The 53,893-nt window shown below is 49.7% G+C and overlaps 5 protein-coding genes across 5 annotated transcripts; all 5 read right to left on the bottom strand.

Annotated features, from left to right (window-relative positions):
- Positions 1-383: 383 nt before the first annotated feature.
- LOC128948874 (late cornified envelope-like proline-rich protein 1) lies at positions 384-716 on the bottom strand. Its single transcript, XM_054293637.1, has one exon. The coding sequence runs from the start codon at positions 714-716 to the stop codon at positions 384-386; it is 333 nt and encodes a 110-aa protein (XP_054149612.1).
- Positions 717-3,077: 2,361 nt separating this feature from the next.
- Positions 3,078-3,413, bottom strand: LOC128948875 (putative small proline-rich protein 5). Its single transcript, XM_054293638.1, has one exon. It carries the CDS (start codon positions 3,411-3,413, stop codon positions 3,078-3,080), a length of 336 nt encoding a protein of 111 aa, XP_054149613.1.
- A 2,716-nt stretch (positions 3,414-6,129) lies between these two features.
- LOC128948876 (putative small proline-rich protein 5) lies at positions 6,130-6,441 on the bottom strand. The gene has a single exon (XM_054293639.1). The coding sequence runs from the start codon at positions 6,439-6,441 to the stop codon at positions 6,130-6,132; it is 312 nt and encodes a 103-aa protein (XP_054149614.1).
- A 13,755-nt stretch (positions 6,442-20,196) lies between these two features.
- On the bottom strand, positions 20,197-21,492 carry LOC128948872 (loricrin-like). The gene is made up of 2 exons (XM_054293635.1): positions 20,607-21,492; positions 20,197-20,513 (listed from the first exon to the last, which is right to left on the bottom strand). The coding sequence occupies exons 1-2, from the start codon at positions 21,490-21,492 to the stop codon at positions 20,197-20,199; spliced, it is 1,203 nt and encodes a 400-aa protein (XP_054149610.1).
- A 3,736-nt stretch (positions 21,493-25,228) lies between these two features.
- On the bottom strand, positions 25,229-26,608 carry LOC128948869 (loricrin-like). Its single transcript, XM_054293631.1, has 2 exons — positions 25,792-26,608; positions 25,229-25,731 (listed from the first exon to the last, which is right to left on the bottom strand). Exons 1-2 carry the CDS (start codon positions 26,606-26,608, stop codon positions 25,229-25,231), a joined length of 1,320 nt encoding a protein of 439 aa, XP_054149606.1.
- Positions 26,609-53,893: the final 27,285 nt, after the last annotated feature.

Genomic DNA, 53,893 nt, shown 5'->3' with positions numbered 1-53,893 from the left:
CCCTTCCCCAGTTCTGTTCCCTTCTCCTTCATACTCCAAACCCTCAATGCCCTTCTTGCCCACTAATCCAGCACATTTAATGGAGCAGTGACTGAAAACATGCAGGACTGTTAATTTGGCTTGAAACACCGTTTTTTATTGTGTTGCTGGAGGACGAAGCAGCAAAGCAAGAAGGGAACCATTCCCAGCTTTGGCAGAGGAAAGATAAACATCTCAGAGCTCCTCAAACCGAGAGGTTTCGTCCTAAAACTGCATAATCTGTGGCAGTTTTAGAAGGTTTTTCTTGCAGAGAAGTGGCAAAGCTGCAGAGCCACGAGCACTGGGACAAGCTGGAAGCTGTGGGTGAGGAGTGAGCTGGTGCATCCCGACGTTGGATCCTGCCCTCAGTACTTGGGGTAGGATGATGGCAGCTTGCAGATGTTCTTGGTGACCTGGGGGCAGACTGGGGGGCAGTAACGCTGCACTGGGGGGCAGCAGGGCTGCACTGGGGGGCAGTAACGCTGCACTGGGGGGCAGTAACGCTGCACAGGGGGGTAGCAGGGCTGCACTGGGGGGCAGCAGGGCGTCACGTAGCTGAACTTCTGCACAGGCTGCCTCTGGATGGTGTAGTGACAGGAGGGCCCCGAGTGGCAGGAGGAAGAGCGGGACTCATGGCAGGAGGAGCGGGATCCATGGCAGGAGGACTCGTAGTCGTGGCAAGACCCGCGGGAGCACATCGTGATGGAGTTGTGGCAAAGCTGTTTGGAGCAAGGGATCAATGTGGTGAGAGGAGGCTCTGATTCTTTTCTTATATCCCCCCCATTTTCTTTTTAATAATATTTTTTCTTATGTCTCCCATGAACTGTTTCTCTCCTTTTTTCACCTGCCAAATCCAGACCCAACACCCCCTCGATCCTGCTGGGTCTGCTGGGAATGCTCTGGGAATTGGGGTGTGAAATGAGGTCCCTGTGAGGCAATTGGACCCCCAGGAGCACATGCCAAGCCCCAGCTCCAGCAGAGTTTGTGTCACCCAAGGATCTCTCTGGGGGCTGCACCTTTCCCACGATTCCTGGAAATCCTTGTCCTCCATCCACCATTCCCCACCCCTCCCTCCCTCAGCACAAACAGGAGGCACTTCCCTAAATCCCAACTCCCACAAAACCCATAAAAACCCCTTGTGGAGGTTTTAAGAACAGAAACGGTGAAGCTGATCTTACCTTCTTCAGCTGCAGCGAGAAGATTCTGGAAGCAAAGGTGAGCGACTGCGGAGGACAGGGCTGAGGGGCCTTTTATCCTCTCCCGAGGTCATTTGAGGTGTGAGGCACCTCGTCACGATGACACCTTAATTAATTCCGCGCTCAATCCCGCAGATGTTTGCACTTCCCCTGATTTTAGGTGTTCCCTCCTTGACGCACAGGGCCCCGTCCTGCTGGTGATTCCTACGGGAGGGATTTTGGAAGAGCAGCTCTCTCCCATTTCCTGGAGACTGACGGGTGTTAATTAGGGATGAGGGACACCCCGGATTGCATCAGGCACAGAAAGGTCTCAGAAATGCTGACTCCTGGGGTTGGGTCCCCTGTTGGGTGCAGGTGACAGCTCAGGGTTTTAATTCCCCTGTTGTTGAGTGCCAAGAGGAAATGGGATTAGCGCCTGCAATTCCTGGGGATGGCACAACGCCGGAAAATCCGGCGGGATCTCCTCGGCTCCCTGGGCTGGCAAGAAATGAAATGTTCCTGGTTCTTCACGTGTCCCTCAACTTGGCAGATGACTGGGATGATCCCGTTGTGTTGTTCCATGTGAATCACAGGTTATTAAAGAGAAAAACATCCGACCCTGAGCTCTGTATGAGGTTTGAGGGTATTAAATTTTCCCATTCTGTGGTTTCTCTCTCCTTCCGTGATCCCTCGAATTTTTTTCACCTGACCTCACCTAAGGATTCAGAGAAGAAGAGCTGAAGTTCGAGCAAATACTCAATTTTGTCACTCCTGGTGAAATTTGGGCGCTAAAGCTGGATTTATGGCCCTGTTTGACTCAGAGTTAGAAGCGTAAGAAAATTAAACTCCTCAACCTGGCAAAAATGTTGCCCATTAGAGCAACTCACTGACTGGGAAGGGAAGATCTCCCAAACTGGGGGTGTCCCACATCTGTTCCCCAGGCTAAAGGCAGCCAATTCTTCGTGGAGAGTTTTGTGGAGCAAGGGAGGATGGCAGGAATTTCTCAGGGACCTTTGGTGGCTCAGGTGAGGCTCCCTCAGCTGCCACCCAGGTGACAAAGTGGGAACTCATGTGACAGTTCTCCTTTTGCCCACATTGATGCTCTCCAAAATCTTTCTACCTCCCCAAGAGCCTTCCAAAACCACCCCAAAAACCATCTCTGAACCTTTCAAATTCAGGGCCTGCTCACGAAAATCTCAGAAGAGTTCTCATCATCCTTTGCTCACAGTTCTCTCGCAGGAATTTGGGCCTTCTGTTTTGAGAGTCTCAGGGGTTTTCAGATATTTGAAATTTTATATCCCAGGTCTGAAATAGATCTTGGAGTAAGTTATTGCATATTGAGAAGTTGCAATGTGCCCTTCTTATTCCCCTTCAATTTAATCTCCTGGAATCACTGAGGTGGGAAAACCCCTCTGAGATTCAGTCCAATTTTTACCGTCTCCCCCTTTCCTTTACTGACTTCCATCCATTCCCAAAAGAATGTGGGAATTGTTTGCCACCAAATTTTGGGATACTTGGGAAATAAAAATAAATTTGAATTGAAAATCCCTGAAAAAATTACCAAAAAAATCAAGGAAAACAAGAATAAAAGAATTCAAAGGCAATGAGGGTCTCATGAATCAGATTTATTGTTTCCGACACCCAGGTGAGTCTGAATCAGAAGCATAAGACAGAGAAAGATTCCCAACAAATAATTACACCCTGAATAATTAGAAAAGGACATTTCTGGAATAATTAGCAAGAATGACACCATAAATGTTAATTAGGAGAACATTTCATCCCCACATGGCAGAGACCCGGGGGTTTCAGCGTGGACGAGGCGAGCCGAGGTCGGGGTGCCCAAGGGAAGAGCCGGCGGCTCTGGCTGCCGGGGCTGGATCCTGTTCAGTACTTGGGGCACGCCGGTGGAAGGTTCCAGATGTTCTTGGTGTACTGGTGGCAGTAGGGCACCTGGGGACAGCAGGGGTCGGCAGGGGGGCAGTAGCGCTGCACGGGGGGACAGCAGGGGACAGCAGGGGGACAGTAGCGCTGCACGGGGGGACAGCAGGGCGTCACGTAGGTGCATTTCTGCACTGGCTGCCTCTGGACGTAGCGGCAGGAGGGCTCTGGCTCGTGGCAGGAGGAGCGGGACCTGTGGCAGGAGAACCAGGATCTGAGGCAGGAGGAGCGGGATCCGTGGCAGGAGGACTCGTAGTCGTGGCAGGAACTGCGGGAGCACATTGTGCTGGAGTTCTGGCAGAGCTGGAGGGAAGAGAGAGATGGTCAGGCTGGGACAGCTGAGCCCTCCTTGGCTCTTCTTTGGGCTGGGATGGGAAATGTTGTTTCCCTCTGTTTTGGGGTGTACAAAACATGGTGACCCTTCCTTTTGGAGGACACTCCATGATGGTGTGGCTCTGATGGGAATTTCCCTCCCAAGATGCTCCTGTTGGCTTTTCAAAGTAGAATTTCCCTCTAAAACTGCTCTGAATTGTCCGAGCTCTCACTGCCTTCATCACCTGGGAGTGAATTCCTTGCTGGCTCCCAAAGATTCCCACATCTGCTCCTTCAATTTTTCCTTCTTTTCTGCCATCCCACCCGTGAGCAAACCAAGCACTCCTTGTGCCTGTTCAAACACCCAGCCATCAAAAATAAAGAATCCCTAAGACAAAGGCAAGGTCTAAACACAGAACTCTGTGAACTTCTGCTGCTCAAGAGTAGATAAGTCAACAAAATCCAACTCACCCTTGGCTGGAGAGCAAGAGGAAGAGCTCGTGGAGCTGGTGATGAGTGAAGGATGGACAGGGGATGCCGAACTTTTATATCTCCCAAAAGGTTGTCCTGGGAATTAGACACCTCTTGGCAATGCTGACACAAACCCTCAAATTCATATTTATCTCCTGTGTCTCGTTTTTAGCATTTCCGATCTGACGCAGTCAGGAAAAAAACCCAACGATGACTTTTTCCTCAGCACTTTAATAAGTGAGGAATTTCCCAATCTGCTTAGAAGGGAATTTTGGAGGCAGTTGCATATTCCCGTGGCAAAAATGAACCTATCCCTGGAGTTATTAAGTGATTTGTAGTTGGGCAACTGGGATTGCATCAACTCTGGAGGGTTGACTCCTTCCCCACATGCTGCCCCTGGTTCTCCGTGGCAAAGTCAGTTTTTGATTGATAGGTTTTTTTTCCCCTGACACAAGGGACTGTAATTAAGAGCCACAACTCCCAGGGACTTCATTAGAGGGAGGTCCTGGTGACTACCTGGGACCCAACGCCTTGACTCTGGAGGTGACGCCAGAACGACGTCCCCAATCCCAATTTTTTCCGTTCCGTTTGCCAAACGTCAGCTGTTTTTATGTTTGTGTCACAATATTTTCCTCCTGGATGGGGGAAGGGGTTCAAATCCTCAGCAGGAAATGTTTGTGTGAGAATTTTACTCTTGTCAATTCCTTGTTTCTGTGGGGTCTCATTTAATTTAAGCAGATTTGTACTTTTTATTCTTTCCCGTGTTTCGATCTTTGGCCCCAAGTTTGTCTCAGAGCAGCCCAAGGTTTTAGAACAATACAATGGGTGATTGTTCCTTTCCTGGGACTTTTATCCAGGTGAGAGCCACAGGAACAACTCAGAGGTTCTTAAGGGTCCCTCCCCACCCAACACTGTTTCATGATTCTATAAATCTTTGCATTTATTTTTCAGGCCATGGTTCAGAAGCCCAAAAGCTTTTAGGAAAATCTTTTAGAGCTGAGGAAAATCTGAAGTCTTCTGGAAGCTGCTGTGATGTAGAAATGCTTCATCTGGGTGGATTAAACTCCATTTTTGGGTAGGCCCTTGAGTCAATTCTTCGTCAGGCAGGAGGAATCCACATAATCAGGGAATTGTGGAGTGACTTGGGTTGGAAGGGACATTAAAGATCATCTCATTCAACTCCCAGGGTTATTAACTCCAGCTGAGTCTGGCTGCTGAGCTCCTGGGGACGCTGATGCAGCCACAGAGCCTGTTCTGGAACCGGTGGCTCAGCTGGACTAGGAGATAAGGAAAGTCTGAGGTTGTCAAAAGCCCAGAGAGATTTCATACTTATTTTAAGTGCCTGCAATTGTTGCTGAAAACAGTAATTTGGAGCTCAGTGAAAGAAGGAGGGCTAGGAAAAGCCACGAGGTGCTTATTTGCATTTATTAGACACCTCAAAATGTTTGTGACTCTGAGTCAGAGGGACGAACGAAGTGTGAGGAGCTGCTGAGGAGGGGACTCAGTTCCCTCCAGTGGAACCCTGGAATGGGCTTGATGGGGAGGGACCTTAAAGATCTCCAGTGCCACCCCTGCCATGGGACACCTCCCACTGTCCCAGGGTGCTCCAAACCAACTGAGCCCAACCTTTGACCAAACCCTGTCCAGCCTGGCCTTGGGAACTTCCAGGCATCCATGGAATCACCTGTGCTACCCTCCTGTGACCAATTCCTTCTGGATATAAATGTATAAATACATATTCTGTGGATCAATATGTGAATAAATATGGTGCAGGTGAGCTCCCTGAGCCTTCTGCTGCTCCAGGAATGCCTCTGGAATTGCTGGCTTTTATTATTTTGAAATTTTAGGGACATTTTGTGATCAGCTTGAGGAGAAAAGTGGTGACAAAGAAGTCAGAGGTAACAATTATTCTGAAGAAAAAAGGTCAAAGAATAAACAGACCATGAACTTCTTTTACTTTTGGAAATCAAATTTTATTGTTTTGGAGGCTGTCAGAGGGGTGAAAAGCAGCAGGAATCATTCCCAGCTTCATGGGAAGCAACCTGAGCTGGGTCTTGCATGCCGAGCAAATTAAACCAAATTAGAGCAAAACCAGGAACCCAATTCTAATCACAGATGAAGAATTCGAGGATCAAATTAAAAATAGGAATAAAGAACCATTGATTGAAGCTTCAGGCATGGAGAACACCCAAAGCAGGAGCCATCCAGGGTGCCCTCAGTACTTGGGGTAGCACGATGGCAGCTTGCAGATGTTCTTGGTGACCTGGGGGCAGACTGGGGGGCAGTAACGCTGCACTGGGGGGCAGCAGGGCTGCACTGAGGGGCAGTAACGCTGCACTGGGGGGCAGTAACGCTGCACTGGGGGGTAGCAGGGCTGCACTGGGGGGCAGCAGGGCGTCACATAGCTGAACTTCTGCACAGGCTGCCTCTGGATGGTGTAGTGGCACGAGGCCCCCGAGTCGTGGCAGGAGGAGCGGGACTCATGGCAGGAGGTCTCGTGGCTGTGGCAGGAGCCGCGGGAACACATCGTCCTGGAGCTTTGGCAGAGCTGGAGGGGAGAGAGGAACGGTCACAGCCAGCAGGAGCTTATAGATATTTGTTCTGGGATTCCCCATTTTCTTCCTAATTTCTGGTTCTTCAGGGGTGAGAAAGCAGGGTCAGTGTTGTTGGGAGGTGCTTTAATGCCTCACTAAACCTTCAGAAACCTTTCTGGGTGGGACTTGATTTCCAGGGAACAATTGGTCCAAACATCAATTTTCCATGAGCCAAATTGGTTCAAACATCAATTTCCCACAAGCAGCTCCAGACCCTCTGGTTCCTCCTGCTTGGAAACCTTCAAGCCCCTTTTCCACAAAACCCTCTGTCTGTATTTTCTACCCTTTCTGTTATTTTAGTTTGCCTTGAGCCTCTGCTCAAAGCCTTTATTTTAATTGGTTTTAATAATTTGTTCTTGTGGATAACAAGAACTTGGTCTCCAGCAAGATCCAGAAGTGAGGAGGGAGTGTCCCACACTCCAATTCCACCAAAACTCATGGAAAAACTCCAAGTTTCCTTAATAAAACTGCAGGGGAAGAGAAAATTTGGACTTACCCTTCCAGTAGCAGGGATGGAGCTGTTTTGGAGCAGAGCAGCGAGTGAAGGAAACTGGGATTGGAAACCTTTTATACTTTTCCACGGGTTTATCTGGGACATGAGGCATCCCTAATTACACATCCCAGCCCATTTCTATCCGCTGTGTTCAGCTTCCCGTATTTTCCCTTTGATGCTCTGTGCTTTTAGCATTGTAATTATTAATAGCTCATTAATTCCTTTGCCTCCCTATGAACGAGATTGGAAGGAATTTTCACGGGAAGTGACCAATGGATCTGTTTGTGGACAACGTGGATCAGGCAGTTTGTAATCCCAAATTCCTCAGGGTCACCTGGACCAGGAGCTCCACGTGATCGACCTCTATGTGAAAACATAATTATTGATGTTAATCCCTGAGGATTAGGTTTAGGGCAGGAATTCTGCAGGGGAATTACACAATGGGGCCGGATATCTCGATGAGAGGTTTGTGTTAGCCCAAATCTGTCCTTCAGTGATCATTCCAACCTGCCTGCCCCGTATGGACCAGCAAAGATTTCTCCTCCAGGTGTCCACCAAAGCCACAGGTGCTGCCACCAAACCAGAGTGGGTTCCTGTCCATGGTCCACAGGTTCTGCCACCAAACCTGCCCCAGAGTGGGTTCCCATCCATGGCCCACAAGTTCTGCCACCAAACCTGCCCCAGAGTGGGTTCCCGTCCATGGGGACACAAATTTTGCCACCAAACCTGCCCCAGGGTGTTTTCCTGTCCATGGCCCGCAGGTTCTGCCACCAAACCTGCCCCAGAGTGGGTTCCCGTCCATGGCCCACAAGTTCTGCCACCAAACCTGCCCCAGAGTGGGTTCCTGTCCATGGGGTCACAAATTTTGCCACCAAACCTGCCCCAGGGTGTTTTCCTGTCCATGGCTTGCAGGTTCTGCCACCAAACCTGCCCCAGAGTGGGTTCCTGTCCATGGGGTCACAAATTTTGCCACCAAACCTGCCCCAGGGTGTTTTCCTGTCCATGGCCTGCAGGTTCTGCCACCAAACCTGCCCCAGAGTGGGTTCTTGTTCATGGGGTCACAGGTTCTGCCACCAAACCTGCCCCAGAGTAGGTTCCTGTCCATGGTCCACAGGTTCTGCCACCCTTGTGAATCCCCATCCATCAAAACCTGGCTGAGCAAACCCAGCCGGAGGCTTCAGGTGCTGTTTCAGTCTGGTTTTGCACCCCAACGTGGTGTTGGGGGCAGTGGTATCAAATGCCAGGACAGGGTGGTTTGGGGTGAACAGAATCCCAGATTTATGGAATCTCTGATGTTGGAAAAGATCTCCAAGACCACTGAGCCCAACCTTTGACCAACCCACACCTGGTCAAGCACTGAGAGCACTCAGTGCCAGGTCCAGGTGTTCCTTGGACACCTCCAGGATGGCCCAAACCCTCCCAGGGGTTGGTTATTTAAAATAACCGGGTTTTGGTTATTTTCTCTTCTGATTTTACCCAGAATTTTTTATTTCAGCCGTTACAGAGTGATGCTGTTGCTGCCCTGCTTCCAGAACTTCTGGAATGATCTCAGGGATGATGAGACAGGGATGGAGACACAAACACAACAACGTGATGCAGGAGACACTTCAGAACATGGATTTTCCCGTGAATCACAGGTGAACTTTGGTCTCCTGTGCCTGGGTACAAGTCATGCCCATCCGACCCATCAATTACATCTTCTTGTCCCATAAAAGGCAGGAATGTGTCAACACTGGGATGGCACCAGGGATTAGGAGTGAGGCACGAGGGATTTGGGATGATGCTCTGCTGACTCACCGGGATCCCTCAGACTGGAGCACTCACAGCTGAGCTGTGTTCCCCTGGTGCACAGAACCAACCCATGACTCTTCCCTGAGAGGTTTGGGTTGGGCTGTGGTCAGGAAGCACTTCTGGGATTTTTGGGCACGTGTGGGAGGAGATTTGCTGTCACCTGGGAGAGGTGAGGAGGGAAAAATGGAAAAAAAAGAGTGACAGATGTAAGTCTCAGGAAGTGGGGCAGGAAACAGAAATGACTGAGGTCATGAGAGGGCAAAGGCCCCATTCTCCAGGGGTGGCTCACTGTGGAAGCTTCCAGGTCCATGAGGTGTGGGATGAGCTCCAGGAGGTATGGGATGAGCAACTGGAGCTCCGGGAAGTGTGGGATGAGCTCCAGGAGGTTTGGGATGAGCTCCAGGAAGTGTGGGATGAGCTCCATGCAGTGGGATGAGCTCCATGATGTGTGAGATGAGCTCCATGAGGTCTGGGATGAGTTCCATGAGATCTGGGATGAGTTCCAGGTGTGGGATAAGCTCTAGGAGGTGTGGGATGAGCTCCATGAGGTTTGGGATGAGTGCTGCCACTCCCTGTGTTTGAGTGAGTGGGTTTCACCAACGCTCTGGAGCATTTACAGAGAATTTTCCATGTTTGCACACCTGACTTGGCTCTGCCTGGACCCACCTGTGCCCGCTGCAAACACTGCAAGGTGGAGTGCAGTGTTTTATCCCTGTAAAAATATTTTATATTTTTTTATCCCTGGGGAATTTCTCTGCAGGGGTTCAGCACCTTGGCTGCTGTGGGAGGAGAAGGTGGGGACAATTTCCTGCTGGATTCCTGCAGCTTTTCCTGCTTCCCTCTGCAGATGTGCGTGCAGATAACACCACTCCAGCTCTCCAGGGAGAGATTCCCTGTCTCTGCTCCTCAGGCCCTTCCCAAAAATCTTTCCTTCCATGGAGTGGCACAGCCTGGATGGCTCCGGCTCAGCTGGGAGCGGAGGTGAAACCTTGGATTGCTTGGAAAGGATTCAGGGAGATTTTATCTGCCCTTCCCACAAAGGCAGAACCCAAAGCCAGCCTGGAGCCGCTGGTCTGGCTGGGTTGGCACAGGCTGGGTGAGGGGGAACAGGGATTGGCACCCCTGGATGTCCCCAAGCCAGGCTGGAGCCTGTTCCCAACCCTGACATTCATTCCCTGCCCGTGCAATCACTGACCTCACACCTGGCATTGAGGCTCCTCGTTATTTTAATTAAGACCACTAATAAAACCAGTGTTAATAGCACCTTTCTGATTCCTTTCAAAGGTTCATCATGAACCCTTGGCTAATTAAATGTCTTGTGCATTACACACAGCTCTGCTCTCATCCCACAGAGCCCCAAACCACACAGAAATCAGGTGCAGTGAGAAATCCAACTGCAGATCTAAAATTCCTTTTTTCCCCTTCACATCTACAAGGGGGGGATCAGAACTTTAATGGTTTAAGTCAGTTAAAACTTCATGAGGGGATGGGAATGGTTTTTTCTCACTCAAGAGGGGCATTGAGGGGCTGGAGTGTGGCAGAGAAGGGAACATAGCTGGGGAAGGGTCTGGAGAACTCCTGGAGGAGCTCAGCTGGGAGAAAAGGATTCTCAGGGGGGACATCAGGAGGAATTTCCTCCTGGAAAGGGTGGTCGGGACTCGGAAAGGGAGGTTTGGAGTGCCCATCCCTGGAGGTGTCCAGGGAAAACCTGGAGGTGACCCTCAGTGCCCTGAGCTGGGTGAGAAGGTGAGCATCAGGCACAGGTTGGACTCAAAGGTCTCGGAGAGGTTTTCCACCCTCAGTTCCTCTGGGATTCTGGGGTTTCCTCCAGGGAACACAAATTTTCAAAGCAGGGAGAGTTCCCTCACATCAAAGACCAATCTAACCCCAAACTCTCCATTTCAGAGGGGTCAGAAGGGACACTGAGCACGACGTGGTCCTTCCTCTGCTCGTGTCTTCCTCTTTATGGAGATCAGGGATTTCCAAACTTCCAGGACAGAGCCTGAACTGTGTTCACCAGCCACAAACAAACTGCAAACCCTTCACAACGTTCCCATGAGGGTCTGAGGCTCCCAGCCAAGGGCTGGGGTTGCAGAGAGGCTGAGCTGCACCTTCAGCCCCAGACAGATTTTGAAATCAGCCTGGCAGGTGCCCAAGGTGTGGGGACTTGCAGGGCTGAGCCACCCCAGCCTCTGGAATGCCACGGGAAAGGGGAGGGAGCTGTGGAAAGCAGCTCCCCTCAGCCCAGACAGGCTGGGGAACGATGCCAAAGATAAAGGAAAAGCAGTGGAAAAACACCAGGACGCCAGCAGGTTTTGATGAGCTTTTAGGCTTTAATTCAACATCACACCTTTGCTACTGGAGACGGGAGCAGGGAACGAAGAACAAATCCCAATTCCACCGCACTAATGCCACTCAGGGGTTCTCAGGAGGAGGGAAAAGGGCTGCAGGGATGAGGCAGGGCCTGTCCAAGCTCAGGGACAGGGGAGAAGCTCTGAGCTTCTTCACTTCTGCTGCTGCTGCGGCGGCCACTGCACCGGCTGCTTGATCTGCTGCTGCTGCTGCTGGCATGGAACCTGGGCCAGGGGCACCTGCCCGGTGCCCGCCGGGCACTGAGGGGTCAGCACCACCACGGGGGTGACGTCGGGCACCGCGGTCACCTCGTGGCACACCAGCCCCTCGGAGCCGTGGCAGGAGGAGCGGTCGCTGTCGTGGCAGGAGGAGCTGCCGCCGTGGCAGGAGGAGCTCTCGGAGCTGTGGCAGCCTCTGTTCTCACGGGAGCACATCTTCGGGATGGCTGGGAGAAGGTTGACGAGCTGGGAAGGAGAGAAGTTGGTGTTAGGGGCCAGGAGGGAATGGTTTACATCAATCTCAGATGCCCCAGTAGGATTTGCCTTTCTGCCCACCCAGTTCCCCCAGTTTGGGGGTTTGTTCCCGCAGTGCTGGATCAGACTGGACCATCTGAACACCCCCATGAGACCCCACAGCAGCCTGGGCCTCTTATTCTGCTGGGCCCCAATGAGCCATTTCCCTCTTCTTCCTTGAGCCATTTCCCTGTCATTTTTTCAACCATTTCCCTGCTATTTTTTGAGCCATTTTCCTGTTATTCCTTGAGCCATTTCTGTCTTCTTCCTTGAGCCATTTCCCTCCTATTTCTTGAGCCACCTCCCTGCTATTTTTGAGCCATTTCCCTGTTATTCCTTGAGCCATTTCTGTCTTCTTCTTTGAGCCATTTCCCTGCTCTCCTTTGAGCCATTTCCCTGCTATTTTTTGAGCCATTTCCTCGCTCTTCCTTGGCTGCATCCCGGGATGCTCCTGGAGGAGCAGATACCCTGTGTGATGCTGGGAGATCCTGCAGCAGCAAGAGGCATCTTGGCAAAAATCCCAAATTCTCGTAGCCTAGAGAGGCCAGGACTGGTGGCAAAGCCCTGGAAAAATTCACTTCCAAAGGCAGGTGCTCAAAATAAAGACAATTTCCTCAGCTTTCCTCCCTCCTTGTGTCCTTTGCTCTCTCCAGGCCAAATTTCCTGAGCATGAGGAAAATCCTCTGTGCACATCCCAACCCTGCCGAGGATTGCTGGGATTTCAGGGAGGCAAAAATCATCCAGGATGCTGAGCTGGAAGAGGATCCTGCTGCTCCTTCCTCTCACAGTTTAAATCCTCCTTCTCTGTCCTTTCCTAAATTTCTTCAAGGAAGAAATTTCAATACTTCAAGGAAGAAATTTTAATACTTTCATCTCCTGAATGTTATCCAAAGGAGCTTATTAAAGCAGTCAGGCTTATAAAAGTAATTAAAATTCCCATCTTAACCCCAAGGTTTCTTATGAAAAATCAGCCTGCTGTCTCTCATTCATCCCAAAATCCCCATTCTTTGCCTTTATTTATTTCCAGTTTGTCCTTTGGATGCTGGAAAGCCCCAGAACAATCCAATCATAACTACAGGTAATAAATTTTCCTTCTCAGCACAGGCAGTCCTAATTTTTGGGATCACAAATCACAAGGATTTGGCTCTCAGTAACCCCAGGAAATGTCCCCAGAGCAAAGCTCATCTCAGTGCAGGGAATTCTCCTTGGAATTAAAGCTTAGCAGGCACTCACCTGGGCTGTGAAGGCTCTGGAAGAGGAGTGGAGCTGAGTGAATGAGTTGCTCTCCCCTCCAAGGACTTTTATACAGTTCCCAAGTCCCTTCCTGAAAATGCAATAACCCCCTGAGGGGAAAAAATGACCAAGGTATTTACAAAACAGCCCCACCCCTAATTACCCATCACCTTCAAAAGCTCCTTCCACCCGATTTCTTTGATTGACTTGTCAGACTCTGGATTGTCTTCCTCGTCTTACACAGCTTTAATTGTGCCCTGCCCCTGGCGGGCTCGGAGTGAAAACCGTGTGGGCGGCCGGGGCTGGCTCACCCTCACGGCACGATGAATTTTAGGTTGCAAAACAGGTGGCAAAGGTGGTGAGTTTTGGGGTTCCTGTCCTCCCGAAACCTCTCACCTGGAGTCTGGCAGGAAGGAGAGGTCCCGGTGCCCCGTCCTCCCCGACTGGTCTCAGCAGGAGAAAATCTTGGGGTTCTTGTGGAGAAAAACCACCATTCTCAGGTTGTCGCCATGAAAAATGGTAAATTCTTAGAAAGTCTTGGTTGAACATGCTTGGAAAACATCTTTAAAGTTTTCAGCCTGTGAGGCTCCTGCAGGTACCAGAAAAGAGCTGAGGGTCCCTTCTCTGGTGGGGTCATTTCCCAAAGGAACAAAATCAGGATGGTGAAGTCTGTGGCCACTGTGGGAGGCTCAGGTTGGGAGGTGACCAGGCAAACCCATCTGGTGGCACGGGCTGCTGCTGGAAGTGTTGGCTTCTACCTGCGAATTTCCCAAAAATGTAACAAGATTTCCTCAACATGAGGGAGAACTTCTCCCCTGGAACAGCTGGAGTGCCTGGGGTCATTCCAGACCCTCCTGGACCTGTCCTTGTGTCACCTGCTCCAGGTGACCCTGTTCCCCTGCTGTTCTGGGATTCTGTGATTGTGAGATCAGGGATTCTGAGCTTCTGTAGTTCCATGGTTCTGTGATTTCCCACCTGTGTCCATCTACCTGGACATCTACTCCTGTAGTTTCTATCCCACCTGGTTTTACGGCCATTCCACCATCACTGACACAGTCACCACCGATTTTCTTTGCTGATGTTTTTCCTGGTCAGCCCCAAGATGCCCCACACAGAATTCCTCATTGAAATTTTCCATTTTTTCTCATATTTTACTCCATTTTATTTGCCAGGCTCTGGAGCAACAATGGGAAACCGGCGCCAACGGAAGCCACTTGTGCAAACCTTGCACCCGTGAGTAAGCTGTGAGTAAAATGCTGGGTCAGAGACCACACGTCCGAGCTTCCCACGCATCCTGAGCTCTACCAGCTCTTCCCTGGGGCGGGATGGGAGCACCTGGGTGCAGAGCACTGGGGTGGTGCAATCCTGGATGCAACCACAGCTTCGCAACCTCCCCAACTTCTCATTTCCCCTCCCCATCATGGAATTCCAGCAGGACTCCTTATGTGTTCTCACTCACTTCCCACCTGAAATCCCTCATGGAGCCACGAGGTTTGGCTGGGCAGAGATGCCCTGAGGCCGAAGGGTGGCAGAGTTTTGTTGGGCAGAGCCGAGGGGTGGCTCTGTTTGCTATCACTGAAACAATTCCTGGAGTTTCTCTCCAGAGGCGCCAGTTGGAGACTTTCATCCAGAAGCCAGAGTTGTGTTTACTGCTCATCCTGTTTACCAACAGCTACAGGAGAGGGGCTTGGTTTGACAAGCACAGACAGGCTCGGGATGAGTCCTGGCTTATCAGAGTTTGGGATGAGTCCTGGTTTATCAGAGTCGGGAATGAGGTGTTATCAGGCTTTGGGATGACTCCTGTGTTATCATGGTTCCTCACAGGATGACTCGTCCCTGCCCTGTTGTGCAAGGAGAGGGGAGGAAACCTCGCTGTGCAAAAGGATAAAACCCAGCCTGGGACTCCTCCCAGCCTCAGGCTGGAGCTGAGCTCTGCGGAGGGCAGATCATCTCCGGCTCCTCGTGTCCAGCCTTGGGTGCAAACCTGTGCACCCTGGGTTTATTAAATATTGAACCATCCAAACTTTGGGAGTGCTCTTTGATAGCAGTCTCCAGAACCAGGGAGGAAAAAACGTGATTTTCAAGTTTTCTCTCTTTTGGGATGGACTGAACTTTTGAGGTGGTTTTTGGTCACTTGGATAAGCACAAATATTTGAAGGCTCCGGGCTTGGTTTTGTGGAATTCTCTGGAAATTTATTTGAGCTTTCAGAGTTTTTTTGCTTCCCTTAATGAAGGAAGAAAACCCACAGAAATATCAATAATGGAGTGGTAGACTTTAGAAATAGAAATAAAAGCAAATAAATGATAATGCTGCCTAATTTTAGAATGGAATTTAATAGGGCTGGTGACAAAATCTTGCATAATTGTCCCCACATGATGATCTTAGGACACTTTACATGTGAAGGATCCCGTGGCATCAAACATGGGTTTAGAGCTCAGAGGATTTGGGTCTTTGGTGTTTCAGGGCAAAATTTTCTGGATTTTTATTGAGTTGAAAAAGTCAAAATCCCCCCAGGTGGGTGAAAGCAGAAAGGTAAAAAACCAACAATGTGATTTTATGTCTCACTTTTAAATGGACCCAGATCTACGGGTGGTTTTCCCCCCACCCCTTCCTAACAAGTATTTGGATGAGTCAAACAAGAGAAGATTAAAAGTTGGGCAAACCCCACGTCCCAACCAGTGCTGGAACCGTCCTCTCCCCGTGCTTAATTTAGGGCCTGATCCTATCAAAAAAAATGCCATGAACAGGTTATGGGGAGGAAGCCAAGGACCTCCTCGGAGTTGCCTCATGCACGAGGTTCTACGTGCTTGGAGTTTCGCCATCGGGGCAGGAGCCAGGTAAACAACCTTTCACTGCCAGGTCACGCTGTAAATAATAATCAGTCGGAAATCCCCCAGGAGATTGGCAGATCTCCTCAATGAGGCTCGTAGGGGGCTCTGTGGGGTGGGAAGAGCAACTCCAGAAAGAGCCAGGATCCCAGAATTAAGAGCAGAATCCCAAAATTCTGGAGTAGTTGGGGTTGGGAGGGAGATCTCCTGAGGAAGCAGGAAATCTCTCCTGAGATCTTCCAGGTGGGGTTGGGATGTCTCTGCAAGGGGAGACCCCACTCCTTCCTCTGCCTTCTCTGTGGAAATAAATCCTCCCTCATACTGAGGTGGAATTGGGGTTTGGTTTACCCTTATCCTGTCATTGGACATCACTTGGGAAGAGGCTGGCACCACCTGAACTCCCCTGGTTGAAAGTGATGTATTTTTATTGTATTAACATAAAATTTACATTTAAATTTGGTGTAAAATACACATGAAAAATGTCCTTTGTGTTGTGGAGATTCCTTGAGGGACCCACTTGCATTTTGAGTGAAGGAGCCAGAAATGAAAAAAACCATCCCAATAATGAAATTACCCACAGACCGTGAAATTTTATTTTCCAACCCTTGATCTAGAGGAGATGGAGAAAAGAACCTTTTCCCATCACCACAGCACAAACCCCTTTTTCCAGCAACTCCTGGGGAATTTTGTCAGCACAGCCCTACGTGAAGAATGCGGAGCTCTCTGATGTAATGGCACCATTGAGGGGGGCAAAATTCCACTTTGGCATATCCAAGGACACTTTTGGGATGTGGGAGAGGCTGGGCCACTCATTTCTTCTGGATGGGTGGCCAGTGGGTGCTCTGCTTGCACTGCTCGCTCTTGATGGTGGGGATGACCACAGGGCATTTCTGCTGCACCACCTGGGCACATCCTGCGCCTGCAGGGCTGATCTCTGGCCCGGGCAACATCCCAGTTCCATATGTTCCATATGTCCCATATGTCCCATATGTCCCATATCCATACCCTCCTCCGTAGTACCCTGATCCCTCAGAGACCCCCCCAGTGCTTAGGGTGCCACTCAGGGGTGCAGAGTATCCATACCCAGCCCCTGCTCCCTCCACCACTCCCGAACTCCCTCCATGGTAAATGGATCCTCCACCTCCCCCTGCACTGCTGATAACTGACCCCACATCCTCACCACCGTACTCCATCCCCATTCCAGAGCCATAAACCGGGACTGTCCTCACCACGGGGTCCCAGCTAGATGTGACCCCACAGTCCCCACTGCTGACCACGAGGGACCCGTCGGTGTCACACGAGAACCTCCCTGAGATGCTGTAGGGGGCTGGCGCTGGCAGGGGCGGGCAGGATGAGGGTCTCCGGCTGTAGGTGACGGAACTGTCCCCGCCACACGAGAAGGAGGCGCGGCCGTGGCGGTTGGTGAAGGCGCCCGAGCAGAAGCCGTGGTGGCTCAGGGAGATTTCCCGGCTGTAGCCGCGGTTCCGCCGTGACCATTTGCGCCGCAGACAGTGGTAGAGCTGGAAGCGGAAAGGAAAACATCCCTGATGGTAAAACTGGGAGAGGAAAGGAAAATACACCCGGTGGAAAAGCTGGAAGAGGAAAGGAAAACAAACACCCCCAGTGGTGAAGCTGGAAGATGAAAATAAAATACCCCAGTGGTAGAGCTGGAAGAGGAAAGGAAAACATCCCTGGTGGTAAAATTGGAAGAGGAAAGGAAAACACCCCAGTGGTGAAGCTGGAAGAGGGAAGGAAAACACTCCCAAACTTGCAGGGTTTTTATTTTTGCTGGCGCCAAGGCAGGTGGGGACCTGCCAGGCAATGTGGCAGTTCCAGACTTTGAAACTGAGCTGGTAGAGAATCATGGAATTGTGGAGTGGTTTGGGTTGGAAAGGACCTTAAAGCTCATCCAGTGTCACCCCCTACCATGGGCATGGACACCTTCTGCTAGATCAGTTTGCTCCAAGCCCCAAATCCAAGGATATCTGGGCTCTTCCTGGGATAGCTTTCCTCTTTCTACCTTTAATTCCACTGAATCCAAAAGCTAAAATATGTTCTGAGTCCAAAAGCTGAAATATAAAATCTGAAATGCATTATTTTCCCCTCTCGTAACTGCCATGGTTTCCCCCACTCATTTTTACATCCACAGAACTGCAAAAACATTGAGGATCATCCTTGCTTCTGTTCCTCAGTTGTTGTTTGATGGATCAAGGTTTCTACCCTGGGTCTGTTACTGCAGCCCCAAAATTCTTTTATAGAAGGTGACTGGCCCAGCCACAGAGGCTCATGGCCGTTCTGAGGTCCAGCTATTATTAAATAATATAAAAATATGTCCTGTACATTCAAACCCACCAAGGTTGTGCTGTGCCCACGTGCCGACCCCACCACAGACACATCTTGGCTTTTTACCCTGCTCATCTCTCTGCATCCTGCTCTGGTGCCTTGATTTCACCTTTCTCTGCAGGGATTGGACCCAAAATGGAGCTGGAGCTCACCCAAATCCCAAGGATTTGGCTCAGGCAGATGGGTCCTGCTTCCAGCACAAGCCAAGGTATCAAATCAGCCTCATCCCATGACTAGGAAAGGATAAAATCCCAGAAAAAAAAGAGACTTACCCTCTTCAGCCATCGGAAACACATTTAGAAGGTAAAGGTCAACTGAATGAGACGCCTTAACAGCCTCGGGAACATTTATATGGCGTTTAACATGTAAGGGAAGTGAGACACCCTCGGGAATGAGAAGGATTTATTTACCAAACTGCGATTCCAGTGTTTGCTTTGACTCCCGATCCATATCTCCCTTCACACCGCTCATTTCGCCACTGTAATTGTTACTTCTGTGTAACGAGCCCATTCCTGCGCCCCTGCCCTGGGCTATACAGGAATCCTCTGGCCCCCAACCCCAGGAGAGGTGGGTGGGGATGTGGGTGTACGAAAACGCACATCGAGAGCAAGGACAGTGGGGAGGAACAGCTCCCAAAGCTCTGGTGACAACCTGATCCCTCCCAGGTGGCTCCAGGGGGAACTTTTTTTTCCGAGGAAAACATTTGCATATGAGCCAGAAGTTCGTTCAAAGTGATTGATGCCCGAAGTGGGAATTTTGCAAGAGTGCTCAAAGAGAGCTTAAAAAAGGCAGAATTTTCGGAGGTGTGAATGTACGCATGCTTAAACCCAGCCTGGCTGGATTACACTTTAATGAAGGATTATGCCTGCACATCCCTTCCTTCCTTCTTTTTCGTCTCCTTCCTCTGGTTTGGAAACAGCAGTGGGGCCACATAGCAACTCCTGGAGGCTGAACCGGCTTCAGAAAATTCTGCTGTGGTGACAAAAAGCCCCAGTTTTGGCCAAAATCCCATCCCCAGGCAGAAATCCATGTGTGGGGCTGTGGGGCTGCCAGGACAGGGTGCAAAGCATGGGGAGAGGGGGATTTTTGAGGCCGGGAGGAAGATTTGCAGCAGCCTGAGGGATTTGATGCTGGTTTTATTCCCGCCTTCCTGGCCTGGGGCAGGGTTGGCTGGTTTGAAGGTGAGGCTTCCCTCTGGGTACAGATCATGGAATTCCAGAATCCTTGAGGTTGGAAAAGCCCTCCCAGACCATCAATTCCAGCCTGCCCCTGCTTTGTCAGCCAACCCAGAGCACTGAGTGCCCTGTCCAGTCTTTCCTTGGGCACCTCCAGGGGTGGGGACTCCAAACCTCCAAGGCTTGCTCCTTCCTTGAACACTTCCAGGGATGGGGGCTCCAAACCTCCCTGGGCAGCCCCATCCAAGACCTGACCATGTTTCCATGAGGAAATTCCTCCTGGTGTCCACCCTGAGCCTCCTCTGGCACAGCCTGAGGGTGTTTCCTCAGCTTGCTGGAGGAAAAGAGAGGATGGCAAAGCTGTGGATGTTTACATGGATGTTTTATTGCCCACCTGCTGCTCTTGGGTCATCCCCAATCCCTGCTCTTCCTCACCAAGCCTGGTGGGCCTGGTCACATCTCCCATCAGGTCCACAGAGGTGGTCATTGTGTGCTGGCACCTCAGAGGACACAGAGGGCGTGCACAAAAAGGTGTTGATGCTGTGGTTCCTTTGAATTTTGGGGTCTTCTGTTCCTCCCTCACAGAGTCCAGGTGGAAAATGAAGGTGCAAAACCTCTGAGACAATAAACCAGGTGGCTTTGGAGTGAAACATCTCATCAGAGACATTTCCACATCCCAAGACCACGAAGTGTGGGTTGGTGGTGCAAGGAAGAAATAAACTCCCAAAAAAAGGACAGGTTTGAGCAATTGTAACATTTATTGGGTGTAAAAAGTGGCAGAACATTATCAAACCACAACACCAGGAGCAGGGCACAGCAGGGCAATCCTGGAGATATCACATGAGGGTCCAGGGAACAGGGACAGGAGAGAACATGCTGGGAAGGACCAGGCAGCAGTTCCAGGACTGGAGGCAAGGAGGAGCCATGGAAGAGACTCAGAACTGGAGCTGGCTGAGGTTGTTACTTCTGCTGGCCATAGGGCCAATAGGAGCTCTGCTTGCTCTGGTGGGACACCACGCTGGGGATGACAATGGGACATTTCTGCTGCGAGGAGCCTCCGCTGCCACCTCCAGAGCTGATGATGATGGTCTGGCCTGAGGAGCCACCGCCGTATCCTCCTCCCATCCCATAGCTGGATCCTCCACTGCAGCATCCAGAGGATCCACCATATTCTCCACCTCCAATGATGGTCTGCCCTCCTGAGGAGCCACCACTGTACCCTCCTCCCATGCCATAGCCTGAAGATCCTCCACCACAGTATCCAGAGGAACCTCCACCTACAATGATGGTCTTTGATCCTGAAGATCCACCATATCCTCCACCCATTCCATAGCTGGATCCTCCACTGCAGCATCCAGAGGAACCTCCACTGCTTCCCCCTCCAATGATGGTCTTTGATCCTGAAGATCCACCATATCCTCCACCCATTCCATAGCTGGATCCTCCACTGCAGCATCCAGAGGAACCTCCACTGCTCCCCCCTCCAATGATGGTCTTTGATCCTGAAGATCCACCATATCCTCCACCCATTCCATAGCTGGATCCTCCACCACAGTATCCAGAGGAACCTCCACTACCTCCACCTACAATGATGGTTTTTGATCCTGAGGATCCACCACCGTACCCTCCGCCCATCCCATAGCTGGATCCTCCACTGCAGCATCCAGAGGAACCTCCACTGCTTCCCCCTCCAATGATGGTCTTTGATCCTGAAGATCCACCATATCCTCCACCCATCCCATAGCTGGATCCTCCACTGCAACATCCAGAGGAACCTCCACTACCTCCGCCTACTATGATGCTCTTTGATCCTGAAGATCCACCATATCCTCCACCCATCCCATAGCTGGATCCTCCACTGCAACATCCAGAGGAACCTCCACTGCTTCCCCCTCCAATGATGGTCTTTGATCCTGAAGATCCACCATATCCTCCACCCATTCCATAGCTGCCCCCACTACAGCATCCAGAGGAACCTCCACTACCTCCACCTACAATGATGCTCTTCGATCCTGAAGATCCACCACCATATCCCCCTCCCATCCCATATCCAGAGGATCCCCCACTGCAGCAGGATCCGCCTCCTCCACCACCAGAGCTGATGATGACTTTGCCGGAGCCCTCTCCGCCCCCGCAGCAGGAGGAGCCTTGGGATTGGTAACTGGAGGAGCTGTGGCAACCAGAGCCCTGGCTGTGGCACCCACTGGACTGGGAGGACATCCCATGGCAGCCTCCGGAGCTTTGTCTGGAGCACATCTTGGAGCAGTGACCCTGCAAGGAACGGAGCTGTCAGAAAGGAGAACCTTGGACATGCAGCTGAGCCTGCCCAGTTCAGGAAGGAAGAATTCCCAGGACTTGTCCCATCTTCTGCAGCCCTACTTGACATTCCCACCCTAAGACCTGCCCTGACATCCCAGGGAGATCTCTGCAGGTCACAACAGTTCCAGGAACCCTCTGCGTGCGGGGAAATTGGAAACACTTCCCGAGGTTTGATCACATGCTCTGACATGCCTCAAAAATGGTGTGGATCCTTCTGGATGTCTCACACTGACTCAGCAGCTCAAAGTTCAGCTTTCAGAGCTCCACCTGCAACACCCCTGTCTAAGGAAGGGAGCTCTGTTGGCACCTCCAGTTGATTTTGGAGCCATCACATTTCCAAGAACACCCAAAGACAAACTGGTGGAGGGATCTCCCTGTGTAGAGGTTTCAGAAGTTTCCGTATCCACGGGCTTACCTTCAGTGCTGGTGGGAATGTGGTGATGCTCGGCGTGGGTTGAATGAGGAGCCCTGGGATGGCTGAGCTTTTATACCAGCTCCACTGTGCTCCCGAGGGAAGTGAGACACCCTAAGGAATGCTGAGAGATTTATTGACAGAACTTGGCCTCAGCTGCCTCCTTCCTTGACTCACCTGCAGCAGAGGAGATGCGAAGGAGGCACATCGGCCCCGTTCTGTATCGCAGCCACTAATTCCGCCTAATGATTCCCTTCCGGGAGCCTCGCTCTGAGTTTTTGGGGCAAATGGCATCTCGGGGTCTGTTTTGGGGGGCCCTGATGTGTTTCTGCTGGGATGGAGCTCTCTGGGTGCTCAGGACAGAGTGGGGACTGAGCAGATGCCAAGTGGAGTGAGTTGGAGCCAGATAGTGACGGAAGGACAAGGATGAAGGATGTGCTTGAGCAGAGTTACAGAGAATTTTGGAGAATTCCCTCAAAGACTGGCAAGACGGGGAGCAGGAGCACATCCATCCTGCTGGAAAAGGCAAGAGGTGCCACCCCAACAGAATTCCCTTCTTTGGAGCTGCCCAGATCTGTGTCAGAGGACGTGACAGTGACAAAGGGGACATTTTCCTCCAGTCTTTTGTGACCCCAAGGTGGAAGCGGCTGTTGGAGTTTCACGGAGGTCTGTGCTCAGCTCCAGCTTCCAGGTGTCTCAGTCTCCAGGCTGGAGTGGGGAAAACCTTGGAATCCTTCCAAGGTTCCAACTTCCTCCATCCTTGGAATCCAAAGTTGCACTTGAAGGCCATCAAGACCTGACCCTTGAACTCCAGGACATTAAACACCTCCTCTACCTCAACAGGACCCATTTCTGAGGGTTTTGGTGGCCACCCCTCCCACACCTGAGCAGGGGAGTCACCTGGATGTGTTCCCTGCTGGAGGATGACAGTTTGTCAGCACAGCTGTCCCAGCACCAGCTCTGTGTCACGCGTGTTTGGAGCCTGACAGCAGCATCCGCCCTCCCGGGACATTGAGTAGAGGAAGGATTAATAGAGGTTCTGGCTGTGGGGACAAGTGACAGCAGCAGCAGGTCCTGGCTGTCATCACCACGAACGTGACTTTGAACACTCACACATGACACCCTTGGGATGGGGACAGGGCCACCAGCAGCAGGGACACACGTGCAGGGGCTTCCTTCGTTCAGCTTTGGAGTCCCTCCCATGGCCTTATCTCTGTTCTCATCTCCAGATCTGAGGTGTCACCGCTGTTCTGGCTCCCAGCTCCGGCGTGTGGGTGTTGTACTCCTGAGCATCTCAACACCTTGATCCCTTCTGTGCCTTCCAACCTGCAGGGACTTGCCCAGATTAGGATTTGGGATTAGCCAGACTCAGGATTAGCAGCTCATTGGCACAGAGGGACACCCAGTGTGAGCAGCCCCTCCTGACCCAGGGATGTGGAAAGGCCGTGGATGTTTTTGGAGGGGTGGTAAGAGGAGCTCCTGCAGATCACAGAGTGTGGAGAGGCCAGGGTGGGACCCGTGGAAGCACTGGATCTGTAGCACATGGATTTGTTTGCCAGAGCTGTAGGAATAGCGTGGCTGGAGTACAGGGTTGGCACTGCCACAACCTCTCCAGGTTAGGGAGAAGTTTGTATGCCTGTGTTGGGTGAAGGAAATGGGGATGTAAAATGCTTCAAGGCCACGTTCTCAGTTTTGTGATGCTCTGCTGGGCCCTTTTTCCTGGAGTCCTGGAACCTTTGAGAAGGGCTGGCAGGTCATGGTGCCTCTTCATCTCCTCACCGCAAACACCTCGTTGGTGGTTGATACAAGAGAAGACAAATCCCTGGCCAAATCCTACCCTGGATCCCTTTTCCCACCAGATTCCCTCATGCACAGTGATGCTGACAATGTAGGGCGTGATCATGGAGAAGAACTCTCCATTTTTTTCTAAAAGGCAGGTATTTGCCAGTCGTGATCCCTCAAGAGTTTCAGTATCCCATGGATTTTTTTGCCAAAGGTGTAGGAAAGGCGTGGCTGGAGCACAGGTTTGGCACTGCCACAACCTCTCCAGGTTAGGGAGAAGTTTGGATGCCTGTGTTGGGTGAAGGGAAATGGGGATGTAAAATGCTTCAGGGTCACAATATCAGTTTTGTGATCTCTGCTGGGGTCTTTTCCCTGCTGTTCTGGAGCCATCAGGAAGGGCTGGCAGATCATGGTGCCTCTTCATCTCCTCACCACAAACACCTCGGTGGTGGTTGATATGAAGGAGGACAAATCCCTGGCCAGATCCTACCCTGGATCCCTTTTCCCACCAGATTCCCTCAGGCACAGTGATGCTGACGATGTGGGGCACAATCCTGGAGAAGAACTCTCCATTTTTCTCCAAAAGGCAGGAATCTGTCAGTTGTGATCCCTCAAGAGTTTCACGGCCGATGATCCCACTAATTCCTGATTTTGTTTCCTCCCTACCAGGTGTGTTTGTGAGGTGAACAAAAACCCTCTGGACTTAAAATTTGCTGGATTCAAGACTAATCCCACCAGTTCCAAAGAGGACTTTGGGAGTCTTCTTTTGAGAGGATTTTCCTGATTTGATAGGAATGCCAACTGTCTGTGGGCTGCATCCAAAGAAGAGCAGTCAGGACGGTGAGGGAGGGGTTTTTCTGCTCTGGTGAGATCCCACTGCGAATGCTGCATCCAGTTCTGGTGTCCTCAGCATAAGAAGGACATGGAATTGTTGGAGCAAGTCCAGAGGAGGCCATGACATTGATAAGAGGACCCCCTCCTCTATGTAGCCAGACTGGGAAGGTTGGGAATGTTCAGACTGGAGGAGAGGAGGTTGGGAATAATCAGCCTGAAGACCTCAGAGCCCCTGCAGGATCTGTAGGAGCTCCAGGGAAGCTGGAGAGGGACTTTTCCTCAGGAACGGCAGGGACAGGACACAGGGAATGGGATCAGGATGAAAGAGGGGAAAATTATGTTGGATATAGGAAAGATCTGCTCTAGCACTGGAGGGTGGAGGACATTTCCCAGCAGAATGTCGTGGATGTTTTACTCTTTTTTTTTTTTTTTTGGGAAGAAAACCCACAAAGGAGAATAGAACCTCACAAACCAGTTCTGTCCGTGCACAGAAATCTTTATTTCCCGTCACATTCATGGCACAGAGGAGCCACCTGGGAGTTCACAGCACAGGGATGCAGCACCAAGGGAACAAAAGGGATGGGGACGTGCTGGGGAAAAACTTGGAGGGCAAAGACTTGGCCGTTCCTGATGGGAGCCAGAGTGTTACTTCTGCTGGCAGGGCCAGCTGGAGCTCTGCTTGGTCTGGTGGGACACCACGCTGGGGATGACAACGGGACATTTCTGCTGCGAGGAGCCTCCACCGCCACCTCCAGAGCTGATGATGATGGTCTGGCCTGAGGAGCCACCACCGGATCCGCCACCGCAGCATCCAGAGGATCCACCACCGCCTCCACCTCCCATGATGATCTTCCCTCCTGAAGAGCCACCACTGGATCCTCCACCGCAGCATCCAGAGGAGCCTCCTCCTCCTCCTCCACCACCAGAGCTGATGATGATCTTCTGGGCTGATCCCCCACTGCCACCGCCAGATCCTCCACCGCAGCATCCACCGGATCCTCCACCGCCTCCACCGCCCATCATGCTCTTTGAGGAGCCACCACCAGATCCACCACCGCAGCATCCACCACCTCCACCACCTCCACCTCCCATGATGACCTTCATCCCAGAAGAGCCACCACCAGATCCTCCACCACAGCATCCACCACCTCCACCACCCATCATGCTCTTTGAGGAGCCACCACTGGATCCTCCACCGCAGCATCCACCACCTCCACCACCTCCACCTCCCATCATGCTCTTTGAGGAACCGCCACTAGATCCGCCACCACAGCATCCACCACCTCCACCTCCCATCATGCTCTTTGAGGAGCCACCACCAGATCCACCACCGCAGCATCCACCACCTCCACCACCTCCACCTCCCATGATGACCTTCATCCCAGAAGAGCCACCACCAGATCCTCCACCACAGCATCCACCACCTCCACCACCCATCATGCTCTTTGAGGAGCCACCACTGGATCCTCCACCGCAGCATCCACCACCTCCACCACCTCCACCTCCCATCATGCTCTTTGAGGAACCGCCACTAGATCCGCCACCACAGCATCCACCACCTCCACCGCCTCCACCTCCCATCATGCTCTTTGAGGAACCGCCACTAGATCCGCCACCGCAGCATCCACCACCTCCACCGCCTCCACCTCCCATTATGATCTTCATCCCAGAAGATCCACCACTAGATCCACCACCGCAGCATCCTCCACCTCCTCCTCCTCCTCCCATCATGCTCTTTGAGGAGCCACCACTGGAGCCTCCGCCACAGCATCCTCCTCCTCCTCCTCCCATCATGCTCTTTGAGGAACCGCCACCGGATCCCCCTCCGCAGCATCCAGAGGAGCCTCCTCCTCCTCCTCCTCCGCCGCCAGAGCTGACAATGATCTTCTGGGCTGATCCTCCGGAGGATCCTCCACCGCAGCAGGATCCGCCTCCTCCCCCGCCTGAGGAGCCCTGGGACTGTTGGCTGCCCCGGCAGCAGCAGCAGCAGCCGCAGCCGTGACACCCGCTTTGTCTGGAGCACATCTTGCAGCAGTGATCCTGCAAGGAAAAGCTTTTTACTCCAGGGCAGCCACCAGTTCTCACGAGGCTTGTGGCCCCACTCCTGCCCAACGCCACTTTGTAGTGGTCAGCATCATCTTTTAAAGATTTTTATCCCAAAGTTGTCCCACCTCCTTATCCCAAAGCCATTCCATGTCCATCTCTATACTGATGAGAGACAACTTTCAGCAGCACGGGCTGATCCTGCTTCTGCTTGGTCTGGTGGGACCAAGGCATCCACAAGACATTTAAATTCACCCCAGCAACTTCCCCGCCCTTGCAGATATTATTCACCAAAACTTTTGCATTTTGGAAGCAGGAAAGGAAGAGAAGAATCCCTCCCTTGGGCAGGCATGGACTTACCCTTGGCGGCTCTGACCACGGACACCTCAAGGCAAAGCTGAGGAATGAAGCACCCTGAGATCCACCAACTTTTATACCGCTTTTCCTGAGTGGGAAGTGAGGCATCCAAAGGAATGGTGATAGGTTTATTTACCAAACAGACTCTCCTCCTCCATCCCACTTGTCCTGACTCACTGGGATGTGGACGATGCCTCTCCCGTGCATCACTTCCTCGGCTGCCCTGCATCCACAGCAGGTCCCACACGTGAGCTCGGCTCCTGTGGTTGAATTCCCATGGTTGAATTCCTTCTGGGGCTCCAGAAGGATTCTCGAGGTTGCCACCCTCCACTCCAGCCGGGAGATGCCGCTGGTGACCAACACCAGAAGGGGCTGAGGAGCCTCATTTTATTGGGTGCTACACACTGGAGGAACAGGGGGGATTTATGGGGTGTCTGTGCGAGGCTGGGAATTGAATTCTGATGATCCTTTGTGGTCCCTTCCACCTCAGGATATTCTGTGACTCCACCATGGAGATTCCCAGGGGAACAGGGATGGGACTGGAATTTCTGGGGCACCACAGGAATCCCTTGTGGCTGTGGGAGAGTTCCCACCACAGCAGCAAAAGGTTGATGGGGATTTTTGTTTGGTTCCCCCACTCAGGAGAGAACAGAGGTCAGGCAGGCCCCACCACTTCAAGTGATGGAGATGGAGAGGTACCAGATCCATCATCCCCCCTGTACAGCAGCATCTCCATGGATATGGACCAAAAGGATGAATTTCTGCTCATTTTGGGCATAACTCTGTCATTTCTGAAGAAGGAACAAGATTTGAGGCTATGCTGTGCCTCCTGCTGTCACCCTGAGAATTTCTGTAATTTGGATCCTGGTTTTCTTGATCCTGAGCCATTTCTGGGTGCAGAAATTTCTGACAGCACCGTTTCCACCCCCCTGAAGTGGGACCCCAAACTCTGGCTTTGCTCTGTGCCAGCAATGTCAGTGTTTGTGCAGGTCCCAGCTGCTGGAATTTTATCACTCCAAATGACTTCCCATAATAAAATCCCAGGAAACTCAACTATTCCAATGGCTGGAGGGGCTCATCTGGATGTGTTTTGAGGTATTTGCCTCACTGAGGTCCCCACGGGGGGCGAGGGCAGAGGGTAGAGGGACAGGAGAAGCCGTTGAGGCCATGGGTCACTCCTGTTTCTCCTGGGACAATTCCAGGCGTCCGTCACCTGCCTCCGGTAGAACAATTCCAAGGTTTAATTCCCTTTCTCTGCTAATTACCGCAGTAGACCACATCAAAGAGATTGCTCCCCACAGGGAAACTCTCTCTGGAGACTCATGCCCAGAGCTGTTCTGGCCCTGTGGGAATGAGGAAATACCAAAGTTTTCCAGCCTGAGCATCCCAGCCCTTGGAAGGGCCTTGCTGGAGTCCCTGATTCCACTGGGGGTTCAGAGCTGGAAAAGTGCTGGAGAACTTAATTTCTCTTCCAGTTGTGAGAGCACCAGGAGCTTCTGCACCACCTCAGGAAGGGCCTGAACTCCTCTCACTCCATACTTACACCTTGAAATCCTTCACAGCTGAATTTTGTCATCTTCTCTCTCTGAACCCACTCAGAACTTTCTTGGGCATCACCAGGATTTTGGTGAGATAGAGAAACCCCAGTGATAAATTCTGTGGTACCTTCTCTGACAGGCAAAAGTCAGGATCATCATCATCAAGATTCATTTAAAAATGACTTGAGAATGTTTAGTGAATCCAAAATCTCTTCTACCACTGGGGTTTCAGTGCAGTTTTGCTCTGGAGCTTTATTGAAACAGCACTGGAATCAAACCAGGGATGGAAATAAAGGGATGATAAATGAAGTTTATTTCCAACCAGGGATGGAAATACAGGGATGATAAATGAAGTTTATTTCCAACCAGGGATGGAAATAAAGCAACCGGGGCCAGAAAATTCAACCACTCACACACAGAATTTTCTAGCATTGCATTTTTTATTTTCTGGTGCATGCACTTGAAAACTGGGGCAGGAACAGGGACACAGAACAACCCTGGCTGGAATTACAGATACACAACACCAGAGGTTCTGCTCAGAACATTCCCAGGGGAAGGGAGAAGATAACAACACAAATAATCTTAAATTGAATAGATGAGGAAATGTCAGGCATCTTCATATCTTGGGCTTCCTTGGTGGCAGAGTCCTTCTGGCAGCCACTACTTGTGCTTGGTCTGCGGTGGCCAGCAGATGGGCTGGGTCTGCTGCTGCATGGACATTCCTCCAGAGCTGGAGGAGCCACCTCCACCACCGCCGCCGATGATGACGACGGGACCTTGGCCCTGGTGGCCTGAGCCTCCTCCACCTCCTCCTCCTCCCCCAATGCACACGGGGCCTTGGCTTTGCTGCCCTGAGCCACCTCCTCCTCCTCCTCCACCCCCACTAATGATGATGGGACCTTGGCCCTGGTGGCCTGAGCCACCACCTCCCCCTCCTCCCATGCCACCCCCACCAATGCAGATGGGACCTTGGCCTTGGTGCCCTGAACCTCCTCCTCCTCCTCCTCCACCACCACCACTTATGATGATGGGACCTTGGCCCTGGTGGCCTGAGCCTCCTCCACCTCCTCCTCCCATGCCACCCCCACCAATGCAGACGGGACCTTGGCCTTGGTGACTTGAGCCACCACCACCACCACCACTAATAATGATGGGACCTTGGCTTTGTTGACCACCACCACCTCCTCCTCCTCCTCCACTGCCACCTCCAATGCAGATGGGACCTTGGCCCTGCTGCCCTGAACCTCCTCCACCTCCTCCACCTCCTCCACCTCCTCCCTTGCCACCACCACCTCCTCCACTAATGATGATGGGACCTTGGCCTTGCTGCCCTGAGCCACCACCACATCCACCTCCTCCTCCACCTCCTCCACCTCCCTTGCCACCACCACCTCCTCCACTAATGATGATGGGACCTTGGCCACCACCACCACATCCACCTCCTCCTCCACCTCCTCCTCCTCCCTTGCCACCACCACCTCCTCCTCCACTAATGATGATGGGACCTTGGCCACCACCACCACCACCTCCACATCCACCTCCTCCTCCTCCTCCCTTGCCACCACCACCTCCTCCTCCACTAATGATGATGGGACCTTGGCCACCACCACCACCACCTCCTCCTCCTCCCTTGCCACCACCACCTCCACCTCCTCCTCCCTTGCCACCACCACCTCCTCCTCCACTAATGATGATGGGACCTTGGCCACCACCACCACCACCTCCTCCTCCTCCTCCCTTGCCACCCCCATCTATGCAGATGGGACCTTGGCTTTGCTGCCCTGAGCCTCCTCCACCACCACCTCCTCCACTAATAATGATGGGACCTTGGCTTTGTTGCCCACCACCACCACCACCACCTCCTCCATCTATGCAGATGGGACCTTGACTTTGCTGGCCACCACCTCCACCACCACCACCGCCTCCTCCACCTATGCAGATGGGACCTTGGCTTTGCTGGCCACCACCACCTCCACCTCCTCCTCCCCCTCCGATGCAGATGGGTACATGGCTCTGGTGGTCAGAACTTCCTCCACCACCTCCACCCCCTCCAATAATGATGGGACCTTGGCTTTGTTGCCCACCACCACCACCTCCTCCTCCTCCTCCTCCAATAATGCAGATGGATCCTTGGCTTTGCTGGCCGCCTCCTCCTCCTCCACCTCCTCCTCCTCCACCTCCACAGGAGGTTGATGCCATGTGAGTCTGATAAATGATCCCACCACCGCCACCGCTGCCACCGCCACCGCCGCAGCAGCCTCCTCCTCCTCCGTGGCAGGACGATCCCTGGCTCTGGTATCCTCCTCCACCGTGGCAGCATCCTCCTCCTCCTCCTCCTCCTCCTCCACCTCCTCCGTGGTGGCAGCAGCAGCCGCAGCCGCCTCCGCCGTGGCACCCTCCGGACTGCTGGGACATCCCTTGGCCATCACCCTTCTGCTGGTGGGATCCCATGGTCTGTGTGATGGGAGTCCTGCAGAAGAGACAAAAAATCCAGGCCTGAAAACTTCCAGAGGGAGGGAAGTTTGTGCTACTGGGTCATCCCATTCCCTTCAAACAGGGAATGGTCTTCTCTTCCCATTTTGCTCCTTCTGCTGCCCCTGACTGATGCAACACTTGTCAGCTTGAGGAATTATTGAATAAACTGAAAACCTGTGAAGTAAAAACTTATTCCATCTACAGAACCTCCTTATCCAGATATAACTGTTCTTTTTTTATCTAGGACAATGATCACACCTTAATTCCCTCTTGCAGCAGATGTGTCACTGCAAGAGGCACATGAGGCTGTGGTACCCCAGAATTACCCTCATCCAAATGTGGTTTGTGGATTGTGAAAGGGCTGCAGTGCTCAGGGACAGGGATTAATATTCCCTGGCTGCAGGAAAGAACCCGGCTCATCATTTGCATAACAATAACTCCGTTGTCCTTTGAAATTCTTCAATCCCGCTTTCAAAGGAGCTCAGTGTTTCATTTCTCCTCCAGAAGGAGAAGGAAGAGGAGCAGCCTGTGAAAAAGTTGTCAGAGATGCAAAAGAAAGGAGGGGAAAAAAAAAGCCCAAAACTTCAGCAGCTCCAGGGCAGCACTTGCAAGGTTTGATGCGTGTCTGTTCCCGAGGGATGCTCTGAAGTTTGAGCTCTTCTTTAACATTTAACCCTCACCCCAGCCATGTCCTCTCTGCTGGCAGCAGGAATCAATGTTCCTGTGAAGGGAAGGCATGGCTTTGAAAGGAAAAGATCAGCAGGATCTGGTGCTCAAACCTCCTAGAAATGAAGTGCTCCTCAAGAAATGCTCCTGAAGAAATGCTCCTCAGGAAGTGCTCCTCAAGAAATGAAGTGCTTAAAAGAAATCCCTTCCCCTCCCCCAGATAAAAGGCTGGAAAATGAGGACAGAGCCCCATTTTATGTTTCTGTTCCTCTGGTTCCCACTCTTTGCAGAGTTACTGCCCTTTTCCTCAAGGTTTGTTTTCCAAGAATATTCTGGAGTTGTGTGTGTGAGGTGCTGGGCCCAGAGAAATCCAAGGGGCTCCAAACCCCAGATTTTCCATGTCCCAGCTCCCTCCTTTCTCGATCCCTGAACTGGTAGGAAAAAACCAAAAAAAATAACTGCAAATAAAGAGAAATTTTTGAATTGTGAGATTCAAAATCCACATTTAACCCCACATTTCCACTTCAGCATTCCAAGCCTAATCAGCCAAATTAATTTCCATCTCTTACCGTGTCCCACGGCACGAACCAGTGGAAAGGAGTCAACGGGACTGAGGGAACGTGGTGTGGGAGAACTTTTATATAGGATCTGGTCCTCCTCTTGGAAAGAAGCAATGATTGATTTATTTACGGCCAAGCCCAGCCCCAGCTGCCCACTTACTTCGCATAATCTCGGGCTCAGTCACTGCAGAGATTGCTATCACCCTTCCTTCCACCACCTCTTCTGTTAAAATTATTGGATGGCTCCACCTACTCTGAGCAAAGTGAGGAAACACCAAAAACCAGAAATGTTTTCAGCATAAACAAGTGATTTTTGATTTTATGCCCCTCTCTAGAAAAGTGCACCATTCCAGTGAGGAAATTTGGGAGGGGGAGATTATGTCTTTATGGATGAAAGGAATTTATTTCTCATTCTAGAAAATATTTCTGAGCTGCCAGAGGTGGCCCTGGCATGTCATTAGGGAGTGATGCAACCCAGGCTGTGGATTATATGTTCCTAATGACACCCACGTTATTGCCAGGGACACGTTGGGCTCCGGCGAGTCCGAGGAGCTGCAGCTCCCCAAAAACACAACAAATGCCTCCGGAGCCAGAGGTTGGAGTGATGAAAATCTGGGAGGCTCCGGGTGATTTACAACCCTTAGAGGGTTTGACCTACTGGGAAATAGAGGGATGAAGCCCAAAAAAGCCCAAAGAAGCCCAAAAAGGAGTGAAATGGTCCTTGGGGAGATTTGGAGAAAGGTTGAGGGAGTTGGGGCTGCTCAGCCTTGAGGAAGGGAAGTTTTGAGGTGACCTCATTGTGGTCTTCCAGGACCTGAAGGGGCTACAAGGAACATGGGGAGAGATTTTTACAAGGATTTGGAGCAACTAGAGAAGGGGGAATGGGTTAAAACTGAAAGAGGGGAAATTTTGGGTGGATATGGGGAAGAAATTGTTCCCTGTGAGGGTGGTGAGGCCCTCACCCCTGAACTGCCAGGGAATCCACTCTGGGTAGAGTTTGCTCCCATTTTTCCTGCCTCTCTTCTGCCAAGCTGGAATTGTTCCAGAGAGCAAAACTCTCCAGCTCCAGGCGAGCTCCAAAGTGCCAGAGTTGGGAGGATCTTTCGCTCAGATGGAGCTGATTGAGGCAATGGGAAGTTGATTTATTATTTCAGAGATGATCTTGGCTCCAGAGCCGCAGGCTGTGTCACCCAGGTGCCACCTTCCTGCCCAAATCCTGCCCAAATCCTGCCCTGGAGGCTGCTCAGCCTTGTCTCAGTTTTATCTTGTCCTCACCAAATGCCACCACAGGACCTGGATGGAGGTGACAGCACCATGGGTAGAACAAGACAAGGGGCTGCTCCTCAGGGCTGTGTTGGAGGGTCTCATCTGAATGGGATTTCATGGGACTTTTTTTATAATAAGCCCCCAACAATATATATATTTTAAAATTTAACATATTAACATTTATATACGGAGAATTGCATTTATATACATATATAAATTAACATTTACATATATAGCATATATATATAAATTATACATTAACTTTTATATATACATATATAATATATAAAAATATATTAAAAATAAAAATAAAAATAAAAAATATTTTTTATAAATATAAAATTAACATTTTTTATTCAGAAAACTTTTGGAAGTCTCTTCTCTATATCACTCCCAAGAGATGCTCACACACACCTGGCTGTTGGAGGATGAACAGGAGAGTGGGTAGATTAAAAATACCCACAAAAAAAGTTCAATTAAAAAAAAGAAATGAAATAAATAAACAATAATAATTGCTCTGTTCAATAAATAAACAGAGCAAAAAAATGAAATAATATAAAATTCACCTCCCTTTTCCTGAATTTTGGTGCTTTATTTCCCACAAAACTGGAGGGAAATTTAACTTTACTTGAATTAAAATTTAATTTTAATTGAATTAAACGTATAATTGAATTTTTAAAAAATTAAAAAATTAAATTTTAATTGATTTAAAATTGAATTAAAAGTGGGGCAGGGAAGGGAGACATGAAGGGACCCATGCAGGTCTGGAATCAGAGGAAGGGCTGTGGTTGTAGCACATCCTTTGTGTATCTGGAGCAGCTTGTTTATCTCTGCTGCTGGGATCCAGGGCACTCAGGATGCACCTGCCAGGGCCCAGTGCATCAAAAATGAATCTGGATTTCTGGGAGCTGTTTTCCTGATTTCTGGAAGCAATTTTGGTGGTCAGAACACCCTGATTTCTGGGTGTATTTCTCCAGACTTCTGGTGCAATTCTCCTGATTTGTGGGTGCAATTTTTCTGATTTCTGAAAGCAATTTTCCTGATTTCTGGGAGCATTTCCCATTTCTGACAGGAATTTGCCTGATTTCTGGGTGCATTTATCCTGATTTCTGAAATAAATTTTCCTCATTTTTGGGGAGCCATTCTCCTGATTTCTGGGAAAAATTCTCCTGATTCCTGTGTGCATTTCTCCAGATTTCTGGGTGCATTTCTCCAGATTTCTGGGAGCAATTCCCCTGATTTCAACACCTGTGATTTGCATCTCCCTTGCCAAGGAATTTCGACACGGCTGAGGAGGTTTGTGTACCCCAACCAGGACAACTTTCCCCAATAATTAATTGCCAGTGGTTTTGGCAGTGGAACAGTCAATCGTCCAGCTGTGCCTCGCTTCCCTAATTTCACTTTTATTTGGTCCCTGCACTTTGCCACCACCATTTAAGCCTTGGCCACACCCTGGCTTCCATTTTCTTCTTTCCCCCATGCCGGTTCCTCATTCTTCAAGGTTGGGAAATCCTCGGAGCTTCACTGGGAATTTGGGAGCTGGGAAATGGAATGAGCTGGGCCTGCCCTTGGCATGGCCCAAAGCAAAGCTCAGCTTAACAAAACCTTGCCTGGCTTTAAATCCCACACAGGAATGGCCTGGGAGTCAAAATGTTTTTCGAGTGCTCCGATGAATTTCTGGCAAATTCCTCCAAAACTTGGAGGATCAGGAGGTTGATGAAGGGGATTGGAGCCTGTTACCCATGGATCCAGGGTGGGAATGTTGGGAATTCTCAGCCTGTGGAGATCTCAGAGACTTTTCCAGGGTCTGTAGGGTCTGTAGGGGCTCCAGAGAAACTGGAGAGGGACTTTATATATATAATTTCCTCAGGAATTTCAGGGAATGACTTCACACTGAAAGAGGAGAAATTTAAGGTGCGTATTGGGCAGGAATTGTTCCCTGTGATGGTGGGGAGGCCTTGGCCCAGGTTATTCCATGGATTTCCCATCCCTGGAAGTGTTCCAGACCAGGCTGGAGGGGGCTTGGTTCAGTGGGATGTGTCCTAATGTGGTCAGACAGAAATGATCATTTTTAGATTACTGAAATTTCCCAAGAAGTGGAAGAACATTTCAAAAATAAATTAAACCTGTGACTTTCTGGCAAGCCAGGACCTGGAGCTGAGCCTGAGCGAGGCAGACACTGGCGGCAGATGAAACAAAAAAGAGGAGAAGCCAAAATTGAGCAAGAGCTCCACCCTGCCCCCTCAGAGGTGCAGATCCCTTATCAAATCCATGGCCTCATCACGGGAGGATTTGGTAATGGCAGCAAAATTGGGGCCACTTCCTTCCTGCACACACCAGCCTTGGGCCCATTTGGGTTGTGTCATCCCAGATGCCATCAAATCATCCCTGGAGCTGGACTTCCCACCGTGGTGGTGACCAGAGAGAGCCCCAGGAGTGTCACCCAACCCCAAATGTCTCAGTTGAGGTGGAGACAGCACAAAGCAACACTCTCCCTTTTCAGAAGGCTTCAAACTGTTTTTATTCTATTTGTTCTATTATTTCTATTTATTCTATTGTTTCTATTTATGCTATTATTTCTATTTATTCTATTTTAAAAAGCATGAATGCTTTTTATACATTCTTACAAAACTCATAAATTTAGACTTATTGGTCACAAGAGACAAACAAAGAGTTTATTGGAATAGACAGTTGCAGGTTTCTCTTGTTTCTCCTTTTTTTTCTTGGCTTCTGTGTCAAGGTAGAAAATCCTCTTAGGAGTGAACACGGATCCTCTTCTCAAACTTCTCTCTGGCTCACAGGAGTCTCTGCAAAACCTCTCCCACAGGAAAATAACATTTCTTTCTGCTTCCAGAGGGGGAATGAACCATGGGAGGGTCCCACATCCACCCTGGAGTCCCATGGGGTGACAAATCCATCAGCTCAGACCAAACTTCCTGCGCTGATAAGGACACACCTGGCTGGCCAGGGCATCACCTGGAGGTGACAAATCCATCAGGTCAGGGATACCTCCATGGCTTTGGGGACAGGACACCTGACAGGATATCCTGGGAATCATCTGCCACTGCCCAACCCCCTGGCACAGCAGGGAAGGAATATTTTTTGTTTTAATGGTGCTTTTTTTGCAGTTTTTCAGGTTTTAGTTTTAATTTTTCCTGGGTTAGGGCAGGGTGAGGAGAGCCAGAGCTGCCTGGAATTTCATTTGTACAGCAGGATCCCCTACCAGTGGGAATTCTGCTGTCTCTCAGTATCCTGGGCTAGGAAAAGCTGTCCTTGGGTGGATTGAGGTGATTTTTGGGGTTCTTTCCAACCCAAACCATTCTGAGGCTCTGTAATTTTGAGATTTCAAGACATCCCCAGAGGGAAGAGCATCCACCATGAAGGGAGGGAAATAAATCCTTGTGGATTTGTTTTAGGTCACTCCCTGCAGCTCTAAACGTCGTGAGTGAATTTTTATTTGATCTTTATTTGCTCCAAACCTTTTATCCTCACCCCCAGGACTTTTCCAGAACCCCTCCTGGGCATTTTTCCATTCTCTCTCTCCTCCCCACCATGGAGCTGAAGCATTTCTGGGATGCCAGGAGGGCTCGTTGGCCAAGTCTGTCATTGTCACCCAGACACCAACGTCACTGCCAGCCTCATTCCAGCATCCACCAGGGATCCGTGGGGACAAGGGCAGGACAAACTCCCGGGGAAGAGGGAGCTGCTCATGCCCTGGCCAGTTCAGCTGCATTGCTTCCTATTTTTGAGGATCCACCCAGCTCTTTACTGGGTCATCTGCCCAGTTTTTTCCCTGTGACACTGAGGCAGCTTCCTCCCCTTGTTATTCAGAAAATTACAGTCATCGAATGGAAAGTCTTAATTGCTCCATTCATTATCCTCGGGAGTCATATCCGACTGCTAATTTATTTTGCCTGGGAACTCCCCAAAGGCTTCCCGAGGTTTTTGGCCTAAATCAGGATTAGCTGCTCTGGGGACAGTTGGAGGAAGGAATGCCACCAACACAGGGGAGCCCTCTCAGTGCCACCGGCTCCTGGGCCACCAAAACCAACCCCAATTTTCTCAGAGTGGGGAGAAACCTCTCTGTGATTTTTGGGGATGCTGGAGCCTTTCCCCATCACCAACAGTTGATTTTTGGTTACTTTCATGAGGATTTCAGTAAAGGACAGGAAAACCAGGACCTGTTTTGTGGGACACATCTGAAATACGATGTTTTGTGCAGGGTAGAGGCATCTGGAAGTCTTCTTATCCTCTTTCTAAGGGCCTGGAGTGACAGGACAAGGAGGAATGGCTTCAGATGGACAGAGAGAAGGTTCAGATAGGATTTTGGGAAGGAATCCTTGTTGTGAGGGAGGGTAGGCCCTGGCAGAGGTGGAGCAGAAAAGTTCTGGATGCTTCTGGATCCCTGGAAGTGCTTGGAGCAGCCTGGGATGTTGGGAATTGTCTGTGCCCATGGCAGGGGTGGGATGGGATGAGCTTCCAGCCCCTTCCAAGCCAAACCATTCCATGATTCCACCATCCTTAAGACTCACATTTAAGAGCCAGGGTTCCCCCAGATCCTCCTGGTGGAACTGCAGGTGCAGCACAGCCGGGTGAAGCCAGCCCTGCTCGCTGCTCATCCCATCAGCACCACCCAGAGAGAGCTCGGGGAAGTTGGGATAGACAGGGAGGAACATCCCAGAAAAACAGCAAATCCCATTATTATATTGTATTATATTGTATTATATTATACCGTTATTCTATTCTATTCTATTCTATTCTATTCTATTCTATTCTATTCTATTACATTACATTACATTACATTACATTATATTAAAATATATTATATCCATTATATATTATACATTATATATTGTAAATAATATATCTTATATACTATATATTATATATTTTATTATATATATATATAATATATATATGATATAAATTGACATATAATACTATATATAATATATATAATATATATAATATATCTATAAATGTAATATTTACATTATATATATTATGTTTAATTAGGAAATAGCTTCTTATTGTGATGGCGTGAATTATAACATCTGCATTGTCTCACCCTTCACATGAGACTGAAAACAAGATAAAATTTTTAAAAGTCTCTCAGTTGCCCCATGTCTGGGTCAGAAAAGGGTTTAATCCGACATCTGTTCTCCTTTCCAGGGCACGAACCACCCAAGAGGAGTTCCAGGGAGCCCGGACCTGCTTTTCCAGCTCTCCACACAGGATGGGCCCTGTTCCATCCCTTTATCACAGCGGCATCACCAGGGCAGCAATTTGGGATTTCCACACCCGCCGTGCTCCACCTTCCCCACCCAGCACCAGCCTGAGCTCCCCAAATCCCTCAGAGAGTCCCCAGTAATATATGTTGTTTGTGGGGTTTTTTGGTTTTTTTTGTTTGTGGAGTGGTTAGTGTTTTTTTGGTTAAGTAACTATTCCTCTGTCTATCTGGCTCCTCCCAGGATGGAGTCTGGGCTGGAATCAGCAGAGTTCATTATGCAGCAGTTAATTACTCATTGCCCCCAGTAATTGTAATATATACTGTATAATGTATAATGTATTATATATAATATAGTATATAGTATATAGTATATGTATCTATTATATAGTATATATTACATATAATACAGTATATAGTATACATTATACATAATGTATAATATATTTATATATATATATAAAATATATTATAATATATTAATATATAATCTAATATAATAGAAAATAACAGAATAAAATAATAACTAGTATAACTAATATAACATATTATAATGAATAATTCGTTCCGAGCGCCTCCGGCCGCCCTAGGAATGAGGGGTGAATCAGGAAGAAACATTCCAGAGGCTCTGTGCCCGTACGACCACAGGAGGGTGCTCCGAGACCATGCATGGAGGACAGCGCCGAGAAGATCCCATCCCACCCCTGGACAGGCAGCGAACCCATGGCTGATGGAAAATGGGAAATTTCAGCTCGCAGTCACGTGAAAAGGGATGGACGAAAAACCCAAATCATAAACAAATAATTCCATGCCGCAGAGCTTTTATTTGGGATGTTGGGGATGTGCCGGAGAATGAAATAATGCAAACCATGGAGCAAATTCTCTGGCTTGCAGCTGATACATCTCAGGTGGATATTTCATGTATTTATTGTATCTGAGGAGTTTTTATTATTATATTTAAGGAGTAAATGCTTCGAGGGTGAATGGCTTGACCCAAGAGACTCCCTTGACTTGAAAGTCAAGTTCTGGTTTCCACAATTCTAATTTTTTTCTGGATTTTTTGTTTGTTTGTTTGTTTTGGTTGTTTGGTTTTTGTTTTGTGTTGTTTTGTTTGGTTTTTTGTTTGTTTGGGTTTTTTCCCTCTTTGTTTCATATAGAATTAAAACCCCCAAATCCCTGAGGCTGGAAAAGCCCTCCCAGACCATCAACTACGACCTGAGCCCCATCCCCACCTTGGACACCTCCAGGGATGTGACCCTACCACCTTCCCAGATTTCTTTACAAATCTGCCTCTGGAACAAAGTTGTAAGCAGAAAAATAAAAGTTTATTTTCAGCAGCATTGGCAGGGGGAGCTGTTTGGTGGCACTGGGGCCACCTGGAGGCCGTGTCATCCATGTGGGTGGTAGAACCCACATCTCCTTCACACGGCCACCGGAATCTCCTTGTGCCACAGAGAGAGTGGAGGAAAGAGGAGAAGAAAAGGAGCTGCGAGACCCCAAAATCTAACACACGGAATTCATGGAGAGGATGAAACAAGGGCTGGGTCCCATAGGTGTCAGAAGGTTCCTAAAGGTTCCAGAAAGTTCCTTAAAGAACCAGAAGGTGGTTCCCAAAGGTTCCAAAAGGTTCCTAAAAGAGCCAGAAGGTTCCTAAAAGAACCAGAAGATTCCTAAAAGTGTCAGAAGGTTCCTAAAGGTTCCAGAAGGTTCCCAATGGTTCCAGAAGGTTCCTAATGATGCCAGAAGGTTCCTAAAAGAGCTGGAAGGTTCTGAAAGGTTCCAGAAGGTTCCTAAAGGTTCCAGAAGGATCCCATTGGTTCCAGAAGGTTCCCAAAGGTTCCAGAAGGATCCCATTGGCTCCAGAAGGTCCCCAATGGTTCCATTAGGTTCCTAAAAGAGCCAGAAGTTTCCCAATGGTTCCAGAAGATTCCAGAAGGTTCCCAAAGGTGCTCAGGAATGGTTTCAGCAGGAGAAGCGTGGTGTTCCCAGGAGTTGCCCCTCGGTGCTGGATGTCCTCTGGTTCTTCACACCCTGGCCATGCCCTGGGTGCCCAGCAAGGTTTTACTGCCCACAGTTGTACTGGTAACTGTTGGACCACTGGTAGGAGTAGGGCCCAGAGCGCTCCTGGCACACGGGGCCCGGGGCACACACCTGGGGACACCTGAGCACTCCCTGCCCGCAGCGGGGCACGCTCAGGAGCTGCGGGATGGGCGCAGAGCAGGAATCCAGGCACCGAGAGCTGCTGCACGAGGAGGAGGAGGAGGAGGAGTGCCCTTCCACCATGCGCATCTCCATGCAGCTGGGCCGGCAGGGGCTGGGCAGGGTTTTCCTCACGGTGCAGAGCTTGGGCGCCACGGGGGTGCAGGGTGAGCAGGGTGAGCAGGGCAGCACCAGCTCGGAGCTGGGGCACTGCTGGGGGAAGGTGAGCGTGGAGCTCTGCACCCCGCCGGGGATGAAGCACTGCTGCTTGTACTGGTAGTTGTAGTAGGACATGGCTCCGGGGATCCTGGAAAACACAGGAGGGAGTTGAAGGAATTCCCTGCTGAGCTCAGCCCTCAGCTTTCCATCCAAACTTGTTTTTCCCTAAAAAACTCCCCCGCAGCTCCAGCTGTTGAGCTGTAATCCCTTGGAAAAGGCGAATTTTGGGATCTGGGATTTGTGCTGAGGTTCTCAGTTCTTTAGGATAAAGACCCTCATTTATTTCCTTTCCAGGTGCCTCACCTGACACTGGAATTTCTTTCTGCCAGCAGAAGGAAAAGCAAAGGAAGGAATCGCCCTTGGACCTCCTGGGATGTTCCAGACCCCTCCTCTCATCCCAGGTTGCTCCAAGCCCTGTCCAACCTGGCCCTGGACACTTCCAGGGATGGGAAATCCATGGAATTACCTGGGACCCTCACAGGGAACAATTCCTTCCCAAAATCCCGCCCAAATTCCCTCTCTGTCCCTCTGACCCTATTCCCTGTGTCCTGTTCCTGCAGTTCCTGAGGAAAAGTCCCTCTCCAACTTCCATGGAGCCCCTGGAGATCCTGGAGGGGCTCTGGGGTCTCCACAGGCTCAGCATTCCCAGCCTGGCAAAGACTAATCCAAAGCTGGATAATTATCACCTGAACTACTGAAACAAGTGGCCTTTAATTAAGGAGAAATCTAGAACTCAATTTTAACAAAGCAAAGAAAAAAATTTGATTTAATAAATAAATAAATAAATAAGAAGGTGAAGAAAGCTCGCATCCCAAATCGGGTGAGGTTCTGTAAATCTCAGGCTCAACTTTAAAACCATTTTCCTGTCTCTGCCTTAAAAAAAGTCAGCAACAAACCCAAGAAAGAACCTTTATCTACAACAGCCCTCTTCATTCCCAGTGCCAGGATATTCCAGATTCCAGCTCCAAATCCCAGCAGAATTGTATTTTCTGAGGAGTAGAAATAGGGAAACAACTTACCGAGCTCACAGTGGAGAGTAAGGACTGGGTGGAAAGCTTGGAAAGGGGGGTTTTTATATGGAGTTTTTATAGTCCTTCAGGCTTCATGGAAAACCTGAGCCACGGAGTGCCAAATCCTAATAAACCACAGCAGGGAATTTGTTCACATGCAACTTTTCCACTGGCTGTAATTATTTTACTCACTTGGGCTTGTTAAGGCATTGTTATCCCCAAATCCCATGAAAAATGCCTCACACCCTGTGAGTTCTTTCCATCTGAAAGCTTAACTGGGAGAAGGAAAAGATGGCTTTTATCTGGCTGACCTCATTAGGTACCCAAAGAAATCCAAACCTCTCCTTCTAAAGTTTCTTTTGTGGGAGTGACCATGGGAAAGCAGGGCTGGGGGAGCAGGAATTGATTGGGGTCATCCCAATGGCACTGGGACCATCCCAATGACTCTGGAGTCATTCCTACAGCTCTGGGGTCATTCCAACAGCTCAGAGGTCATCCCAATGGTTCAGGGACCATCCCAATGGCTCTGGGGTCATCCCAATAGCTCTGGGACCATCCCAACAGCTCTGGGGTCATTCCAATAGCTCTGGGGTCATTCTAACAGCTCTGGGATCATCCCAAAGGATCTGGGATCATCCCAGTGGCTCTGGGGTCATTCAAACAGTTCTGGAACCATCCCAACAGTTCAGCTTTGCACCCAGAGCTTGGCTCTGTCCCCATGCCTTACGCTGGGCCCTGGGGAACGATCCTGTGATGTCATTAGGGTAATTAGAAGCCTTTGATGTGCCGGGACGCGGCCCTGAAATTGGCTCTGTGCTGGCGTTGCTGAGCCAGGCCGGCTTGGCTCGTGTCAGACATTAATGAGCGTTTGTGAGGGGTTTATGAGGTCCTGTTATGAAGGTGTTGTTTAATGTCCTGTTCCATGTGCAGGTAAACACTGGGATGAGCCAGCTCAGCACCTCCAAAGTGTCTTCATTAATCAGGAGCGTCTTAATTTATCACCAGAGTGTCTTCATTTATCACTAAAATGTCTTCATGTATCAGCAGGGCAAAGTTGAGTTTTGGGGTGAGAACAGGCTCTGACAAAGGTGTTTTTCCCTTTTCCCAGCTCAGAGCAGCCCTTGGAAAAACAGCCCGGCTGGACGTGGTGGTTTAGCTATGGTTTTATTTAATTAGTAAATGCACCGCGTGTTTGTGGTTGGAAAGGGGAGCAAAGTCATCAGGGAATTGTGGGGTGGTCTGGGTGGGAAGGACCTTCAAGAACATCTCATTCCACCCTGCCATGGGCACGTGGGAGGTGGGATTGCCACTCCAAACTCCTGAGAGAACGTTTGGAGCCCTCATCCCGGGAGGCGCCCGAGGAATCCCCGGACATTGGTCTGGGTGTCCAGGTGGGGTTGGGCCCAGCTTGGACTCGATGACCTTGGAGCTCTTTTCCAACCCCAGCGATCCTGAGGTTCTTTTTTGGGTGTTCCATTGGTCTCAGGGATGGGTTGGATCCCTGGTACCTGTTTTTTTGAACACTTCACCCACATTGGTGTCCTCAGGGCTCTCCCTCCTCTGGGGCTCAGATCTCCCTCGATCCTTTCAGTTTTATCTTTACAAAGCTGGTGATTTTTTGTGTTTTGCATCTTTATCTTTAGAAGAGCTGACATTGGATCCTTCAGCCTGTCTGGGCTGGAAAATCGAGCTGACACTGCTCTGTTGTGCTCCTCACTCAGGTGCTGAGTCTGGGCCACGTGTCGCCTGTTGATTCATCACTTTTATTTCCTGGTTGTGCCTGAGCTGTTACAACTCTGTTAACAATGATACAGTGACAACATCAGGGCACTAATGAGCTTTTATGATGTGTTTAGAAACACCTGCAGAAAGCCTTGACATGGTTAATGTTTGTGTTCACAGAAATCCACCCTGTGGTGACAGGAGCACCGAGCAGAGGGAACAAATACCAGCATTGTGGATTCCTCCCATGTTGGAGTAAAGATCTGTACTCTTCATTATCAACAGATCCCTAAGATAAGATTTAACATCTAGTTTAATCTTCAGCTGGCTCAAACCACTAATTAGGTATTAATTCCAATATTTTTGACATTGGGGGTGAATTGCTGGCCAGTTTAATCTGAGGCGAAGGTGGATGTTGCAATCCCTATGGTTATCTTTGATTATTGCTGGTGTCCCACCCCTGGAAGTGTCCAAGGCCGGGATGGATAGGGCTTGGAGTGAGGTGGGACACTGGAAGGTGGAATGAGATGCTCTTGGAAGTCCCTTCCATCCCAAGAGAGAAGGCTTTGAGGTGAGGTTTAATAAAAGACAACAGAAATAGGAAAATGTTTTTGTTTTTTAACGAAATGGGAACCAGAATGGGGCAGTTGCCGGGGGTGGGAGTGTCTATCCAGGTCACACCCATACCACCCTCAGCATCTGTCTCAGAGCCTCCTCCTCAGGTTTAGCAGGAAGATAACCCCAACCAGCAGGCATTCATCAGCAGCTGGCATTCCAGAGGTGTCTCCCACTTGTTGTTCCCAATGTCAGCTGTTCAGGTGCCCTTCGGCCAGAGAGGTGACTCCGTGGAAAAAATGCCTGACGAGGTCTTGCCTCGGTCACACCCTGTTTATGGCCCTTTTTGCCATTCCCCAAATCCAGTCATGATTTATGGTTTCGAAAATATGGGAGTTTTTAATGTGATATTAAATGTGGTCTTGCCTTTCTTTCTGTTTTATTGTTCGAATGTCTAAATTGGGTACTCGGTGTTGGGTTGAAAGAGGTGTCCTGACTTATTTGGGTCTGTAACTATAAAGTTCAGGATTTTTGCAGTGAGCCAGACCTTTGATCAGACTTTTTATTAGTTTAAAGAACCCAGAACACAAATTATTCTTCTTTCATCAAATATTTCATTCAAGAACCCAGAACTCCAGTTTATCCCTCACTTTTTCAGCTCTTTCTGGGTTCAGTCAAGGATATTTTTATGCAGAAAAATGTCTGGTTCCCCCTTGCCAAGGAATGAGTCCAGTAATGGAGAAGATCAAACCTAAACACCATAAATATTTTCCCTTTGAGATGCAGAGACAAAGTAACCCCTCCCTGTAAAGCTGAAATTGCAGAGTGGAGAAGGCAGTAAAGGACAGGTCATGCAGGACACAAGGGCAAGGCAGCAATTAGCAAGAGTGATTTATCTAAAACAATTAGCATCCGTTAACAAAGCTGGATCTGGAAAGAATCGTGGTTAGTAATTGATTAGGAAGTTCTGCATGTGGCTGATTCACGTGCTGGGCACTTCGAAGCCGAGTATAAAAGTGCCCGAGCTCACATCTCGCACCATCACTTCTCTTGTCTCACTCTCTGGTGCTGTAGGTAAGTGAATTCCTAAATTCCTGGACTCCTGAGCTGCTGAATTCCTCCTCTAACCCAACCTTCAAGTGTGGTTTGGGGATCAGGCCGACATTCTGCTGGTGGGAACCACTGGATGTGGCACTTGGGGATCTGGTCTGGTTGGGAAGGTGGGGATTGATCACAGGTTGGACTCCTGGGGGGATTTTCCAATCTCAGGCATTCTGAGATTGGTAAATGAATCCATTTGTGACTGCTCAGCCACTGGGAAATGCATATCTGGGTGAGATCTAAGTAATATTCCATGAATATTCCATTTGCCTTCAGTACACAATTCAGGGTTGCATTTTGGGTGCTGAGCTATCAGAATCCTCCCTGTCCCTTGAGCCTCTTCATAGCCTTTCGTCCTCCTGTTTGACTATGAAACCAACATGAATTTTGTTTTATTTTCCCGCTTTTCTGTGCCCCACAGATCCCCACCCAAGCCATGGTTCACTCCCTGAGCCCCTGCACCGACGGCAGCCCCTCTCCCTGCGGCGTGGCCGTGCCCCAGCCCGTGGCCGACTCCTGCAACGAGCCGTGTGTCCGACAGTGCCCGGACTCCACCGTGGTCATTTACCCTCCTCCCGTGGTGGTCACCTTCCCCGGGCCCATCCTCAGCACCTTTCCCCAGCAGAGCGCCGTGGGCTCTGTGGGAGTGCCTGAAGTCGGAGCCGGCGCCGGGGGCAGCGCCGGAACCGGTGTCGGAGCTGTTGTTGGAGGTGGTTTCGGTGCTGCCCGAACCCCTGGAGCTTCCCAAGTTTATGGTGGGGCCAGGTGGGGCCGGGGGTACCCGGTGGGCAGCTGCAGACCCTGCTGCTAAGGCCATGGCTGGACAAGGGTGACCGGCAGGACGTGGCTCCAGGGAGAGCGTTAAAACCATCTGTGGATATTTGAAGGCCTCAAAAAATCCGTTTCCATCCTTCTACCCTTCCTGGTTTTCCTTCTCTAAAGATTTCCTCTCTTTCCAAGCACTCTTTTCTCAAAGCTATGGGTTGTTCCTGGTTCTTTGGGGTGTTCTCAAAGCTAAGGGTTGTTCCTGGTTCCCTGGGGGTTTGTCGGGATCTTTGTAGGTTTAGATTAGGGAGAATTTAGGATTTTAAATTTTTGAAATTTAGATTTTAGGGAGAGATTAGGAGGGAATTCTTTCTTGTGAGGACCTGGCACAGGTTGCCCAGTGAAGCTGTTGCTGCCTCATCCTTCTGGAAGTTTCCAAGGCCTGGATGGATGGTGCTTGGAGCAACCTGGGATCGTCAAATTTTCCCTGCCCATGGCAGGGGTGGGACTGGATCATCTTTAAAATCCCACCCAAACCATTCTGTGCTTCTGTGACTGTGGCAATGTCAAGGATCTGGTCCGAGACCCCTTTCAGATCCATTTCTAAGCACTTCCCGTGGCTCCTGATGGATAAAAACGGTTCTGCAGTGCCCCAGCCCCGTCTCTGCTGCCGTGCTGTGTGACCAAGGCTGGCTGTCACCACAGGAGGAGCAGCCCCAGACATTCCCTGAGTCATCCTGCATCAAACCACGGCTTGTGGGCAGTTTGTAACCTGTGCTGTGTCTCACCTGCTCTTCCTCATTAAACCAGATGTCACAGCAGCTTCCTGGTGTCTCTGTGTGTCCCCTGTCCTTTTTCTGCTGCACCAACCCCATCCTGTCACCAGGAGAGGGAAATTCCTGAGGGATCTAGCCAAGGTCTGTGGGTGATCCCCTTTGCACAGCCTCAGCTGTCCCTTCCTTCCCCACATTCCCAGATTCTGTGGAGAATTTTGCTCAGTTTTGGCTTTCCTGGGTCCTTTTCCTGGTGTCCTGGAGATCCTGACAGTGACAAGAGCAGAGAACAGGGTTGGAAAACCCCTCCAGGATCACAGAGTCCAAGCTGTGCTTGAGCCCCACCAACGTCCAGTCCTTCCTTGGACACCTTCAGGAATGGCTACTCCAAACCTTTCTGAGCCCCTTCCAAGGCCTTTTCTCTTTTCCAGGAGGAATTTTCCCCAATTCCCCACCCTGGCAGAGCCACCACTGTTCTCTCTTGTCCTGTCCCTGTTCCTTGGGATCAGATCCCAAAATTCCCACTTCAAGAGCCCAAAATTCCTCCTGGACCCCCGTTTTCTCTGGGATCAGACCCCAAATTCCCCCTGGATCCCCTTTTTCTCCATGCTGAGCCCTCAGAGCTCCCTCAGGATCTTCCATTCCCTTTTCCAGCTGCTCCAATCCCATTCCCACCCCTGGACACTCTCCCCCTTCAATAACCAGGAGAACCTGGACATGATTTTGATGCTCCCTCATGGAATTGGGGATTTCTTCAGGAATAAATTGGTAATAAACCTTTCCCCAGCTCTGAAATGTTATGCAGAGTGTGGGGAACAGCCTCAGTGTCTTTAAGGATTGCAGGATGACGTGGGAATGTGGGATTATTCCAGGGTAGTCACTCTTTGGGGAATTATTATCCTCATGTGAAAGGAAAACAAAGCTGCTCAGGCACTGTAATAATGTGTAATTAATGTTGATGAGCTCTGGAGCAGGTGATTAAACCAGATTCTCCCCAACCACATAATACTTACAAAAAGAGAAATCTCTCAAACCTCAAAAGCCAGGCAGAAATCCCCCAAACCTCAAAAGCCTTTGTTGTTGAGAGCATTTAGGAACGAGCTGCAGTTTATTTACACCTCTCAAGATGCTCTTTCACACCCTAAATTGAGATCTGTGTTTACCACAAACCAGAAAAATCAGTGAAATGATGGAATTCTGCCAGTGGGTTTTATAGAACTGTTTTTTATACATTCTTATTCCTTTTGCTATAAAATCCCCTGTGTGAAATGTCCTTTCACAGGACTAAAGATATCAGGTGTCTCACTAAGAAAATTCAATGCCTTTTTGAGATAGAAGCATTTCCTAATATCTCTTAGGTTCATTATTGAGCCTAATTATTCAGTTTAATGTTAATTATGGGTTAATATGCATTTAAATACAGTGAATTTTGAAATTCTTTTTTTCTCTTGTTTCCATTTTTTTCCTGTTCCATGCCCCACATTCCTTTCTCCTAAAAGGCTGGAATTTTTAACAAATAATTTAAAAATTTAGTCCAGTTTGGGCGATAATGGGGTGCCCAACTTCTAATTTGGGACGAGTTTAGTCTTTACGGAAGATGTTGAGCCTTGAAGAGAATCTTGGTGCTGGAGGCATCTCCTGTGGCATAAAATGTTCCCAAGGGAACATTTAAATGGATAATTCCCCATGAATACATTCCCAAGTCGCAATGGAATTACAGGAGTTGGTTTGCAGTTATTTAAATCACCCGGCTGTCGCCTGTTATGATAATATTGCAGCCAGGCCGCAAGTTCCTCTCCCCATCCCACTTTTCCCGAGCCTCAGGACACAAAATAATTCAGGTTTTGGGATCTCAGAGAGATCAAGGACGTTGTGGAGGAGCTGATGGTTGGAAACTGGAGCGACAGGAAAGGGGGAATCAGTTCGGGGGAAATTTAGGTTGGATTTTGGGAAGTTCTTCAGTTCTTCCACATGAGGCCGTGGCACAGGGTATTCCATGGATTACCCATCCCTCAGGACACAAAATAATTCAGGTTTTGGGATTTGGGAGGGATCAAGGGAGCTGTGGAGGAGCTGATGGTTGGAAATTCAAACAACAGGAAATTAGATCAGACTGAAAAAGTGGAAATTTAGGTTGGGTATTGTGAGGCCCTGGCACAAGATATTCCATGGATTCCCTACCCCTGGAAGCGCTCCAGGCCAGCTTGGAGCCAACTGGGATGATCTTTAAGGTCTCCTCACCCACCGAGAACAGATATAGGAGAAAAATGTTCCTGAGACATCAGGACAGATCCATGAAGAACGAGCTTTGGTGTTGGGAGGGGTCTGGGCTGCAATTCCAGGATCATCTGGAACTTCCTGACTTCTCCTGATGAGCTGGAATGAACAGGTCAGGAAACGTCCCGTCCCCGCTTGGTGACTCCTGCGACAGGAGCATCTGGGGTGAGGAATTTGGCACTTCAGTGCCTCCAGAAGGGTGACCTGCAGCAGAGGAGGAGATCCTGGAGGTGCCCTGGATCCCTGGAGCCGAGGGACGCCCTCAGAGCCGCCTCATTCAAAGCAGGAAGGGGAAGTGAGGTGGGAGCCAGGTGGCTCCAGGTCAGCGAGGTGGCGGGAGGTGACAGGGCTGGGACTGGCAGGAAATCACCACCTGTGGGTCCTGTCCCCAGGGAAAGATCTGAGGGGGATATCAGAAGGCAAGGATATCGCAAATGGTGCTGTGGTGGCAAACTTGGGCAGGGACGGAGGTTAAGTGGCACCAAAGGACTCAGAATTTCACCCAAATCTTCGGCTTCCTGGGGTTTATTCCATCTCCCCTCCTGTGCAAGGCTGTTCAAGCCCTTCCCTGCTCTCAGTGGAGGCAGGAGAAGACTTTGTGCGCCCGAGGCATCCCAGGGAGATAAGCTGAGTTTACCATGCTGGGAGACTCCACCATTTCCTAATGCTTTCCCCGGGGAACCCAACCCATTTCTCTGCTGACAGCAGGAAGGTTGCAAAACCTCTCTTAAAGGCTTTGCCACGTTCAAAGGGCTGCTCTGATTTACTGGGGCCATGCTCTGCTTGGGGGAAGGCTCCTCCCTGACCTTCCCCCAATCCTGGGGCACCCCAATTTGGGGCTGTCCTGCTCAAATTGGGGCATGGAGGAATCTGGACAGCCCTCTCTCTTGGCTGGGGTTGCTCCTGCCCAGACAAGGAAATGGAGCTCTGGAGCTCAGCTCTGCTCCTTGGAATGGGCTCCAGGTCAGGGTTTTGGTGAAATCAATGACAGGATGGAAAGAAAATGGATGTTGAGCTGGAGGATCAGCGTTTCTGCTGACTGCTCCTGGTTTTCTGCCCATGGAATGGCTTCTCCAAACCTCCTCCCTTAATTATTTTGTCAAGCCTTTCCTCCACTTTGCTCTGAGAGCTGGGAAATGCAAAAATGCTTCTGCAGGAGGCCACCATGGCAAGAGGAGGGGTGGCCATGGCTATCTCTGGGAGTTCAGCCCAGAGGTGACCCCTCAAAGTCACTCCTGCAATGACATTTTTGACTCCTGCTGAGCTCTTTGATGTGGAACTGGGCTCACAGGGGATCCAGGCAGCTCTGCCTGGGCTCTGCTTGTTGAAACACCTATCATCTTTAGTATTAACCTAAATCGTCTTTAGTATTCAAAACCTGAATGATTTTTAATATTCTACATCTAACAATCCTTCGTGTTTGAAGCCTAAGTAATTTTTACGCTTCTAAATCTAAATAATGCTGAAGTATTTGAAGCCTAAATAATCTTAATTATTCCAAATCTAAATAATCTTTAATACTTTAGACTGAAATAATCTTTAGCTTTCTAGATCTAAATAATCTTTAATGTTTTGGACCTAAATGATCTTTAGCATGCCAAACCCAAAGCAGTGCTCCTGCAGGGGCATGACAGGAGCTCCCTGAAGAACCGGCTGCTTCATCTGCAGAGGAGCTGAACCCTCCAGCAGCTGGCCATGGCTTGGCTGCCTTTGGTCTTTCGTCTTGGGTGGCTTTAACCTTGAGCATCACCGATCTCCTGCCTTGGACAGCCACGAGATCCCCCTCAATCTCTTGTTTTTGTGATTTATCGCCTAGGACCCTCTCTGGGGGCAAAATCATCCGAGCGATGCCTCTTTCTGGTGAAATATTTGGGTAAACCCAAAGTCAAGGGTTAGTTAAGGTTTCTCCTTCTGCTGGGGGAAATGAGTCAGGGCAGGAGTCATTGAGATGGAGATGTGGTGACAGTCCCTAACATCCGGAGCCTGGCCTGCCCTCTCATTGCAGGGCTCCTGAGGGTGGCTGGGGGTCCCTTTAAAGTGCCCAGACAAAAACAGAGCAGACATTTGAAGCTTCTGACTGGAGTAATTTTAATGGAAATAAGAAGCAGTGAGGAACAGAAAGAAGAAGTTGGCAGAGATTCAGAAGGGGCTTTGACGAGCAGAGCGTTCCCAATGGTGGGCAATGATTTTCCTGGTGGAAATGGTGGAGTTTGCCAGTCCAAATGTGTTTCTTTTTTTGTGTTCACTGTCAGGTGAGGTGCAGCAGGGACTGAGAACAGGAGCTCCTCTGCTAAAAGCCACTTTTGGTCAGAGTTGAACAAAGTGGATTCTTTGCAGAAAATTCCACACAAAGTCGCTGCGGATGGACTTAAAAAAGCGCTTTCCTCACACCCAAAAGTCTCTTTCCACTCCACCAAAGTGCTCTAAAGGTGCCTCAGCCCTTTGAAAGTGATGGCTAGAGACACAGGAGATCCTACAGAGGGTTACATGGAATGTCCTACACAGCCTGGCGCCCACACATCCATCAGAGGCGCGAGCGCTCGGCGTTCCTCAGTACCGTAACCAAAGCCATGAATCCATGTCCTGCATTCCATCCCGGGGGAGCTACTCCTGCTAGGAACAGCTCAGAGGGTTCTGTCCCCAAACTGAACACAGAAGGGGAGACTTAATCCCATGTTTCCCAAGTTACCAAAGTTACCCACGCAACCCAGGAGCCCGGGGAGCCCCTCGATCCTCCCCGAGAGCTTCCCAACGATGTCCCCATTCAGGTTGGCGTAGACGATCCCACGGATGTTCCCGGAGGGGTGGAAGAAGTTTCCAACATTCCTGAAACCAGATGGGGGCACATCTTGGCACTGGTCCCGGTAGAAGCTGAAGGAGCGCCTGGGACGGAAGCTGGAGCTGCCAAAGCCACCAAAGTTGTCATTGCCGCCCTGGGCGCAGCAAGCGTTGTCACAGCACTCCTTGAAGGAATTCATCCTTGTTGATTTGGAGAGTCTGGAACACACACCCAGAAACAAAATTTATGAGCTGCTAAGGGCAGAGCAAAGGCTCCGACTCGGTCCCTCCTGCGCATGGGTTTAGCCCTCTTAATTAACTCATTTATTTCTGTAATCTCCTCAATCCCAAACAACTTTGCTTTTTTGTCCCCTTGTCAACTTTTGGAAACTGCTGACCAAACGTAGTGAATGAGGGTTTTGCCAGCTGAGAGCTAAGCTTTCCTGCCCCAGAAATCAGAGAAATGTAAAAAATGAAAGAAAAATGCAATAAATATAACCCAGAACAGAAAATTACTTTTTACTACAACATTGTGGTAGCAAATTTCCAGTTTTAAGCTCTTTAAAGCCTAATATTTCAAAAAGCACAGGAAAGAGGAGCAAAAAGCCTTGAGTAGAAGAGCAAAATTCCTTGAGATTGCAGGGAATTTTGGGCTTGGCGTTGGCTCTAAAACTACAAGAAATTTTCTACAGAATGTCTGTACCCGCATATAGACACATGTTTGTACTTATATGCTATAAAATATACACAGACACAGCAGTACCTTTCAAATAAATAAATAAAAAACCACTAAGAAGTTAATACAAGTTCATATCCATATTCATATTTTATATTTAATTTTACTTATAAAGAAATATTTAGAGAAACATACGCACAGGAGAGTAGAGCCAATACACACCTCTGCTTCGCTGAGAGGAGAAATTGAGAGGAGAAGTCGAGAGGAGTGGATGACTTTTCGGAGTCGGGGGTCTTATACCTTTCGAAGCGGGTCATCCCACTCCTTATTCCTCCAATCTACGTCACAACCATTTTCATATTTTCCGTGCTTGGCGTTGCGGCGCCTACGTAAACCCTTTAGAATTTCTTTAATCTTAAAGCATTTCCGGGGAAATTGCCGCTGAATTCCTTATGGCCAAACCAGGGAGATACTTGAGGAGATATTTATTAATTTGGAGAAATATTTATTTGGGGAAATATTCAGATTATTAAGGCAGTGGCCTCGTAGGTGGTCCGTCGGCTTCGCGTTAGCGCCTCCGGTGCCGCTGGCGGAGGACAAAGAGAGAGGATTTGCTTTGGTGTCCGGATGATTGAGGAGCCTCCACTCAGCATCTCCATGACCTTCCTGATGGAGTCTCCCGGGGGTTCATATCCCAGCTTCTCCAACAACAACCCAAAGACATTTTCCAACCACCTTGTGGGCGTTCCCAAATATTCCTTCCAATTTTAAGCGATTTTTTTGGGGATAATTTTTGTCATTCATGGAAGAGCGTCACCTTAATATGGCTCAGGAAGCAGAGACCTTGAGGAGTGACCGTATTATTAAATCTGGAGGTGGCAAACTATTAATATTTAAATCCAGCAACACTTTGCAAATTGAAAACATCAACGAGTGTTTATGAAGTGCTTTGGTATTCAAAATTCGGAGGAAGCCTCAACATCCTGCTTGCTCATTATTATGCTTCTTTTATATTCAAATTAATGCCAGAAATTAGGTGAAGGTCACCCAAGGAGCTCTGCCCTAAACTCCACAGTTCCTCCCTATCACAACTTCTGCATGTG

This window comes from Melozone crissalis, unplaced genomic scaffold (genome assembly GCF_028551555.1).
Source record: "Melozone crissalis strain CALT ecotype California unplaced genomic scaffold, PUWL_Pcris_2 ptg000161l_1, whole genome shotgun sequence".
Lineage (NCBI taxonomy): Eukaryota > Metazoa > Chordata > Aves > Passeriformes > Passerellidae > Melozone > Melozone crissalis.
This window is presented reverse-complemented; position numbering and strand designations above follow the sequence as displayed.

What these genes read in the sequence shown, in the direction of transcription:
- LOC128948874 (XM_054293637.1), bottom strand. Translation starts at nt 716, where the DNA reads ATGTGCTCCCGCGGGTCTTGCCACGACTACGAGTCCTCCTGCCATGGA.
- LOC128948875 (XM_054293638.1), bottom strand. Translation starts at nt 3,413, where the DNA reads ATGTGCTCCCGCAGTTCCTGCCACGACTACGAGTCCTCCTGCCACGGA.
- LOC128948876 (XM_054293639.1), bottom strand. Translation starts at nt 6,441, where the DNA reads ATGTGTTCCCGCGGCTCCTGCCACAGCCACGAGACCTCCTGCCATGAG.
- LOC128948872 (XM_054293635.1), bottom strand. Translation starts at nt 21,492, where the DNA reads ATGTGCTCCAGACAAAGCTCCGGAGGCTGCCATGGGATGTCCTCCCAG. An exon ending in CATCATTGGAGGGGGAAGCA is followed by an intron (nt 20,514 to 20,606) that starts GTGGAGGTTCCT and finishes CCATCATTGTAG; the next exon opens with GTGGAGGTTCCTCTGGATAC.
- LOC128948869 (XM_054293631.1), bottom strand. Translation starts at nt 26,608, where the DNA reads ATGTGCTCCAGACAAAGCGGGTGTCACGGCTGCGGCTGCTGCTGCTGC. An exon ending in AGGTGGAGGTGGTGGAGGTG is followed by an intron (nt 25,732 to 25,791) that starts GTGGATGCTGCG and finishes TGGGTGGTGGAG; the next exon opens with GTGGTGGATGCTGTGGTGGA.